The sequence below is a fragment of the Manihot esculenta genome, chromosome 4, assembly GCF_001659605.2.
Source record: "Manihot esculenta cultivar AM560-2 chromosome 4, M.esculenta_v8, whole genome shotgun sequence".
Taxonomy (NCBI): domain Eukaryota; kingdom Viridiplantae; phylum Streptophyta; class Magnoliopsida; order Malpighiales; family Euphorbiaceae; genus Manihot; species Manihot esculenta.
The window spans coordinates 3653865-3722834 of record NC_035164.2 but is presented as its reverse complement, the minus strand read 5'-3'; the positions used below and the strand labels follow the sequence as shown (position 1 = coordinate 3722834).

Sequence of the window (68970 nt, the reverse complement as noted above, 5' to 3'; positions counted from 1 at the left end):
CACCAAAGGCTAGTATCAAGAATTTTTAAGGATAGTGGGATAAACTGTCAAAGTATATGTAGATGACATGATGGTAAAGAGCCGATCATTGGAAGACCATCTAGAACACCATCTAAAAGACATCCGAAAAGTCTTTGATATCTTGGACAAGGAAGGTATAAAGCTGAACCCTGAAAAATGTAACTTTGGGGTAAAAACTAGGAAGTTTCTGGGATATATCATCTCAGAAAAAGGCAAAGAGGGAAACCCTGAAAAATCAGTGCTAACCAAAACATGGAAGCACCCAAAACCATTAATGAAGTGCAAAGGTTGAATGGGCGGGTCACTACCCTGAGTCATTTCATGTCATGCTTGGCCAGAAGATGTCTCTCGTTCTTTAAAACCTTAAAAGGCAAAGGTAAGGTTGAGTGGGAGGAGGAGTGTGTGGAGGCATTTGAAGGTCTAAAAATATTTTTATCATCTCTTCCATTGCTAAGCTCGCCTGTCGAAAGATGAAGTTTTGTTTCTATACTTGTCTGTAACACAATAAACAGTTTGCTTGGTGCTCATTCACAAAAATAATAGGGAGCAAAGTCCAGTGAATTATGCTAGCCAAGTTTTGAAGTGGAGCTGAATTATCCTCCACTTGAGAAGTTAGCTTTTACAATTCTAATGTCAGCCACGAAGCTATAATTGTACTTCGAGTCTCACACCATTGAGGTCATGATAGATTATCCTTTGCGAAAGATTCTGCACAGACCGGAGCTATCAGAGTGATTATCTACCTGGACAGTAATATTGTCAGTCTATGATAGCAGGTATGTCCCCAGAAAGGCAATAAAAGCCTAAGCGCTAGCTAATTTTGTTGCGAAAATGACTCTGCCGTTAGAATCTTCGGAGTTCCTAGAATCAACTATAGAGGAATGGAAATTTTGGGCAGATGGAGCTTGCGGAGCTGGGGTTCTAGAATAGAGATCCTATTACAGTCTCAAACTGGTATAAAGTGTCAATATGCACCGACCGGAGCTATCAGAGCGATTATCCACCTGAGTAGTAATATTGTCGGCCTATGATAGCAGGTATGTTGTAACGACCTGAAAATCGGACCGCTACCGGCGCTAGGATCCAGGTCGGCTTAAGGCCGCCGGGACCCGTAGCAAGCCTGACATACATCCTGAAAACCTGTTTAATCCCATACATGATCAACAACATACATAAAAATTTAAAACTTTTCCTTCAACATCCAACTCAACCTGAACATACACTGTACATAGTCATAATCATAATCGTGATCCCTCTGTGGGATCTCATCAATGCCCCAATGGGCGATACATCATAAGATGAGTTGGCTTTCATGAACATTATAAAACATTTTTTATCATGTAATAAAAGGGATACCTCATACACAATGTCAAGCACAATATCTAATCCTCAATATCAATACATGACTGAAACTGTACTTTTACATAACATTAATACATTTATCATGTCCACACTATCTATTACATACACAGGACTTCAATACTCTTATGGATCTCCTGGTCTACCCTGTACCTGCAATCCTGGGGAAAATGGGAGAGGGATGAGCTACTAGAGCTCAGTGAGCAGAATAATAAAAACATTTAAATCATATGGATCATGGAATGCATCACATCACAGCTAATCACATCAAGGATGAACTTGTCACCAATAGCCCTCTACATAGTCCAACTGTGCCAGAACGTAGAATGGGTCCTGGTCTTTCCCTTACATATCATAACATAACAGTGTCCAACTGTGCCAGAACGTAGAATGGGTCCTGGTCTTTCCCTTACATATCATAACATAACAGTGTCCAACTGTGCCAGAACGTAGAATGGGTCCTGGTCTTTCTCTTACATAGTGCCAGCGAACGTAGAATGGGTCCCACTGGTCTTACTTTCCGTACCGTACATATCACATCGTCATATCATAGATCGAGGGCTATGGATCATCCAACATTCATCCACATCAACATAAAAATATGTAATGCAACATATTCGTGAATTCTAATACAAGCAACCTAATTCATCACATTGCATTCATGATGCGTGAAACATGCTGAAAAGTTCATTCTTTGCTTTAAAACATAATAAGTTATTCCACTCACCTCTGGATAGCTCTGACCAGACACTGGGGCAACAGACTCACTGCTGGGGTCCTCGGTTCCTCGGGTCCGAACCTACACAGGTGGACTCAAATGAGGGACCAAACATACATGAACATAATTCTAAACTACTCCCTAAAAACCCCCTAAAACATCATGAAACAATCATAGAAAAATATGCAAGAAAAGGCTGAACAGGGCACTTTCGGCGGCAGGTTCGGCGGCCGAAAGTCCCTCCAGAGCCGAAAGTCAGGCAAGTTCGGCGGCACCTTCGGCGGCCGAAACTCCCAGACAGAGGCGAAACAAATGCATGTTCGGCGGCACTTTCGGCGGCCGAAACTCCCAGACAGAGACGAAAGTCTCCTTTCGGGGGCAAGCTTCGGCAGCCGAAGGCTGCCTCCACAAGAGGGTTCGGCGGTCGAAAGTCCCTTCGGCTGCAGAACCTGGTTTCTCCCAAAGGGCAGAAACTCGGTTCAAACATGCACAATTGCCTCCAAACTCAAACCAACATGCATTCTATCCCCATGAACTTCATAAAACTTACTTAAAACATAATATAAGCTAGAGATCGACTCTTACCTCTTGAAGATCGAGAGTAGAGGCGACCAAACTTGGAGTTGGGAGAGATTTGAGTTCTTGAACCTCAAAGCTCCAAAACTTTGCTCAAAAGCTCAAATCTTCAAAACGAAGTTAAAACAAATGAAAAACTTGAAAGATCTAGAGGAAAAACATCAAAGATCGGTGAGGGGCGGCGGAAAGCTCACCTTGGCCGAAAATGGGGAAAAGCTCGCCCGTTTTCGGCTAAGGGACCCTTTTATAGTGGCTGGCCAGGCCACGTTCGGGGGCCGAATGTGCCTCCGCATGCATGCCATGTTCGGCGGCCGAACTTGAGGTTCGGCAGCCGAACCTGGACTTCCTCACTTATGCTTTCGGGGGCCTAAAGGCGCTCCCGAAGGCATGCATGTTCGGCGGCCGAACTTGAGGTTCGGCGGCCGAACCTGAGTTTTCCTCCAAGGTTGTTTTTATGCAAAAACTCATTTCCATTTTACTTAAAATCATGAAATACCTTAAAATGTTTTATGAAAACATGATTCTACCCTACTAGAGGCTTCTGACATCCGAGATTCCACCGGACGGTAAGAATTCCGATACCGGAGTCTAGCCGGGTATTACATTCTCCCCCCCTTAAGAACATTCGTCCCCGAATGTACCTCAACTAGCACATAGCATGGCATAAAACATAACATACATACATAGCACATAAACACATAGAGATCTAACCTTAAAAGATATGAGGGTACTGCTGGAGCATAGACTCCCGTGTCTCCCAAGTGCATTCCTCCAAATTGTGGTGGTTCCACAGGACTTTCACCATCGGGATTTTCTTGTTTCTTAGCTTTCTGATCTGGGTGTCTATGATCCGTACTGGCTATTCAATATAGGTGAGATCCTCTTGGACCTCCACATCAGGCTCACTAAGAACCTTACTCGGATCTGACACAAACTTCCTTAACATTGAAACATGGAAAACCGGATGGATTCTTTCCATTGAAGCAGGTAAATCCAGCTTGTACGACACATTCCCAATCTTTTGCAAGATTTCAAAGGGTCCGATGTATCGTGGGGCTAGTTTACCTTTCTTCCCGAAGCGAACCACTCCTTTCATAGGAGACACCTTGAGCAATACCAGATCCCCCTCCTGAAACTCGACTTGCCTTCTGCGGACGTCTGCATAACTCTTCTGTCTGCTGGCAGCAGTCTTGATTCTCTCTCTGATTATGGGTACCACCCTGCTGGTGATCTCTACTAGCTCAGGCCCTGCCAAGGCCTTTTCCCCAACTTCTTCCCAGCAAACAGGTGATCTGCACTTCCTCCCATACAAAGCTTCATATGGAGCCATCCCGATGCTAGCATGATGGCTGTTATTGTAGGCAAACTCCACCAAAGGTAGATGTTGCCTCCAAGAACCGCCAAAGTCTAGCACACACATTCTAAGCATATCCTCTACGGTCTGGATGGTCCTTTCTGACTGTCCGTCCGTCTGGGAGTGGAAGGCAGTACTGAAATCCAACCTGGTACCCATGGCATTCTGCAGACTCCGCCAAAATCTGGAGGTGAACTGGGGCCCTCTATCTGACACTATCGAAACAGGAACCCCATGCAGCCTGACGATCTCATCCACATACACCTGTGCTAACTTGTCCACAGAATAGCCACTCCTGACAGGAATGAAGTGAGCAGATTTGGTGAGTCTATCCACAATCACCCATATGGAGTCCACTCTGTTGGACGCTGCCGATAACCCCACTACGAAGTCCATAGCTATATTTTCCCATTTCCATTCTGGAATAGGTAGCGGGTTAAGCATTCCAGCCGGCTTCTGATGTTCCAGCTTCACCCTCTGACACACTTCGCAGGCTGACACAAACTGTGCCACTTCTTTCTTCATAGCTGGCCACCAATAAACATTCTTTAGATTTTGATACATCTTGGTGGCTCCAGGGTGAATGTTGTATCTTGCATTATGAGCCTCCCTCATAATGTCTCCTTTTAGCCCTATGTCATCTGGTACACATAGTCTGCTCCCATAGCGGAGGATCCCCTTGCTGTCGAATCTGAACTCACTATCATTGCCTGACTGAACAGTCCCGGCAATCTTCACTAACTCCGGGTCCTCATGCTGCTTCTGAGCCACCTGCTCCAGAAACACGGGTGCCACTCTCATCTGGGCCACCAAGGCACCTGTACCAGACAACTCCAATTGTAGACCTTCCTCAATGAGCTTGTAAAACTCCTTTACCACTGGCCTCCTTTCTGCCGATATGTGGGATAAACTGCCTAGTGACTTTCGGCTTAAGGCGTCTGCCACAACATTCGCCTTACCCGGATGGTACTGAATCTTGCAATCATAGTCACTCAGCAGCTCCACCCATCTTCTCTGTCTCAAGTTCAAATCTCTTTGACTCAGGATGTACTGCAGGCTTTTATGATCTGTAAAGATCTCACATTTAACCCCATAGAGGTAGTGCCTCCACATCTTGAGTGCAAAGATTACTGCTGCCATCTCCAGGTCATGTGTGGGGTAATTCAACTCATGCTTCTTCAGCTGCCTAGAAGCATAAGCGATCACCCTTTCATTCTGCATTAGTACACAACCCAGTCCCACACGGGACGCATCACAAAAGACTGTAAAGTCTTCATCACTGGATGGCAGAGCTAACACTGGTGCTGAAGTCAACCTCTTCTTAAGCTCTTCAAAACTCTCCTCGCACTGGTCGGTCCACAGAAACTTCTGATTCTTCCTAGTTAACCTGGTCAGAGGAGCTGCTATCTTTGAGAAGTCCTAAACGAACCTCCTGTAGTAACCTGCCAAACCCTTTCATTCTGCATTAGTACACAACCCAGTCCCACACGGGACGCATCACAAAAGACTGTAAAGTCTTCATCACTGGATGGCAGAGCTAACACTGGTGCTGAAGTCAACCTCTTCTTAAGCTCTTCAAAACTCTCCTCGCACTGGTCGGTCCACAGAAACTTCTGATTCTTCCTGGTTAACCTGGTCAGAGGAGCTGCTATCTTTGAGAAGTCCTAAACGAACCTCCTGTAGTAACCTGCCAAACCCAAGAAACTTCTAATCTCTGTCACTGAAGTGGGTCTAGGCCAGTTAGCCACAGTTTCTGTCTTCTTGGGGTCCACCTCAATCCCATTCTCTGACGCTACATGCCCCAAGAACGAAATGCTCCTCAGCCAGAATTCACATTTAGAGAACTTGGCATACAAGCCATGTTCCCTCAAAGTCTGCAAGACCAACCGCAGATGATGGGCATGCTCCTCTGCATTCCTGGAATACACCAAGATATCATCTATGAAGACAATAACGAAGTGATCCAGGTACTGGCTAAATACTCTGTTCATGAGATCCATGAATGCTGTAGGGGCGTTGGTTAACCCGAACGGCATTACAAGGAACTCAAAATGCCCATATCTGGTCCTGAAAGCTGTCTTTGGCACGTCTTCTTCTCTTATCCTTAGCTGATGGTACCCCGATCTTAGATCTATTTTGGAGAAACAACCCGCTCCTGCTAGCTGGTCGAATAAATCATCGATCCTTGGCAGAGGGTACCTATTCTTGGTAGTGACTTTGTTCAACTGCCTGTAGTCGATACAAAGTCTGAGGGACCCATCCTTCTTTCTCACAAACAAGAACGGAGCACCCCAAGGTGAGGTACTCTGTCGAATGAAGCCCTTCTCTACCAGCTCTTGCAACTGTTCTTTCAACTCCTTCAACTCGGCTGGGGCCATCCTGTAGGGAGGGATAGAGATCGGTCTAGTTCCAGGCACCAACTCTATCTCGAACTCTATCTCCCTAGCAGGTGGTAAACCTGGAAGCTCATCAGGAAAGACATCCTAAAACTCTCTGACAACTGGCATTGAGGCTGGCTCCCTGACCTGACTGACTAGTTCTCTCACATGAGCTAAGTACCCCTGACATCCCTTCCTAAGCAACCTACGAGCCTGAAGAGCTGATATCAGACCTCTAGGTGTGCCCCTCTTGTCTCCTCTGAAGACGACCTCTGACCTGTCCTGATCTCTGAACTTGACTACCTTGTCCCTGCAGTCCAAGGTAGCACCATGGGTAGATAGCCAATCCATCCCTAGAATGACGTCAAAGTCTGTCAAATCTAGAACCACAAGGTTGGCGGAGAGGCATCTTCCCTCAACAAAAACTGGACTATACTGGCAGACTGACACTGCCACTGACGGGTCACACTTGGGTCCACTGACCCATAGGGAACACTCTAACCCAGAGACTATCAGACCTAACCTCTCAACGGCTCTCGGAGCAATAAATGAATGAGATGCACCCGGGTCCATTAATGCATACACATCAGAACACCCAATGACGAGATTACCTGACACCACGGTGTTGGATGTGTTAGCCTCCTGCTGAGTCATGATGAAGATCCTGGCTGGAGCTGATGGACCTTCACCTCGGGAACCAGAAGAAGAGGCTGCCCCTCTCCCTCTACCTCTGCCACTGCCCTGAGTTGTGGCTGGAGCTGCTTGCTGTGCCACACTACCAGAAGCTGTCTGCTGGGGCTGACCCATAAAAGGTGCTCTAGGACACTCCCGAGCTATGTGTCCCTCCTGTCCACATCTGAAACATGTATTAGTCCTAGCTCGACACACTCCCCTGTGCGGTCTTCCACATCTCTGGAAAAGCCCATCCCGCGAACTCATTCGCGAATTCCTCCCATGTCATACCGTCTAGTCTCGGGTCCACATAACACTTGAACCATTCACGTGCCTTCTTGCACTTTAAAGTGAACCCTGCCATCTGAATGGCCCTACTGTCACTTGCCCCTAGCTCATCAGTTATTGTCTTCACTACTCTCAGATACTCAAAGGGGTCATCCCCTGACTTGTATTTGGGAGCATCCAGCTTAAGGTAATCTGTCATCTTTACTTTGCTCCCATCGGCTGAGCTAGGTCTGGAAGGTTGAGTAACTGGGGCTATTGGTTCTGTAGGTGGTGGAGGTGGGGGTGCAGCATTCCCCGAGGTGGGGTTTGCCGGGTTAGGATAGAAGGGTGAGGGTGGATAAGCTGGGTACTGTGTGTAAGGTGGATAGAAAGGTGGATAAGGCATGTAGGTAGGATAGGGGTTAAAGCTGGAGTAATCCGATGTACCTCCCATCGGATACCCTGAACCCTGTGGGAAGGGTGGATAATGGGGTGGAAAACCATACCCCGAGGCCTGAACGCCTCCCTGAGACTCCCCTGTCCCTTCTTCCTCCATGCTCACATCCAGGTTTCCATCCCTCCTCTGCTCCTCTTCCATAACCTCCCTCACATCTGAAGAACTTCCTCCTCTATCTGTCCCCCTTCTGCTAGCATCAAAAGACCTTCTAAGGTCCCTTGACACTCTTTCTCTGTTGGCTCTACAAGACATTGCCCTAGGCAATGTAGGAGGACGGGCACTCGTGCCCTCATCCTCAGGTGGTACTCCAGTCAATCTTGCCGATCGACGGGTTCCTCTCATCCTGTTTTCTGAAAAACAGTACACATCATACAAACATTAGCATCATATGGTTCATGTGGGCACACATGAACCCTCATCACATATACATCATTCATCTCATAACATCAATGCACATGTATATAATCATGGCATTACACATCATCATACAAGACAGGACTCCACATCCTATCCTAGTGGACATGATCTTTCCTATTGTGCTTGACCTTCTAGAACATCTATGAGCCCGACACTCTAGGTCCGATCCTATGAACCAGGCTTTGATACCATTCTGTAACGACCCGAAAATCGGACCGCTACCGGCGCTAGGATCCAGGTCGGCTTAAGGCCGCCGGGACCCGTAGCAAGCTTGACATACATCCTGAAAACCTGTTTAATCCCATACATGATCAACAACATACATAAAAATTTAAAACTTTTCCTTCAACATCCAACTCAACCTGAACATACACTGTACATAGTCATAATCATAATGTGATCCCTCTGTGGGATCTCATCAATGCCCCAATGGGCGATACATCATAAGATGAGTTGGCTTTCACGAACATTATAAAACATTTTTGATCATGTAATAAAAGGGATACCTCATACACAATGTCAAGCACAATATCTAATCCTCAATATCAATACATGACTGAAACTGTACTTTTACATAACATTAATACATTTATCATGTCCACACTATCTATTACATACACAGGACTTCAATACTCTTATGGATCTCCTGGTCTACCCTGTACCTGCAATCCTAGGGAAAATGGGAGAGGGATGAGCTACTAGAGCCCAGTGAGCAGAATAATAAAAACATTTAAATCATATGGATCATGGAATGCATCACATCACAGCTAATCACATCAAGGATGAACTTGTCACCAATAGCCCTCTACATAGTCCAACTGTGCCAGAACGTAGAATGGATCCTGGTCTTTCCCTTACATATCATAACATAACAGTGTCCAACTGTGCCAGAACGTAGAATGGGTCCTAGTCTTTCCCTTACATATCATAACATAACAGTGTCCAACTGTGCCAGAACGTAGAATGGGTCCTGGTCTTTCTCTTACATAGTGCCAGCGAACGTAGAATGGGTCCCACTGGTCTTACTTTCCGTACCGTACATATCACATCGTCATATCATAGATCGAGGGCTATGGATCATCCAACATTCATCCACATCAACATAAAAATATGCAATGCAACATATTCGTGAATTCTAATGCAAGCAACCTAATTCATCACATGGCATTCATGATGCGTGAAACATGCTGAAAAGTTCATTCTTTGCTTTAAAACATAATAAGTTATTCCACTCACCTCTGGATAGCTCTGACCAGACACTGGGGCAACAGACTCACTGCTGGGGTCCTCGGTTCCTCGGGTCCGAACCTACACAGGTGGACTCAAATGAGGGACCAAACATACATGAACATAACTCTAAACTACTCCCCAAAAACCCCCTAAAACATCATGAAACAATCATAGAAAAATATGCAAGAAAAGGCTGAATAGGGCACTTTCGGCGGCAAGTTCGGCGGCCGAAAGTCCCTCCAGAGCCGAAAGTCAGGCAGGTTCGGCGGCACCTTCGGCGGCCGAAACTCCCAGACAGAGGCGAAACTCATGCATGTTCGGCAGCACTTTCGACGGCCGAAACTCCGAGACAGAGACAAAAGTCTCCTTTCGGGGGCAAGCTTCGGCAGCCGAAGGCTGCCTCCACAAGTGTAACGACCCGGAAATCCGACCCGTTACCGGCGCTAGGATCCAGATCGGCTTAAGGCCGCCGGGACCCGTAGCAAGCCTACATACCTCCTGTAAACCTGTGGAATCCCATACATAACAACATATACATGATCTGTAAAAATTTTCTTTCCTCTTATCCAAGCAAAACCTGTGCATGCACAAAATCATACATAAACCCCACACTGGAGTCCACATCAAATACTCCAATGGGGTATCATCATCATACATAACAGCTTGGATAATCATGGTCATTAACATCATTACTCATTAAACACTCTGTACATAATGGGGATTCACACACCTCTAGGTCAAGCACTACTATAATCCTCAATACATCATCAAATCATTCATTACATGGTCATAAATATTCATTACATCATGTTCATGTCCACTACTATCTATTACAACATACATGACTTGACTTCACTCTAGCCGACTTCTTGATCTATCCTGTACCTGCAACTCTGGGGATAAGGGGAGTGGGGTGAGCTACTAGAGCCCAGTGAGCAGAAACTAAAAAAAACATTTGTTTTAATTCCTCCATTTTTAGGTATATTATTATTCATTTTATTATTATTATTATCATATAACTTTTTCTTATTCATGCTTTCATGTATGCGCCATAACACAAACATTTCACAACAAGGATGAACTTGTCACCATTTAGCCCCAATCTTTCTTACTTATACATGCCGGGGGCGTAGAGCCGTAGCAGGCACACCCGGACTTCCATAATCAGTCATAGTGCCAGGGGCATAGAGCCGTAGCAGGCACACCTGGACTCACATAGGCTATCATGACATACAAGGGCTAATGGATCATTCAACATTCATCCACATCAACAACAAAGTATGCAATGCAACATATTCGTGAATTCTAGTGCAACAACCTAATATTGCATGGCATAATGATGCATGGGCAATGCTTTATGATTCATTCATTTATTCATTTACTTTAAAGCTTAAGGGGGTTGTTCCACTCACTTGGTAACTGAAGCTTTAACAACGAACTCTGAACGACTATCTCACAACCGGGGGTCTCGGTTCCTCGAGTCTGAACCTACACAGGTGGACTCAAATGAGGCACCAAACATACATGAACATGACTCTAAAATACTCCCCAAAAAACCCCCTAAAACATCCTGAAAACATCACATGAAACATGCAAGAAATGGCTGAACAGGGCACTTTCGGCGGCACCTTCGGCGGCCGAAAGTCCTGGACAGAGACGAAACTCAGGTAGGTTCGGCGGCACCTTCGGCGGCCGAAAGTGCCAGACAGAGACGAAAGTCTCTTTTCGGGGGCAACTTCGGCAGCCGAAAGGCCTGCCTCCCCAGCCATGTTCGGCGGCCGAAAGTACCTTCGGCTGCCGAACCTGGTTTCTGCCAAAGGGCAGAAACTTGGCTCCCTTAGCACATTTCGCCTCCAAACCTTCCAAACATGCATATTGTTCAACCAAAGCATGCATACAAGTTCCTAGGGGCCTCAAACATGCATATACCCCATCTACAACACTTCAATCACACACAATCAAGCTACATTGTTCAAAGAGTCATCAAAAACCCATAGGTTTAACATATACCCTAACATGCATTCTACCCTTTAAAACTTCATAAAACTTGTTTAAATCATACATTGAGCTTAAGATCGGCTCTTACCTCTTGAAGATCGAGGGTTGAGGAGATCTAAACTTGGAGATGGGAGAAGTTCCAACTTTTGGTCTCCAAGCTCCAAAACTCGTTCTAAGCTCAAAGATCTTCAAAACCAAGGTTATAAACTTGTAAAGATCATGGAAAAAGGAAGGAAAAACTCAAGATTGGGGAAGGATGGCGGAATGCTCACCTTGGCCGAAATGGGGAGAAAAAGCTCGCCCATTTTCGGCTAAGGGACCCTTTTATAGTGGCTGGCCAGACCACGTTCGGGGGCCGAATGTGCCTCCGCATCCATGCAAATGTTCGGCGGCCGAACATGAGGTTCGGCGGCCGAACCTTGACTTTCCTCACTCATGCTTTCGGGGGCCTAACGTGCCTCCAAGACGCATGCATGTTCGGCGGCCGAACTTGACTTTCGGCGGCCGAACCTGGGTTTTCCTCCAAAGATTTTTATGCAAAAACTCATTTAATTTCTTACTTAAAAACATGAAATACATGAAAACATTTCATAAAATCATAGTTTTACCCTTCTAGAGGTTTCCGACATCCGAGGTCCCACCGGACGGTAGGGATTCCGATACCGGAGTCTAGCCGGGTATTACAACAAGAGGGTTCGGCGGCCGAAAGTCCCTTCGGCTGCAGAACCTGGTTTCTCCCAAAGGGCAGAAACTCGGTTCAAACATGCACAATTGCCTCCAAACTCAAACCAACATGCATTCTATCCCCATGAACTTCATAAAACTTACTTAAAATATAATATAAGCTAGAGATCGACTCTTACCTCTTGAAGATCGAGAGTAGAGGCGACCAAACTTGGAGTTGGGAGAGATTTGAGTTCTTGAACCTCAAAGCTCCAAAACTTTGCTCAAAAGCTCAAATCTTCAAAACGAAGTTAAAACAAATGAAAAACTTGAAAGATCTAGAGGAAAACATCAAAGATCGGTGAGGGGCGGCGGAAAGCTCACCTTGGCCGAAAATGGGGAAAAGCTCGCCCGTTTTCGGCTAAGGGACCCTTTTATAGTGGCTGGCCAGGCCACGTTCGAGGGCCGAATGTGCCTCCGCATGCATGCCATGTTCGGCGGCCGAACTTGAGGTTCGGCGGCCGACCCTGGACTTCCTCACTTATGCTTTCGGGGGCCTAAAGGCGCTCCCGAAGGCATGCATGTTCGGCGGCCGAACTTGAGGTTCGGTGGCCGAACCTGAGTTTTCCTCCAAGGTTGTTTTTATGCAAAAACTCATTTCCATTTTACTTAAAACCATGAAATACCTTAAAACGTTTTATGAAAACATGATTCTACCCTACTAGAGGCTTCCGACATCCGAGATTCCACCGGACGGTAAGAATTCCGATACCGGAGTCTAGCCGGGTATTACATATGTCCCTAGGAAGGCAATGAAAACCTAGGCACTAGCCGATTTTGTTATAAGAATGACTCTGCTGTTAGAACCTTCGAAGTCCCCAGAATCAACCATAAAGGAATGGAAAGTTTGGCTAGATGAGTTTGTGGAGCTGAGGTTCTAGAATAGGGATCCTATTACAGTCTCAAGCATCAGGTTTAAAGACTTCTACAAGGCGTCCAGTTTGCAAGCATCAGGTTTAAAGACTTCTACAAGAAATGATAAATTAATTTAAGGTTTAGCTCAGCCTATGACCCCCAGGCGAATGGAATGACTGAGGTAACAAACAGGACCATTCTACAGGGGTTGAAGAAAAGACTCGACCAAGCCAAGGGTAACTGGCCTAAGGACTTAAATCATATACTGTGGGCATACAAGACCACTTCCAGAATAGCTACAGGAGAAATGCTCTTTTTTCTTGTATATGGGGTCAAGGCAGTCATTTCCGTGGAAATCCAAGTAAGCAGCTTCAGGACACAACACCCAAAGAGATGCAATTCAATTTGTATCAAGCCGAATTCTTACGAGAGAAGGCTGAAATCAGAATGGCAGTCTACAGAAACAAAATGTCCAGAATGTTTAACAGCAAGGTCAAATCCACAAGCCTTTAACGTCAAGGACCTAGTCCTCAAAAGAACAGATATAACAAATAGCAATGTCGGGTCTGGTAAGTTGGGTGAGAACTTGAAAGAATTATTTAGGGTCTTGAAGGTATTCGTCCAAGGTCATATAAGCTAGCAAAATTAGATGGTTAAGTCATTCTCCATGTCTGGAATATCTATAATCTGAGAAATTTTTATCAATAACAAGTTAATGAGATATTTCTTTCACATGTTGTGTTCTTCAGTAATAAGGAACGATGGGACTGCTTTCCTCGAAAAAGTTTAAGGAGTCAAGAAAGGGCCACAAGGCGGGTTCTGCCAGGCTCGATTACAAGGCGGGTTCTGCTAGACCACTCGGCATTGGTCTCACTAAAAAAGGCCAAAAGGCGGGTTCTGCCAGGCTAGGTCACAAGGCAGATTCCGCCAGTTTGCTTAGGCATTAGTCCCACTAAAAAAGGCCACAAGACGGTTCTGCCAGGCCAGGTCACAAGGCGAATTTTGCCTAACCACTCGAGCATTGGTCCCACTAAAAAAGGCTACAAGGCAGATTCTGACAAGTCAGATCACAAGGCGAGTTTCGCCAGACAATCTAGATATTGGTCCCACTAAATAAAGCTATAAGACAGGTGCCGCCAGGACAAGTCACAAAGTGGGTTACGCTAGACTATCCGAGCATTGGTCCCATTAAACAAAGCCACAAGGAAGGTTCTAAAGCGGGTTCTGCCAAACCACAATCAAGGCGCTGGTCCTACTAATCAAGTCATGAAGCAGGTATACCAATCTACAAAAGACAAAAGTTTCAGATTAATAAGGCGAGTCTTATGACCAAGTATCAAGATGAATGATCGGGTAAAAATCCCTTATTGCAAAAGTTTCCAAGAATGAAAATCCATCAGGTCATAGGCCCAGGTATTAATCATAGTTTTCAAAATTTTCTAAATTATTTTATATCTGTTAAAGTGAACGATAAGCCCTGCAAAGTAAACGTGCTTTGGACAACAAATGATGGACACCAGATGCAGAGTTTGGTTGAGAGTTAGCCCATGGTCAAATGATTACAATCATTGATAGCGATAAAGGAAACAAACAAACGCCTAAGAGTAGACATACAAAATATATATTATGTAAAAAAGATCACAAGGAGATATGGTGGACTTCAGTAAGTCTCTAATACATCAGAATGTTCTAAAAATCCATTAACAGAGATCCGGTTGGTAGGGTTGTCCTTAGCCTCTCTACCTTATCCTCTCGGAAGATGTCGTATGTCCAGGAAAGGCCGAATGAAGGGTCATTTCTCTAACTGCTTTGCTGGCCTGGCCTTGAAAATAATCTTGCACAATCCAACCTCCTCCCTAGGGTCATGGCACTGAAAAGTCATTATAGTCAGATTGGTTACAGTTCTCAGGGCTAAGCAGTATGCTCGCACCTTTATGAAGACTCGCCTTCAGCTACTCTTCGAAGGCTATGTGATACCCTCTGCGCAGACCTGGCTATTCTCAAGAAAAGAAGAGAAAATGCCCTCATTTATGTCCCCACAGGAGACAATTAGAAAGAGGAATGAGGTTTCTTATACAGTGCCATAACTGGCAAAAACTTTAAATATGGCTCAAAAAATAAGGCAACCATTGTGTCCAAGGGAAGGTAATACGATGCAAGTAGTAAAGACCAGTCAAAACATGCTGCAAAATCAAAAAGACAAACTATCACCTTCAAATCTAAAGAATCGAAAACCAATGGGAGACCTCTTGTAACACCCCTACCCGGTTATTTAATTAACCGAGCCGGAGACATTACATTATGTAACAATTCTCTTATTTTTCCTTTAATTTATATCATGTAATTTATGACTTCTTTTTTTTTTTTACTGAAAATCCAGCAGAGTTTCCCCTGAGATATGGACTTAATTCCACCTATGAATAGTAATATCACACTTCTATATACTTCAACCTTAATCCCCATACTTCTTTTATCGTCAATACAATTTCAACTTAGATCAAACACTTCATTAACCATCTCATTAATCTCAATATAAAACTTATACTAATAACCCATATTTACATCAAAATTAAAATCTTCCAATATATCTAAAATCGACCAGATACAACTTCATCTCTAAAACGTTATGTACATGCCATATTTCCAAAATCAAATCCATATGAAAATTTACAAAATATACCCCAAGATAGATAATGATGTAACTTTGGCCGGGTTGATGTAGATCTTGATCTACAGCTATTCAGATCCATAACCTGCGTGAAGAAAAATAAATTTCTATGCGAAGAAAAATAAATTCCTACGTGAGAAAAAATAAATTCCTACGCGCTAAGCAAATTGCTTAGTGGTGCTCAACTCTTTTTTTATAAATAAAACATTTAAATCAAAATTCATTTAACAACAGTAAATCAAACAAATGACAATAAACTATATAACAAATAATTTGAAATAATTCGAAATCATATTACTTTTTCACATATACACAAATTTTACTTTCATACTCTTTTTCTTTTTCTTTTTTTTTTTTCATCATGTAAAAAGTTCTATTTTCTTTTAATACTTTTTTTTTTGCCCCTATAAATTTAAATGGGACTCTTAAGTCAGATAAGGGAGCTATATCTGTAGGGTACAAAGTGTCAAATAACTATATGGCTCAAAAGCTGATTCTATAACTGTAGGGTACCTCATTGTAACCTAAAAATTAGTATAACTGTAATGCAGTACTGCAAGATCTGTATATGGCATGCCACACCCTTAAACTAACTAACAATTTCCACCAAACTTACTAGGGTCAGACCTTAAATAATTTATACATTTAAACATGGGGACAAAAACTTTCAATACAGTGTAACTTTCAATTATTCAAACTATAATACTTTATCATATTACAACTCTGCCTTTAAATATTGTCATATCGTGTAAATCTATTAATTTAATTCAACTATATAAATTATAAATTCATAATTTAATCTTTAATTAATTAACTACTATTATTTTTATTCTTCTTATTATTATTATTAGTATTATTATTATTTTTAATATCTTTTTCTATTTACCACGTTACACTATATATCATTTGTCTTTTTCTTTTAATTTCTATTTTTATCCAACAACTTTTTTTTCAACCATAATTTAACTTATTTACAATCTTTATCATATAAAAATTAGTATTCCTTATTTAGTCTAATAAATTTTCTTGTTACTATATTTTAGCCAAATTACATTCTTTATCAAAGAAAGTAGAGATATTCTACTTGATTCATAACTTGGGTTTTGGTCAAATTATATATTAATTCCAAAATTTTCTATCTATCAAGTCTATCATTTCTTCAAACTTTGATCATACAATATAACTAAAATATTATTCACTTGATCTAGTTCTACTAATAGTAGTAAAATTTTCAAATAAAACATAATTAATAAATTCTTGAATTTATTCAAATAAAGTTGAGCACAAACCTTAAAATTTCTATTCTTCATTTCCTTTCCCTTTGGAGTTTCCACTCCTCCCTTCCACTTCTTCTTCATGAAAAATAAACAAATAAATCATATTATTACAATATTCTTTATAAATATTCACATAAAAATGATAAGAAACATCCCTACATCAAAACTCCTAATATACTTTTAAATTCCAAACCCTTTGTTACTATTTACTCTCCCCCAACCTTGAATTTTCTCTTTAATTTCCCTTCTTTCTTCAAATTCTACTTTGAAAATGTGTGGGAAGAAGATGGGTAATTGATTGGAGGTGGAAATTTGAAAAAATTTGGTGTAGAAGAGAAAAGATGGAGAAGTGGGGTTTTATTGTTGGTCACGGGAAGGAGAAGAAAAATGGGAAAAAATGAATTCTCTCTTCTCTTCTAGTCTTTTCTTCTTCTTTTTTTCTTTATTTATTAGTAAAGTGGCTACCAAATTGCCACTTGTCCTTAACTTAAAATTTATTTTTTTTTTCTCTCTCTCTTTTTTCTTTTTTTTTCTTCTTTTTTTATTCCTATTATTTATTTTATTTTATTTTATTTTATTTTTGGGATGTTACAACTCTATCCCTCTTATAAAAATTTTGTCCTCGAAATTTTACCTGTATTAAAGAGATAAGGATACTGTGCTTTCATGACATCTTCGCTCTCCCAAGTTGCTTCCTCTACTTTGTGATTCCTCCACAGGACTTTAACAAGAGGAATTCTTTTGTTTCCCAACTCTTTTATTTTTCTTGCTAGAATTTTCACAGGTTTTTCTTCATATGACAAGTTTGGTTGTACATCCACAGATTTCGTTGGGAGGATATGAGAGGGATCTGACCTGTATCTTCTAAGCATAGAAACATGAAAGACATTGTGTATCTTGTCAAGTTCTTGTGGTAAGGCTAGCTTGTAAGCTACCGGTCCTACCCGTTCCATAATTTCATAAGGACCGATAAACCTAGGACTCAGTTTATCCTTTTTGCCAAATCTCAGCACTTTCTTCCAAGGTGAAACTTTAAGGAATACTTTATCGCCCACTGAAAACTCTATATTCTTCCTTTTCTTATCTGTATATGACTTTTTTCTGTCTGATGTTGCCTTTAACCTCTCCTTGATGATCTTAACCTTTTCTTCTGTTTGTCTTATCAAGTCAGAACCCACAAGCTTATCTTCACTTAGCTCTGTCCAGCATAGAGGAGTCCTGCATTTTCTCCCATATAATACTTCATAAGGTGCCATTTTAATACTGGACTGGTAGCTGTTGTTGTAAGCGAATTCCATTAATGAAAGATACTTTTCCCAGCTTTCTTCAAATTCAATAACACAGCTCCTTAACATGTCTTCTAAGATCTGAATTACCCTTTATGACTGTCCATCTATTTGGAGATGAAAAGTTGTACTGAAGTTCAATCTAGTACCTAAGGCTTCATGCAATTTCTCCCAAAATCTTGATGTAAACCTCGGGTCTCTGTCAGATATGATAGAGATAGGTACGCCATGCAGTCGTACTATCTCATTTATGTACAATTCTGCTAAGTTTTCAAGGGAATAATCTATTCTGACAGGTAGAAAATGTGCAGACTTTGTCAATCTATCAATAATCACCCATACAGCATCTTTCTTTCTTGGTGTGAGTGGCAGACCAGTGACAAAATCCATAGTAACTCGATCCCATTTCCATTCTGGTATAGAGATTGGTTGTAGCAACCCAGAAGGAAATTGGTGCTCTGTTTTTACCTGCTGATAGATTAAGCATTTTGAAACAAACTCTGCTATGTCTCTTTTTATTCCTGGCCACAAATGGTTTTTCTTCAAATCTTGATACATTTTGGTACTACTAGGATGCATTGCGTATGGACTACTATGAGCCTCTTCAAGTATACTTTTCCTTAACTCAGTTATGTCTGGCACACATATTCTGTTTTGGAAATATAAGCAACCATCGGCTTTGATTTCAAACCCATTATCCTTCCCTTCCTATATTTGTCTTACCTTCACTGCAATATCTTTATCTTCCTTCTGAGTTTCTTGGACTTGTTGAATCCAACTGGGCCTAATTTTCAATTCTGCAATAACAGCTCCATCTCTAGCCAATGTCAAGTGAGCATTCATAGCTTTGAGTGCAAGCAAATATTTTCTACTAAGAGCATCTGCCACCACATTTGCTTTGCCAAGGTGGTAGTCAATAATACAATCGTAGCCTTTTAACAACTCCATCCATCTCCTTTGTCTCAAATTTAACTCTTTTTGAGTTGGCAAATACTTTAAGCTTTTATGATCCATATAAATATAACACTTTTCACCATATAAGTAATGCCTCCAGATCTTTAATGCAAAGACTATGGCTGCTAATTCTAAATCATGAGTGGGATAGTTTCTTTCATGTGACTTTAATTGCCTGGAAGCATAAGCAACAACTTTTCCATCTTGCATCAACACGCAACCAAGTCCATTGTGAGAAGCATCACTATAAATCACAAAGTCCTTACCTGACACTGGTTGTGTAAGAACAGGTGTCTCTGTGAGCATAGCCTTTAATCGATTAAAACTGGCCTGACACTTGTCACTCCATTCAAACTTGACATTTTTCTGCAACAACCTTGTTAGTGGAGCAGCTATTTGAGAGAATCCTTTTACAAACCTTCTGTAATAATCGGCTAACCCCAAAAAGCTTCTGACTTTTGTAATGTTCTTGGGTGGCTTCCATGCAAGGATAGTCTCTATCTTTTTGAGATCGACCCTTATACCTTTTGTAGATACTACATGTCCCAGAAAAGATATTTCGTTCAGCCAAAATTTACATTTGCTGAATTTAGCATAAAGTTGTTTCTCCCTCAGCGTTTGTAACGCAATCCTTAAGTGCCTATCATGCTTTTCTTTTGTTTTTGAATAGACTAGAATGTCATCTATGAACACAACAACAAACTAGTCTAAGAAAGGGTGAAAGATACGATTCATTAAGTCCATAAATACAGCTGGAGCATTAGTCAATCTGAATGGCATGACAAGTAATTCATAATGCCCATATCGGGTCCTGAACGCAGTCTTTGGAATATCTGCATCCTTTACTCTGAGCTGATAATAACCTGATCTTAGGTCAATTTTAGAAAAGACACCCGCTCCCTTTAGCTGATCAAACAAATCATCTATACGAGGCGGTGGATATTTATTTTTGATGGTTACCTTGTTAAGTTGTCTGTAATCCACGCACAATCGCAGCGAACCATCCTTCTTCTTAACAAATAGCACTGGTGCACCCCAGGGAGAGATACTAGGGTGTATGAAACCCTTATTGAGTAATTCTTGTAGCTGCACTTTTAATTCTTTTAATTCTGTGGGAGCCATCCTATAAGGAGCAATTGATATGGGTGTAGTGCATGGTACAACTTCTATGGCAAATTCTACTTCTCTTTCTGGAGGTAATCCTGGTAATTCGTCTGGAAAGACGTCAGAGAAGTCGCAAACAGTAGGTATATCTTGCACAATATGTTTCTCCTTCTTAGCCTCCAGAACACAGGCTAAGTATGCCTCACAACCTTTCCTTATCATTCTTCTGGCTGCAGTAGCAGAAATAATATTGGAGAGAAAATCTGATCTCTCGCCCACAACTACTACTTCTTCACCTTCTAGTGTCTTTAGCGTGATTCTCTTCTTTCTACAATCAACTATAACTTGGTGTGTAAACAACCAATCCATTCCTAGAATCACATCAAACTCCCGAAAAGGTAATTCAATCAAATCTCCATGAAAAATGTGATTGTGAATCAAGATAGGATAATCTTTAAATACTTTACTGACAACTACACTGTGGCCAAGAGGATTAATTACTACTATATCCTGGTCTAGTATGTCTGCTTGTAGTTCTTTTTTATTTGTGATGGGTATGCAAATATAAGAATGTGTAGAATCAGGATCTATTAAAGCATAAACAGACCGGCCAAAGATAGAAAATATACCCATGATAACATCTGGGGAATCTTAATCCTCTCTGGCTTTAATGGCATAGGCTCTGGCAGGTGCTCTAGATTCTGGTCTAACCACAGTCTCTGACACTCTTTAACTAGAGGTACCTGTCGGCTCACTTCTACCTTTGCTTCTGGGCTTTTGAGTTACTGGTGCAGTTCTTTCTATTGCTGGTGCTGAGGCTGTCTGCTTCTTAGAACAATTCCTCATAATGTGATCCATAGAGCCACATATGAAACAAGCTCCCGTCAGCAGTCTGCAAGTACTAGTATGTCTCCTTCTGCAGTGACCGCACTTTGGTGGAAGACTTCTTCTTGAGTCTCCTGAACTGGCCACAGAAGCAGTCTATTGAACAGACCCACTTGCTAAACTCTGAGCTGATTTTTGGCCTTGCCTTTGAGACTGGCTTGATCTAGCAGGTTGAAAACTTTTCTGTCTCTTACTAGAGCCATGTGAAGCTATCATCTTTCCTTGACTCTGAGTCTGACTATAAGTCCTTTTTTGCTGACTCCTCTGTCTTCTACTCTGGTCTTCTTCCCTCACTTTCTCTACATTTAAAGCTGCATTTACTAGTGCTGAAAAATCTCTGATCTGAAGAGCAACTAGAAGCATCTTGATCTCAGTGTTTAACCCTTGCTCAAATCTTTTACATTTTGCCTCCTCTGTAGGAATAATCTCCCTGGCATATCTGCTCAATCTAATAAACTTCCTTTCATACTCAACTATTGTCATATGTCCCTGCCTCAAATAGATAAACCCCCTTTTTCTCTCCTCCATATAAATGTCTCCTATATGTAACGACCCGGAAATCGGACCGCTACCGGCGCTAGGATCCAGATCGGCTTAAGGCCGCCGGGACCCGTAGCAAGCCTGACATATAACCTGTAAACCTGTATAATGCCATACATGATCAACAACATACATAAAAAATAAAACTTTTCTTTCCAAATACATCAACCAAACTCAACCTGAGCATATACATTAACATAACATTGATCCCTCTGTGGGATCTCATCAGTGCCCCCAATGGGTGACATAACATATGTTGAGTTGGTTTACATAAACATCATAAAAGTCTCTAAGATCATGTAATAAAAGGGATAACAACAATCTATGGTCAAGCACCCCTCTAACATCCATAAACATCATCTCATTACATATCTAACTGTACTTCTACATTACATCATAATCATTCATCATGTCCACGCTAACTATTACATAACCAAGACTTCATTACTCTATCCGGACTCCTGCTATATCATGTACCTGCAAGCCTTGGGGTTAAAGGGAGAGGGGTGAGCTAAAAGCCCAGTGAGTAGAACTATAAAACATATTAACACTATGCTCCAATGAAATGCATCATAACACAGACAATTCACATAAGGGTTGGGTGAACTTGTCACCAATTAGTCCCAGCTAACTCTGTGCCAGGCCGTAGCATGGGGTCCTGGTCTTCCTGTCATAACATACATTACTTACCATTGCCCCAGGGCCTCCTCTGGGCTCCTGGTCTACGAGTCCCATAACCGTGCCAGGCCGTAGAATGGGGTCCTGGTCTTTCCTTACTCTGTGCCAGGCCGTAGAATGGGGTCCTGGTCTTCCTATCAGGGACTAATTGGGTCATCCAATATTCACCCACATCAACAAAAAATGATGCAATGCGGCATATTCGTGAAACTAATGCCATCATCCTATTGCATAATCATGATGCATGAAATATGATAAAAACATTTAATTTCTCAATTTAAAAGATTAAGTTTAGTTCCACTCACCTCTGGCAGACTCTGACAACACCGAAGCAGCTGAACTCACTGCTGGGGTCCTCGGTTCCTCGGGTCCGAACCTACACAGGTGGACTCAAATGAGGGACCAAACATACCTGAACATAACTATAAACTACTCCCCAAAAACCCCCTAAAACATCATGAAATAACCATAAAAAACATGCAAAGGAGGCCTGGACAGGGCACTTTCGGCGGCAGGTTCGGCGGCCGAAAGTCCCTCCAGAGCCGAAAGTCAGGCAGGTTCGGCGGCACCTTCGGCGGCCGAAACTCCCAGACAGAGGCGAAACTCATGCATGTTCGGCGGCACTTTCGGCGGCCGAAACTCCCAGACAGAGGCGAAAGTCCTCCTTCGGGGGCAAGCTTCGGCAGCCGAATGCTGCCTCCACAAGAGGGTTCGGCGGCCGAAAGTCCTTTCAGCTGCCGAACCTGGTTTCTCCCAAAGGGCAGAAACTTGGTTCAAACATGCATAAATGCCTCCAAACCTTCCAAACATGCATCAAACCTATTCTACAACACACATACACAAGCATACATGTTCCTAGGGGCCTCAAACCATCATAAACCCCATCTACAACACATCAAGCATCCATATTGTTCATGAACATACATATATACCCATAAACATAACCATAACCTAAACATGCATTCTAACCCATAGATCTACTTAAAACTTACTTAAAACATGCAATGAGCTTAAGATCGGCTCTTACCTCTTGAAGATCGAGAGAGAGACGACCTAAACTCGGAGTTGGGAGAGATTGGGTTCTTGAACCTCCAAGCTCCAAAACTTTGCTCAAAAGCTCAAATCTTCAAAACAGAGTTAAAACAAATGAAAATCTTGAAAGATCTAGAGGAAAAACATCAAAGATTGGTGAGGGATGGCAGAGAGCTCACCTTGGCCGAAAATGGGAAAAAAGCTCGCCCGTTTTTGGCTAAGGGACCCTTTTATAGTGGCTGGCCAGGCCACGTTCGGGGGCCGAACGTGCCTCCGCATGCATGCCATGTTCGGCGGCCGAACTTGAGGTTCGGCGGCCGAACCTGGACTTCCTCACTTATGCCTTCGGGGGCCTAAGGCACACCCGAAATGCCTGTATGTTCGGCGGCCGAACTTGAGTTTCGGCGGCCGAACCTGAGTTTTCCTCCAAGGTTCTTTTCATGCAAAAACTCATTTCCTTTTTACTTAAAACCATAAAACACATTAAAACATTTTATGAGAACATGGTTTTACCCTTCTAGAGGTCTCCGACATCCGATATTCTACCGGACGGTAGGAATTCTGATACCGGAGTCTAGCCGGGTATTACATTCTCCCCCCCTTAAGAACATTCGTCCCCGAATGTTCCTCAACTAGCACATGCATAGAATCATCACATCATACACATAAAACACATAGAGACTAACCTTAAAAGAGATGAGGATATTGCCGGAGTATAGACTCCCGTGTCTCCCAAGTGCACTCTTCCAGATTGTGGTGGTTCCAAAGGACCTTCACCATCGGGATTTCCTTGTTCCTTAGCTTTCTGATCTGGGTGTCTAGGATCCGTACCGGCTGTTCAACATAGGTGAGATCCTCTTGGATCTCCACATCAGGCTCACTAAGAACCTTGCCCGGATCTGACACGAACTTTCTCAACATAGAAACATGGAAAACCGGATGGATTCTCTCCATTGAAGCAGGTAAATCCAGCTTGTACGATACATTCCCAATCTTTTGCAAGACTTCAAAGGGTCCGATGTACCGCGGAGCCAGCTTACCTTTCTTCCCAAACCGAACCACTCCTTTCATTGGAGACACCTTGAGCAATACCAGATCCCCCTCCTGAAACTCTACTTGCCTTCTGCGGATGTCTGCATAACTCTTCTGTCTGCTTGCAGCCGTCTTGATTCTTTCTCTAATTAAGGGTACCACCCTGCTGGTGATTTCTACTAGCTCAGGCCCTGCCAAGGCCTTTTCTCCAACTTCTTCCCAGCAAACAGGTGACCTGCACTTTCTTCCACATAAAGCTTCATATGGAGCCATCCCGATGCTAGCATGATGGCTGTTATTGTAGGCAAACTCCACCAAAGGTAGATGCTGCCTCCAAGAACCGCCAAAGTCCAGCACACACATTCTTAGCATATCTTCTATGGTCTGGATGGTCCTCTCTGACTGTCCCTCTGTCTGTGGATGGAAGGCAGTACTGAAATCCAACTTGGTACCCATGGCATCCTGCAGACTCCGCCAAAACCTGGAGGTGAACTGGGGTCCTCTATCTGACACTATAGAAACAGGAACCCCATGCAGTCTGACTATCTCATCAACATACACCTGCGCCAACTTGTCCACAGAATAGCCACTCCTGACAGGGATGAAGTGAGCAGATTTGGTGAGTCTGTCCACAATCACCCATATGGAGTCCACTCTGTTGGACGCTGCCGGTAACCCCACTACGAAGTCCATAGCTATATTTTCCCATTTCCACTCTGGAATAGGTAGCGGGTTAAGCATTCCAGCCGGCTTCTGATGTTCCAGCTTCACCCTCTGACACACTTCGCAGGCTGACACAAACTGTGCCCCTTCTCTCTTCATAGCTGGCCACCAATAAACCTTTTTCAGATCTTGATACATCTTGGTGGCTCCGGGGTGAATGCTGTATCTTGCATTATGAGCCTCTCTCATAATGTCTCCTTTTAGCCCTATGTCATCTGGTACACATAAACGACTCCCATAGCGGAGGATCCCCTTGTTGTCGAATCTGAACTCGCTTTCTTTGCCTGACTGAACAGTCCTGGCAATCTTCACTAACTCTGGGTCCTCATGCTGTTTCTGAGCCACTTGCTCCAGAAACACAGGTGTCACTCTCATCTGGGCCACTAAAGCACCTGTACCAGACAACTCTAACTGTAGACCTTCATCAATGAGCTTGTATAACTCCTTCACCACTGGTCTCCTCTCTGCCATGATGTGGGATAGACTGCCTAGTGACTTCCGGCTTAGGGCGTCTGCCACGACATTCGCCTTACCCGGATGATACTGAATCTTGCAATCATAGTCACTCAGCAGCTCTACCCATCTCCTCTGTCTCAAGTTCAAATCTCTTTGACTCAGGATGTACTGCAGGCTTTTATGATCTGTGAAGATCTCACATTTTACCCCATAGAGGTAGTGCCTCCACATCTTGAGTGCAAAGATTACTGCTGCCATCTCAAGGTCATGTGTGGGGTAATTCAACTCATGCTTCTTTAGCTGCCTAGAAGCATAAGCAATCACCCTCTCATTCTGCATTAGTACACAACCCAGTCCCACACGGGACGCATCACAAAAGACTGTAAAGTCTGCATCACTAGATGGCAGAGCTAACACTGGTGCTGAAGTCAACCTCTTCTTAAGCTCTTCAAAACTCTCTTCGCACTGGTCAGTCCACATGAACTTCTGATTCTTCCTGGTCAGTCTGGTCAGAGGAGCTGCTATTTTTGAGAAGTCCTGGACGAACCTCCTGTAGTAACATGCCAAACCCAAGAAACTTCTAATCTCTGTCACTGAAGTGGGTCTAGGCCAGTTAGCCACAGCTTCTACCTTCTTGGGGTCTACCTCTATCCCATTTTCCGACACAACATGCCCCAAGAATGAAATGCTCCTCAGCCAGAACTCACACTTGGAGAACTTGGCATACAAGCCATGTTCCCTCAAGGTCTGTAGAACCAACCTCAGATGATGCGCATGCTCCTCTGCATTCCTGGTATACACTAAGATATCATCTATGAAGACAATAACAAAGTTATCCAGGTACTGGCTAAACACTCTGTTCATGAGATCCATGAATGCTGCAGGGGCGTTGGTTAACCCGAACGGCATCACAAGGAACTCAAAATGCCCATATCTGGTCCTGAAAGCTGTCTTTGGCACATCTTCTTCTCTGATCCTCAGCTGATGATACCCAGATCTCAGATCTATTTTGAAGAAACAACCCGCTCCTGCTAGCTGGTCGAATAGATTGTCGATCCTTGGCAATGGGTACTTGTTCTTGGTAGTGACTTTGTTCAACTGCCTGTAGTCGATACAAAGTCTAAGGGATCCATCCTTCTTTCTCACAAACAAAACTGGAGCACCCCAGGGTGAGGTACTCGGTCGAATGAAGCCCTTGTCTACCAGTTCCTGTAACTGCTCCTTCAACTCTTTCAATTCTGCTGGCGCCATCCTGTAGGGAGGGATAGAGATCGGTCGGGTTCCAGGCATCAGTTCTATCTCGAACTCTATCTCCCTAGCAGGTGGTAAACCTGGCAGCTCGTCTGGGAACACATCTAAGAATTCTCTAACCACTGGCACCGAGGCGGGCTCTCTAACCTGACTGCTAAGCTCTCTCACATGAGCCAAATACCCCTGACATCCCCTCCTGAGCAACCTTTGAGCCTGAAGAGCTGATATTAGACCTCTAGGTGTACCCCTCCTGTCTCCTCTGAAGACAACCTCAGACCCATCCTGACCTCTGAACCTGACTACCTTGTCCCTGCAGTCCAAGGTAGCACCATGGGTAGATAACCAGTCCATCCCTAGAATGACGTCAAAATCTGTCAAATCTAGAACCACTAGGTCGGCGGACAAGCATCTTCCCTCAACAAACACAGGACTACACTGGCAGACTGACTCTGCCACTGATGGATCACACTTGAGTCCACTGACCCAGAGAGGACACTCTAACCCAGAAGTCATCAGACCCAACCTCTCCACAGCTCTCGGAGCAATAAAAGAATGAGATGCACCAGGGTCCATCAAGGCATACACATCTGAACAACCAATGATTAAGTTACCTGCCACCACGGTGTTAGATGCATCTGCCTCCTGCTATGTCATTGTGAAGATCCGTGCTGGAGCTGATGGACCTTCACCTCTGAAACCCGCTGAAGAAGAGGCTGCCCCTCTCCCTCTGCCTCTGCCACTGGCCTGAGTCATGGCTGGAGCTGCTGGCTGCGCTACACTGCCTGAGGCTGTCTGCTGGGACTGAGCCATCGGGACTGCTCGTGGACATTCTCGAGCCATATGCCCCTCCTGACCACATCTGAAACAGGCGTTCGTCCCAAACCGACATACTCCCTTGTGTGGCCTACCACACCTCGCACAAACTGCATTATCCACACCAGAGCTTGAGCCACTTCCAAATCCCAGACTAGACTTGACTTTGCTCTAGAACTTGTTCTTCTTACCCTTGGGTTTACCCCATCTCTTACTGCCTGAGGCTGCTGCACTCAGGGTAGAGGGATCTAACCTTCCCCCACCCGGAGTTTTAGAACCAGAAGGCTGTGCCACTGTCTGCTTAACTGTCCCCTGAATGATGGCACTGGCTTCCATTTTCCTGGCCATATCTACTATGGCATGGAAGCTCTCCCTGTCCACGGACTGAATCAAGGAGGAATACCTGGAATGAAGTTTCATGACATACCTCCTTGACTTCTTCGAATCTGTATCCAGACTCTGCCCAGCAAAAGGCAACAGCTCCAGGAATCTGTCGGTGTACTCCTCTACACTCATTTCATCCGTCTGCCTCAACTGTTCAAACTCTATCATCTTCAACTCCCTTGAACTATCTGGAAAAGCCCATCCTGCAAACTCGTTTGCAAACTCCTCCCATGATAAGCTTTCCACCCTTGGGCTCACATAACTCTTAAACCACTCTCGGGCTTTCTTGCATTTTAATGTGAACCCAGCCATCTGAATGGCTCTACTGTCATCCACCCCTAACTCCTCTGTAATAGTCTTGACCCTCTCAAGATACACAAACGGGTCATCACCTGACTCAAACTGGGGAGCACCCAGCTTCATGTATTCAGTCATCTTGACCTTGCTCCCACTGGCTGAGCTAGGTCTCGAAGGTTGAGTAACTGGGGCTGCTGGTTCTGTAGGTGGTGGAGGTGGTGCAACATTTTCTGAGGTAGGGTTTTCTGGATTTGGATAGTAAGGTGGGGGTGGATACATTGGGTATTGTGAATATGGTTGTAACGACCCCAAAATGGACCGTCACCGGCGCTAGGATTCAGGTCGGCTTAAGGCCGTCAGAACCCGTAGCAAGCCTACTATACTCTCTGTGTACCTGTAAACCTCATACATGATCATACATTTTCTGTGAAAATCAAAACTCTTTTCTGAACCAAGGCTTAACCTGTGCATGCACTATCTCTGTACTCTGTACTCATGTACTCTGTACTCTGTATCCCTGACTAGAGCTTGCTCTAGATGGGTTAACTCATACCTGTTAAGCCTGGTTTTCACATACAGGAAAACATATATACATATACAGATCATGTACAAAACATACATCACTAGGTCAAGCACATTTCTAACTGTATACACAACTAGTACATCTCTTTAATATTACATGTCCACTCTAAGTTATTACAAATCTCTTTACTCTTCCTGTACTCTGCTGAATTGTCCCTGTACACTGTACACTGAACCTGCAAAACTGGGGTTAAAGGAGTGGGATGAGCTCTATAGCCCAGTGAGTAGAACAGTAAAACATCTCAGTAAAATATGGTCTCATGGAATGCACCATAGCACAGACAAGCCACATCAAGAGTAAACCTGTCACCACATAGTCCCAGTAACTCTGTGCCAGGGCGTAGAATCGAGCACCTGGTCTTCCTGTCATATATGTATATGTGTATATAACACCTCTGTACTTACCATTGCCAGGGCGTAGTCAAAGGCTCCTGGACTTTACTATATACCTGCCAGGGCGTAGTCAAAGGCTCCTGGACTTCTCTATACCTGCCAGGGCGTAGTCAAAGGCTCCTGGACTTCCTGTCTGAGACTAATGGATCATTCAGCATTTACCCACATCAACAAATAACGATGCAATGCAACATATTCGTGGATACTAATGCATTCAACCTATGGCATAATCATGATGCATGAGATATGCTAAAACATTCCATTTCTTAATTAAAAGTATTAAGTTTAGTTCCACTCACCTCTGGCTATCTGGACTGACTGACTCTGCAGGCTCTGAAACTCTGGAGCAGTACTCACTGCTGCTCTCTCTGGTTCCTCTGGTCTGTACCTATACAGATGGACTCAAATGAGGGACCAAACAAGCTTATGAATAACTCTCTTAAACTCCCCAAGAATCCCCTTAAACTCACTCAACTATTCATGCAAAGCATGCAAAAGAAAGCTGGACAGGACACTTTCGGCGGCAGGTTTGGCGGCCGAAAGTCCTCTCCAGAGACGAAACTCAAGCACCTTCGGCGGCCGAATCTCAAGCTTCGGCGGCCAAATCTCAAGCTTCGGCGGCCGAACCCTTTCGGGGGCAAGTTTCGGGGGCCAAAAGGCACTCCAGAGACGAAAGTCTCTAACCTTCGGCGGCACCTTCGGTGGCCGAATCCCCCAAACAGAGCCGAACATGCAAAACTCGCAGGGGCAAGCTGTGGCAGGCTAAGCCACCATGCAAGAGGTTCGGCGGCCGAATGAACCTTCGGCTGCCGAACCTGAGTTCATCCAGAACTCAGCCCCGACGGCAAACAAGCTCCTCCATCCCTTCAATCTCGCAAAACATGCAAACTTCAACTCCTCAACACACATATACTCATGTATATGTACAAAGGGGTCCAAAACTACCTAAAAACCCCAACAAACACATCAAACAGAACACATAATCATGCTTACAAGTTAAACCATCAAAAACACCCTTTGTCACCTAAGCATGCATTCTCTACCCAAACCTTCAGAAAACCTCTGTCAAACAGTAAAACATGTTCACGATCTTCACTTACCTCCTGTAAACAAGAAGATGACCGATCTGAACAAAGAAAATGGATCACCTTCTCTTCAAACTCATAAACACTCAAAACTAAGCTTTTTCACTTCAAAACCTTCAAAAACTTTTGAAAACCAACAAACACTCTGCATGAGCTGGACTTGCAAATAAATCATGGGAGACGTGGCCAATCTTCTGGACAGGGTTTGGAGCCAACACTTGTCCAAAATGCTGACTAAGGAATGCTCAATAGTTGGCTAGCCATCTCAGCTTCGGCTGCCGAATCGCATGCAAAACCATGCAACATTCGGGGGCCGAACCTGAACTGCGGAAGCCGAACATTGGGCACTTTCGGCAGCCGAACTTACCTTCGGCGGCCGAACTTGGCAAAAAGTCTCCATAGACTTTTCTCTTCACAACTCAAACCAACTCAAACCAATGCAACGAAAAACCTTAAAATACATCATAACACTGTAGGAAAACATATATCCTACCCTTCTATAGCATTTCGACACCCCGGATTCCACCGGACGACAGGAATTTCGGTGCCGGATTCTAGCCGGGTATTACATTGGGTAGTATGGTGGGTATGGCATCTGTGTGGGATAAGGGGTGAAGCTAGGGTAATCCGATGTACCTCCCATCGAATACCCGGGATATTATGAGAAGTGTGGGTAGTGGGGTGGCTGAACAAATCCCGAGGCTTGAGTGCCTCTTTGGGATTCTCCCATACCTTCTTCTGACATGCTCACTCCCAGACTGCCATCCCTCCTCTCCTCTACATCCATATCATCCCCCATGTCCTCTGACATTCCTCCCTGAACTGTGCCCCTCACTGATCTGCTTCTACCCAGATCCAGAGACCTTCTAGGGTCTCTTGCCGCTCTTTCTCGGTTAGACCTACTAGACATTGCCCTAGGCAATGTAGGAGGACGGGTGCTCATGCCCTCATCCTCAAGTGGCACTCCAGTCAATCGTGCAGATCGACGAGTTCCTCTCATCCTGTTTTCTGAAAAAACAGTACACATCACAAGCAAACGTTAGCATCATATGGTTCATGTGGGCACACATGAACCCACATCACATACATCACATATCATAGCATATCATTAATGCACATGTATAAAATCATGGCATCTCACATCTTAATACAAGACAGGACTCCACATCCTATCCTAGTGGACATGATCTTTCCTATTGTGCTTGACCTTCTATACCTATGAGCCCGACACTCTAGGTCCGACCATATGAACCTAGGGCTCTGATACCATTCTGTAACGACCCGAAAATCGGACCGCTACCGGCGCTAGGATCCAGATCGGCTTAAGGCCGCCGGGACCCGTAGCAAGCCTGACATATAACCTGTAAACCTGTATAATCCCATACATGATCAACAACATACATAAAAAATAAAACTTTTCTTTCCAAATACATCAACCAAACTCAACCTGAGCATATACATTAACATAACATTGATCCCTCTGTGGGATCTCATCAGTGCCCCCAATGGGTGACATAACATATGTTGAGTTGGTTTACATAAACATCATAAAAGTCTCTAAGATCATGTAATAAAAGGGATAACAACAATCTATGGTCAAGCACCCCTCTAACATCCATAAACATCATCTCATTACATATCTAACTGTACTTCTACATTACATCATAATCATTCATCATGTCCACGCTAACTATTACATAACCAAGACTTCATTACTCTATCCGGACTCCTGCTATATCCTGTACCTGCAAGCCTGGGGGGGTAAAGAGAGAGGGGTGAGCTAAAAGCCCAGTGAGTAGAACTATAAAACATATTAACACTATGCTCCAATGAAATGCATCATAACACAGACAATTCACATAAGGGTTGGGTGAACTTGTCACCAATTAGTCCCAGCTAACTCTGTGCCAGGCCGTAGCATGGGGTCCTGGTCTTCCTGTCATAACATACATTACTTACCATTGCCCCAGGGCCTCCTCTGGGCTCCTGGTCTTCGAGTCCCATAACTGTGCCAGGCCGTAGAATGGGGTCCTAGTCTTTCCTTACTCTGTGCCAGGCCGTAGAATGGGGTCCTGGTCTTTCCTTACTCTGTGCCAGGCCGTAGAATGGGGTCCTGGTCTTCCTGTCAGGGACTAATTGGGTCATCCAATATTCACCCACATCAACAACAAATGATGCAATGCGGCATATTCGTGAAACTAATGCCATCATCCTATTGCATAATCATGATGCATGAAACATGATAAAAACATTTAATTTCTCAATTTAAAAGATTAAGTTTAGTTCCACTCACCTCTGGCAGACTCTGACAACACCGAAGCAGCTGAACTCACTGCTGGGGTCCTCGGTTCCTCGGGTCCGAACCTACACAGGTGGACTCAAATGAGGGACCAAACATACCTGAACATAACTATAAACTACTCCCCAAAAACCCCCTAAAACATCATGAAACAACCATAGAAAAACATGCAAAGGAGGCCTGGACAGGGCACTTTTGGCGGCAGGTTCGGCGGCCGAAAGTCCCTCCAGAGTCGAAAGTCAGGCAGGTTCGGCGGCACCTTCGGCGGCCGAAACTCCCAAACAGAGGCGAAACTCATGCATGTTCGGCGGCAATTTCGGCAGCCGAAACTCCCAGACAGAGGCGAAAGTCCTCCTTCAGGGGCAAGCTTCGGCAGCTGAATGCTGCCTCCATAAGAGGGTTCGGCGGCCGAAAGTCCTTTCGGCTGCCGAACCTAGTTTCTCCCAAAGGGCAGAAACTTGGTTCAAACATGCACAAATGCCTCCAAACCTTCCAAACATGCATCAAACCTATTCTACAACACACATACACAAGCATACATGTTCCTAGGGGCCTCAAACCATCATAAACCCCATCTACAACACATCAAGCATCCACATTGTTCATGAACATACATATATACCTATAAACATAATCATAACCTAAACATGCATTCTAACCCATAGATCTACTTAAAACTTACTTAAAACATGCAATGAGCTTAAGATCGGCTCTTACCTCTTGAAGATCGAGAGAGAGACGACCTAAACTCGGAGTTGGGAGAGATTGGGTTCTTGAACCTCCAAGCTCCAAAACTTTGCTCAAAAGCTCAAATCTTCAAAACAGAGTTAAAACAAATGAAAGTATTGAAAGATCTAGAGGAAAAACATCAAAGATTGGTGAGGGACGGCGGAGAGCTCACCTTGACCGAAAATGGGGAAAAAGCTCGCCCATTTTCGGCTAAGGGACCCTTTTATAGTGGCTGGCTAGGCCACGTTCGGAGGCCGAACGTGCCTCCGCATGCATGCCATGTTCGGCGGCCGAACTTGAGGTTCGGCGGCCGAACCTGGACTTCCTCACTTATGCCTTCGGGGGCCTAAGGCACACCCGAAATGCCTGTATGTTCGGCGGCCGAACTTGAGTTTCGACGGCCGAACCTGAGTTTTCCTCCAAGGTTCTTTTCATGCAAAAACTCATTTCCTTTTTACTTAAAACCATAAAACACATTAAAACATTTTATGAGAACATGGTTTTACCCTTCTAGAGGTCTCCGACATCCGATATTCCACCGGACGGTAGGAATTCCGATACCGGAGTCTAGTCGGGTATTACACTATATATCTTTTTCTGAACTCATTTAAGAAAAACTCCCATGTCCTCTTTATTGGTTGCACTGTCTGTACCATAGTGTCCCACCATTGGTAGGCTTCTTCTTTCAGTAGTGACACTGCACATACTAGACTATCTTCTGGGGAACACTGTAGCTGTTGAAGCACCCTGTCTGTACTTTGCAACCAATATTCTGCTGCGGATGCATCATCTTCCTTTCGTCCCTTAAATTCTGTAGCACAATACTTTCTCAGTTTATCAATAGGTGGTCTAGCTGGTGCTGGTGCAGGAGCCGGTGGTGGAACTATAATTGGCTGAGCTACTCCAGCCACCTGCCTGAAAATCTCTGCTATTTGCTGTAACAAGACCTCCTGCTCTGGCCTTCTAGCACCAGGAGGAGCCTGTGGTGGTACATGGCCAATGGCCTCAGTCGGTACATGACTTTCTACCTCTTCTCCGACTTAAAATTCTCTCTGTTCTTCAGTCATCCTATAATATTAAAATTCATAAAATAGATATGCATCAGAGTTACTTTATATTTTTAATATATATGGCATGTACATATTCTTATATCTAACTATTTACCCACATACTGTCTAGAATCGACTAAACCTGCTCTGATACCACTAAATACAACACCTCTACCCGGTTATTTAATTAACCGAGCCAGAGACATTACATTATGTAACAATTCTCTTATTTTTCCTTTAATTTATATCATGTAATGTATGAATTCTTTTTTTTATTGAAAATCCGGCAGAGTTTCCCCTGAGATATGGACTTAATTCCACCTGTGAATAGTAATATCACACTTCTATATACTTCAACCTTAACCCCCATACTTCTTTTATTGTCAACACAATTTCAACTTAGATCAAACACTTCATTAACCATCTCATTAATCTCAACATAAAACTTATACTAATAACCCATATTTACATCAAAATTAAAATCTTCCAATATATCTAAAACCAACCAGATACAACTTCATCTCTAAAACGTTATGTACATGCCATATTTCCAAAATTAAATCCATATGAAAATTTACAAAATATACCCTAAGATAGATAATGATGTAACTCTGGATGGGTTGATGCAGATCTTGATCTACAGCTACTCGGATCCACAACCTGCGCGAGGAAAAATAAATTCCTACGCGCTAAGCAAATTGCTTAGTGATGCTCAACTCTTTTTTTATAAATAAAATATTTAAATCAAAATTCATTTAATAACAGTAAATCAAACAAATGATAATAAACTATACAACAAATAATTTGAAATAATTCAAAATCATATTACTCTTTCACATATACACAAATTTTACTTTGATACTCTTTTTCTTTTTCTTTTTTTTTTTCATTATGTAAAAAGTTTTGTTTTCTTTTAATACTTTTTTTTTTTGCCTCTATAAATTTAAATGGGACTGTAAAGGAGCTATATCTATAGGGCACAAAGTGTCAAATAGCTATATGGCTCAAAAGCCGATTCTATAACTGTAGGGTACCTCATTGTAACCCAAAAATCAGTATAACTGTAGTGCAGTACTGCAAAATCTGTATATGGCATGCCACACCCTTAAACTAACTCACAATTCCCACCAAACTTACTAGGGTCAGACCTTAAATAAATTATATATTTAAACATGGGGATAAAAACTTTCAATACAGTGTAACTTTCAATTATTCAAACTATAATACTTTATCATATTACAACTCTGCCTTTAAACATTGTCATATCGTGTAAATCTATTAATTTAATTTAACTACATAAATTATAAATTCATATTTTAATATTTAATTAATTAACTATTATTATTTTTATTCTTATTATTATTATTATTATTTTTTAATATCTTTTTCTATTTATCACGTTACACTATATATTATTTCTCTTTTTCTTTTAATTTCTATTTTTATCCAACAACTTTTTTTTCAATCATAATTTAACTTATTTACAATCTTTATCATATAAAAATTAGTATTTCTTATTTAGTCTAATAAATTTTCTTGTTACTATATTTTAGCCAAATTACATTCTTCATCAAAGAAAGTAGAGATATTCTACCTGATTCATAACTTAGGTTTTGGTTAAATTATATATTAATTTCAAAATTTTCTATCTATCAAGTCTATCATTTCTTCAAACTTTGATCATGCAATATAACTAAAATATTATTCACTTGATCTAGTTCTACTAATGGTAGTAAAATTTTCAAATAAAACATAATTAATAAATTCTTGAATTTATTCAAATAAAGTTGAGCACAAACCTTAAAATTTCTATTCTTCATTTCCTTTCCCTTTAGAGTTTTCACTCCTCCCTTCCACTTCTTCTTCATGAAAAATAAACAAATAAATCATATTATTACAATATTCTTTATAAATATTCACATAAAAATGATAAGAAACATCCCTACATCAAAATCCTTAACATACCTCTAAATTCTGAACCCTTGGTTACTATTCACTCTCCACCAACCTTGAATTTTCTCTTTGATTTCTTTCTTTCTTCAAATTCTACTTTGAAAATGTATGGGGAGAAGATGGGTAATTGATTGAATGTGGAAATTTGAAGAAATTTGGTGTAAAAGAGAAAAGATGGAGAAGTGGGGTTTCATTGTTGGTCATGGGAAGGAGAAGAAAAATGGAAAAAAATGAATTCTCTCTTCTCTTCTAGTCTTTTCTTTTTTCTTCTTCTTTTTGTTTTTTTTTTTAGTGAAGTGGCTAGCAAATTGCCACTTGTCCTTAACTTAAAATTTTTTTTTCTTTCTCTCTTTTTTCTTTTTTTTTTCTTCTTTTTTTATTCCTATTATTTTATTTATTTTATTTTATTTTATTTATTTTATTTTATTTTTGTGATGTTACACCTCTGATACTACATAATAATTGCCCAAAGTAAGCCATGAGCTATCACCACGAAACTGGAACACATGATAAGAATATGATAAGTGGAAGACACGGTCTAGCCAGAGAAAATGAAGACTCGGGCACCCTAAACACCCGGTTTATCATCAAAGACTTGTCTTTCTCTCGACAGGGCGAGTCTCCGTACCAAGTTACCATTAAGCAAGGTCAGTCTAGCGTATTTCCCTCCCATTAGCAGACAATACCCATTATCAAGCAACCGATCACATCACCGCTGATTTATCAAAAAATAAAATATTTATCTCTACTTTCTTATGGTATAAAAGGGAAGGAATCATAAAGGTAAAAGTACGCTATTCTTATACACAAAAGTTCTAAATAGTTCATTGTGCTCTCTCCCTCTCTCATATTCAGTATATTGACTTGAGCGTCGGAGTGGTTGCCGTGAGTACTCACTACCACCTCACATTATCTTCATTATAGATCTAACCAATCACAGATTAGTCCCATTCTGATCACATCATTAATCTAATCTCTACAATATAAGTATGAGTTAATATTATTTTTATATATGAAATTAGTTAGTTTACATTTAAAAATAATAAAATATTACATTTAACATTCTATCTTTAACTATTATATCTTAATTTTTAAAAATTGAATAAAATTATATTCAAATATAAATATTAATCAATTAATTTAAAATTTAAACGTTGGAGTTAAAATATAAAATAATATAAATATCATACATTTTTTATTATTTGATTATTAGTTTATATAATAATAATAATAATAACAATAATATTAATACATATATTATATTGACTAGACTATTAAATTATTATATAAATCATTAAATTTAAAAATTTACATATTAATTAAAATTATATTAAAATATAAAATTAAATTAATTAAATTAAAATTAAAAGATTTAAATAAAAATAAAAATAAAAATATGTATAAATATTACGTGTTTTTGGTTCAATGATAATAATAATAATAATAATAATAATAATAATAATAATAATAATAATAATAATAAAAGAAGATGTAGTGTGTAGAATGGCTTGCTCTCCAAAGACTTGACAAAGTCGCTTTCCTTCACTTGGCAAGTTAGTGGTCTTCCACTGGAAGCATCCAAATAAGTGGTGGATTTAGCCCAAGTCAAGTTTTGTAGTTAGAATTTTAGAATCGCCGAGGCACGTGCAACCGTCCGATGGCTCAACATAATCGCATGTGCCACCGCCGCTAAGTCTACAAGCCAAGTGTCGTGTAAGACGCGCCATGCACGTCACGTGTGCGACTCTTCAGCCTCTTCTCGTATTACACGTGTTTTATCACTAACGGTCCCCCGCTTGACTTTCTACCTAATCACCATGTGCACCCTCATAACACGACAATTCCACTGGCCCACACTACCCTTTTCAAAGCCCCCACTCTATCACACCAATTTAAAGCAAAATTTAAATTAGGGAAATTATGAGAAACCGTTTCTCCACCAATTTGAGAAAAAAAACAAAGGTTCCAGAGCAACGCAGATTCTCTACGAAGAAAGCCAACACGTGGCACCACAATTATGAGGAAAATTTCTATTTATTTTTAACGTATAGTATTATATAAATAGAGAAGCTTGGAGGGATGAACATAACAGAGTCGACAGTTAAAGTCGTTACCCGTAAACTTTTGCCGAAGCATCCTTCAAAGTCAAAATTTATTTAAATTACTATAATGCCCCTACAATGCGGCTACTTAGCTTTATTTTATGGCCTTTTAGGGATATATACGTACGCTTACTTCCTTTTTTTAAATAAAATTAAATTTTAATGATAAATACATTATTTATTAATAAAATTTATTTTTAAATCTAAAATATTTAAATAAAATTATTTTTTTTCTATAGCATCAGCAAGATACATTGTATTAAGCAGATATATATATATATATATTTAATAAACTTTGTCATAAACTGGCTATCATATGATTACCAGCTTTTGTCCATATCCTACTTAATTAAATGTGACTAAAAAATGAATTAAATATTAAGTTATATTAAAATTACTCATACACCTTAATATCATATAAAAAGAAAATCACAACTTATGCTAATAAATTAATTTTATTTTTTTATTTTTTTCATATTTAAATAATGAATTTTTTCATTGAAAATCCAAAAATATGGAAAATGGTGTGCATAAAACTTGACCTATATACTAAAAAGAAAACAAAGCAGTGAGAGAAGAAGTCCAGTGCAGATTTTAATTAGTAGACAGCAGATGTATGTGAAAAGCATACAACTTCAAGCAGCACAGCTGGATTAGGGAATAATGACATAATTTAAAGAGAATATTAGCATCATTACACTTAATCTAATCACTAAAGCTTCAAGTTGTACAATACTTGCATGTTACTGGTCGTTACATTAATTATCATTTGCTTTTTTAAAAAAAAAATAGATAATATTTTTAATTGTGAAGGGTGCCGAAACTGCTTGTCTGAGGATAATTAAGAATTAAGAAAATTAATATAGTTTTGTCAAGATTAGCATCTCATCCATGTTCAGTTTGTGTCACAGGACGAGGTTTTTCAACAGGTTTTTTTTTTTAAAAAAAATAGATATTCTTATTTATTTTTTAATAATGAAAATTAATAAATTATTAAAATTAAAAAGGATTTCCATGCACTTTTGTTGGTACTTGTGATGCAAGGGTCGTATGTGCCATGTGCAAGTGGCATCAAATTTTATTCCTCAATTCCTGCTTAGAAATGTAAAATACTGCAGATATTCTCGGATTTTTAGTATTAGTATTGAATCGATTTGATTTAAAATTGAATCGAATCGAAAATTAAAAATAAAAATTTTATTATTTATACAAATTGAATCGAATTAATTTTAATCAAAAATTAAATCAAATTAAATGGTTTTGATTATGTTTAATTCGATTCAATTTAATCGATTTAAATTTTTAATAATTTTTTTATTTTTTATTCTTTATTTTTAGTATTTTAAAATTTAATTAAAATATTTTAATTTTAGGGAAAATTACTTTTTAGTCCCTGAGGTTTAACGTAATTAACACTTCTGTCCCTCTATTTTGGCGATCCAACACTTAAGTCCCTCGCTTTTTCTTCCGTCCAAATTCGTAGTTCTTCCGTCCATTTAAACCGTTTGGTCAAAGAGTCAAAAGTGAGAGGTAATAATTTTTTCCAGAAATATCATTCTCTTAATGTGAAATTCCTTTTTTTTTTCTCTTTCATGTTTTCTCCATCTCCAGTTGAAGAAGAAGAAGAAGAAGAAGAAGAAGAAGAAGAAGAAGAAGAAGAAGAAGAAGAAGAAGTTGCAGAAAGGATAGGAAGAAAGAAGAAGAAGGAAGAAGAAGAAAAAGAAGTTGCAAAAAGGGTAAGAAGAAGAAGAAGAAGAAGAATAAGTTGCAGAAAGGAGGGTCGGAAGAAGAAGAAGAAGAAAGAAAGAAGAAGAATAAGAAGAAGAAGAAGGAGAAAGAAGAAGAAGAAGAAGAAGAAGGAGAAGAAGAAGAGGTATTTGGGTTTGGGTTTAGTGATGGTTAATTTTGTCAATTCACGTGTCCCAAACGGCTATTTTGGACGGAAGGACTACGAATTTGGACAAAAAATAAAGTGAGGGACTTAAGTGTTGGGTTGCCAAAATAGAGGGACAGAAGTGTTAATTACGTTAAACCTCAGGGATTAAAAAGTAATTTTCTTTTAATTTTAATATGATTTAATCTTTCTGTATTATTAAAAATAATATATTATTATCATTAATGATTCGATTTGATTTTTTTAATTTTTTCTGATCAAAATTGAACCATTTTCAATGAGAATTGAGAATTGGGGGAGTAGAACCTAAAACCTCTCAAATTTACTCAAATGCACTTATCACCAGACTAATTCTGTGATTGCACCAAAATTTTTAAAATTGAAAACAAAATCGAATTGAATATTATAAAAAATTAAATTAAAATTTTAAATTAATTCAATTCGATTAATTTTTTAATTTAAATCAAATACTCTTGAATTAACAAAATATCAATATATAAATGAAAAGACAAATAAAATTTAAATTGTAGATTTATTTACAATTATATTATGATAAAATAATTTAATTAAATGATGTAATGGGCCATTATTATAAAAAGGCATAATGGATAATAATAATAAGTCAACCCATGAATACACGCAAGTGGTTGTTTTCAGTTTTCTCGAGCAGTTCAATAGGAAATCTAGCACAAGCCCTAGAAAGATAACATAAGAAATTAAGAAAATGCTTAATTCCATCTTTCATTTTTAAATTAAATCCAAAATTATTTAAAATTTTTATTATATATAATTTTATGCGCTGGATTATTCCCCCACATATACGTTTTGTATTTTTTCTTCCCCTAAGTCAGTTTTAGTTGATTGATTTAACTCAAAATCACACCCTTCTCTTTACCATTAAATTGAACAAAAAACTAATCTGCTAACTCTTATTGGTTACTCTTTTTTATTTTTTTTCTATTTTTTTTAATTGGCTTTTCCTACTCGTTTAAATAAGAAAATTTTTTTGCTCAACATTGAATCTCGCTCTTTCAACTATCAGGTGAGAAGTAATATATTTTCTTTTTATTTTAATTTTTTTATTAATAGATTTGAACCTTCTATTGAAAATTAATCTTTCATCGATTATTAAATTTATTATTTTAAGTTGTCTTTGATTTTTATATGTTAGTCTTAGCGTATTCTAGATATTTTTTTTTTAATAAGATTGAGAGTTGTTGTTTTAGTTGTTTAGTTTTGCATCAGGATGTTATGATAGTTAGTACTTCTCCGAAACTGATAAATGACTATTTAGACTCTGTCGAAATTTTAACCAATATCATTTGGTTAGACGAAATAAGAGAAAAGATATGATAAAAGACTAAAAGTCAAAATCAAAAAGTAAGTTTCTAATAGTTAAGTGAGGTTATTTATAATAGAAATAAGGTCTTAATATGCAAAATTACAAAAATATTCAAAATATCTAAAAAAATAATTAAACTGCAAAATTGACCTCCTAAACGATGAAATTTCCATGTCGAACTTTGTGACAGGCCTACGGCCCTCGTTACACTTTTAAAAGTCGTGCGTCTTAAAATTTCCTTTCTAAAAAGTTATCATGGGTCTCTATCGAATGTCGGCAGTAAAAATTAGGCTCGGTCCAAATCTACCGTAAAGTCCAAAGCTAACTGTTCCATATCAGAAATGCTCATAACACTCTCTTTTAAATTGATTTAGTCCCTCTCCCTCTGCCTTCTCTCTGCTTTTTTTATTTGGCCTAATTTATTTTTTATTTTAATATTTAAATTTTAATTTCAAAAAATAGACCTATGGTTTTTTAAAATCCTTCATCTCTTCATAATTTTTTTTCTTTTTTATCTTTCATCGAGTGTGGTGTATGTTGCTAAAGAGCCTATAGTCTTTAGGCTCTTTTCAATTATCGATGCTTTTTCGACAAACTTAGTCCTCGTCAGATAGTTGCACTTACAATGCTAAGGATTTCTGACCTCTTAGGATTTTGAAATTTCCTCTATTGTTTGAAGCCTCCTCTACTATGTCATGCGCTTTGGATGGATTCTTTTTTTGACCTTGTTACCGGAGCTTTTAATATTATGATTGCTGTAAAATCGTATTATTTATTTTGTCATATAATTTTTATTTTTTTTTATTTTTAATTGTTTTAAATTATTATTTATTTTTTTAAATTATAATAATATATAAATTAACTATTATAATTTTATTTAATTTTTAAAATATTTTTTAATATTTAATAAAATTTAATGCATTTAAAATGGATATAATTGAATAATTAATAAAAAAATTATATATAATACATGTAAAAAAATAAAATAGATAAAAATTATAAAATAAAGATAATTTTTTAATGAAGTTTTTACTTTTTAAAAAAATCTTATTGGTTGGTTAGATTTTTTTTCTTGGCTTTAATGATTTTTTTTTTTTAATGTTGGAGTGCATAATAATCTTGGTGGTCTACTTATTAAAATCCTTTTGAAAATTGAATTGAAGTATTTCATTTAATTTCAATTTGATTCTATTTTGTTAAATGTAATGATTATAACTTTAAATTTATTTATTTTTAAATAATTTAAGAACTACAATGTTTAATATGAAGATAAAATCAGTCGGAAGTCTACTTGAAAATTTTTTTAAAAAATATAATTTAAAAAATATATTATAATAATTAATATAAAAATATTTTTATATTATAATAATTAATTTTTTAATTTTTTAAAATTTTTTTAAAATTTTAAAATATTTATTAATTGATTATTTTATTAATTTTAACTATTAAATATTATATATAGTTTTAAAATATCAAAACTAATCAATAAATATTTTTATAAAATTGAGCATAAATTTTCTCATATTAAATAGATTAAATAATAAAAATATTTAAAAATTAAAATTAATGAAATAATATTAATATTTTTTTTAAATTATAGAAACATTTTAATAAATTTATTTTAAAAAAAAAGAAAAACTCAAATTTCAAATCCATCCACTAAATCACCATATTAATGGAGTTTAATGGCAAATAAGACAAATCTAGAAAAGATGACATCAGCAACATTAAAAAAAAAAACTGAAAGAAGGAAATTTGGTTAGAAAGGGAGGATAATTATGGAAACTCGCCTCGCTTAAAACACAAAACCGCGTGAAAGGAAACTGCGTTTTGCTGTTTTGCATTTCCATTTTCAATTTTAATTTATACTTTAAAAAAATAAATAAATATATTTTAGAATAAATAATTTGATATTTTTTTAAAATAAAATTGAGATAAATTGATCCTATATAAATAAAATTATATTTGTAATTATATAAAAAATAAGGAAAAATCATAGTTCAAAAGATAAATTAGTTTTATGTGAATATTTCTAAATTTATATATAAAAGGGATGTGAAAGAGTTATTATTTTAAGTAATAAGGAATTATGGTATAAAAGAATTTAATATTTACAGGTTAATTAAAATAGGGAAGTTAATATTTTTGGTAATTCCTTGATTTTTTCCTTGATTTGGATTGGTTTCTCTAGAATTTTATTACAAAGCCATGTCTTCCCTTTGTCTTTTTGTGTGCCTTGTCCTCTATATATCACTCACTCCCCATTTTTCTTCAACTCCCCTATTTTTCTTTTTTCTTGGCGAAGTGGGAAAATGGAGGAATTGGGTTCTTTTTGGAGTTTTCAAGAGGTGGGTTTTTTTTTTTTTTCCTTGACTCTCTTCTTCTTGTCTCTAATCTCTTTCTAAGTCCTTCTCTTCATTGTGCTTTTGTAAGCCATGCAATTCATATGGGGTTTGTTCATAATTATGCTATGAGTAACAACTCTTTGATGAGTCTTTTTATCAAATACGTGGTGTCTGTCTGTTGTCTGGTGAATTGTCTCAGCCATAAATGGCTTAAAAGCTCACTTATAATAATAAGTATGGTTACTGGCTATCTGGGTTTTTTTTCAGTTTTCTTCTTAGGGAATTGTGAATCATGCAGTTGGATCGAATTGTTAGCATTTGATGGCATTTTCATTGTGTTTATCCAGAGAAGGATTTTTTTTTTGTGCATGCTTTGCAGATATTTGATGGGTTTCTTTTTATCCTTCTTTTCTCTTCTGTTTTCCTAGCAATTCTCTTACATAAATGAATTAACCTTGTTTGGTTAAAAAGTGGGCCTCCAGTTTTATTGTTTATTTGCCTCTGGAGAAAGTGAACTTGTTTTGTCCTGCTAGGAATAGAACATGCTTCTGTTGAAACTTAAGGAGTTCAAAATTGTCTGTATTGAAACTTGATATTTCTTAGCATTGAATTATGGGGACCATACCCATGTCAATTTCTATTTTTAAAGGTAGGTATGTTATTCTTCTCTCTCTCTCTCTCACTTCTTTTTCTCTTGAAAATAAAATATAAAAAGAATCATCATTTGACTTGATGGACTTGTGATTTGCATGGGTCTAAAATGAGATTTGAGATCATACAATTTCTCCTCACCATTGAAACTCTTTGTTCATCTATTGTATTTGGCTGGAATTTCTGTTTGCAATAAGAGATTAGATCCTTTGATTTTAATAACATCAAGTTTGGTGTTGATGTTAAGGCACTGTTGCTGATTTTATTTCTCTAATAATGTTTACATTGCTTTGTAACTCTCAAAGTAATAAGTTTGTCTTGAATTTACAGAGCATTGATGAGTTGAGGCAGAGACTCTTATGCACAACCATTGAACTAGAGTCACTGAAAGTTGAAGCAAGTGAAGTGATGAGAAAGCAAAAGGAAGATATAAAGCATTTAATTGATCTACTAAACATGGCCTACAAAGAAAGAGATGAAGCAAAAGATCAGTTGCAGAAGCTTCTTAATAAGCTGTTGCCTTCTAATTCTGCTCTATTACATCCTATACTTCTTCAAACAAAACTTGAAAGTCCCCTTGTCATACCCATGAAGGCAAACTCAAGTATAACTGAATCTAACAGTCTATCAGACACATATAATCACCAATCACATGGTGGGTCTTCTCCTGTGGATTCCTTCCTTGATGCTGTTACTTCACCGGATTTCTCAAGCATAAACATGGCTGATTCGAGCCACATAAATTATATGAACAAGACCTATGTTCAAGATTACACTGGTGCTATGTCAACAGGTTTGGTCTCTGCTTCAGTTCCCAAGATTGATCCGGCTGATGCTGCAATTGACAGTCTTATTAATGGAAAAGTTCTGCCTCAGAAAGGAAAGCTTTTGCAAGCTGTTACAGAAGCAGGCCCTCTTCTTCAAACACTTCTTGTTGCAGGGCCTCTTCCCCGGTGGAGAAATCCTCCTCCATTGCAAAACTTCAAGATTCCACCTTTTTCAATCGAAGGTGGTGAGATTTCAATTACTATTGATCAGAAACCTGCGGTGAATGCAAGTTCTGGTGCTCGGAGGCCACTGAGTTTATCGTCTTATCCTGATTTGTCTCGTGGGTCGTCTCAAATGTGTTCAGCTTCAGTGTTAAATTATAATAATGGTGCTTCTGGTTCAGGTTTAGGCAGTTGTTGGCCATTAAATTCTGCCAAGCGGCAAAGGTTTCACTGAGGTTATGAAACTTTGCTTTCTTTCATAACTTTATTTCTTTTTGTAAAAATCAAAGTTCAGTGGCTGATGGTGTAAATGAGAGATTTTGTTTTGGGGGTTTTGAATGGCATAGCTAGTCAGTTTATTGCATCTCTTGCCAATAGATTAATCAGATTTTGTTTTGCTTAGAAAATGCAAATTTTGCACATGAAATTTATATGCAATACCTTGCATTCTGCCCCATTTTTTGATGTAATAAATAGGGTAAGAGAAATTTTATATCGAAAAATAAGAAAACCTTACCCACGACAGATTTGATAATCGAAGGTCTAAGATTAAAGCATGTACGATTCCATGTGCTCATTCTGTGTTAGTCTATAGTGAACCGAGGCTGGGCAAGGATTTCTCCCAAAAGAAGTAATCCTTGAATTCAGCCCTTAATGAAGTCATTGGCTACTTCCACCAGCATAATATACTCACAGAACAGAAGCTGTTGCTCACAGTTCAATAACTTGTACAACTGTCTCCCATGAAAATTGCAGCAGCTTTCCCTTGCACATGGTTCTTTAGATCTCTTCAGACAACGAATGATATTAAGCATCAACTGTAGCATCTTATGGATAACAGAAAATTCTTATCTTCACTGAGGTATATAAATACCAAATAATAATAAACCACTGTATCTTTTAATTTTAATATACTCTCTCAATTTCATAAATTTTTTACTTTTTTCATGTATACTAAGGAAGATAATTTTTTTTATTAACTTTTAAATTATATTCGCTTTTAAAATATTAAATTTTATTAAATATTAAAAGATATACTAAAAAGTTTATTAGAAATAAAATAAAATAAAATAGAATTATAATAGTTAATTTATATATTGATATAGTATAACAAAAGAATGCGAATGAAAATTTTGAGATAATTAAAAAAATTTTAAAAAAAATTATGGAACAAATAGATTACATAATATATTTTAATTGGTTGCGTATGAATATCCGATTTCCATAATTGAAAGTTGATGCTTGGAGGGAATTTCAATACATAAAATCTAAGGGGTAGCTAAGACCAAGTTCATTTTTCTGCTTTAGGTATCAGGTAATCTTGCAAATTGAAAGCAATGAAGCCATAATGTTGGTCCAAGACTAAAAGGTTGTTTTCTTGGTCCTCTCATGTGTCTTGTGACTCCTTTTATTGCAGATTCTTGATTCAATCATGCTGATCCAAGGTAAAAGACTTTGGGATCTGTGCAAGGAGAGGAAATTTTTCCATGAAAATGCTAGAAATCTGGTGTGCACATACTGAAACTTCGGGATTTCAGACCTCACCTGGCCAGAAATTTTTCCACCTTATCTATAATCTCTCTAGGGTATCAAAATAAAATTGTACTTGATAATAACAGGAATCAGATGGGACAAAATGGGATACTTATTGATTCCAGATGCTTCAATGGTGACAAATGACATGACCACTTTATGTTTTTATTCTATATTGTCTAGTTGCTTAGAAAATTGGCAGGATTTTGGCATCATTAAAGCTCAGTGACAAGTGTTAGTACAAAGTTGGATACATGCTCCGGCAACTGATCCAATAGTCTCTCCTCAAACTTATCAACCAGCTTGTAAGACTATTATCTGTTAGTACATTGATTTATCCGGCGTTCATGATTTCCTAGAGAGGCTAATCTGCAAACCTGAGTTGCCCTGGAATAAGCATTTCTATGTAAATTTAATGGATTCAGCTACATTCAAAGCCTTTTAGAAAAATTTTACCTGCCATTCTTATAGTAGTGATCTACAAACTCCAACATAGAATGCCTCCAAGTCCAACACCAGAGGCACCACTTCGACTTGAAAACTATTCGCAATGGAATGCATATGTGATCGGTCCGGTTATTGCTGTCTGCAGTTCTGTTGTCTTGTTCAGCTACTACAGAATGCTACGCCGACTTTGCTGCACACTGAATACTCAAACTTTACCCAGAAACAGAGCTCAAATGAGTCGAATAAATCAGAATAACTTGGAAGATTCATCATTGCAGAATTACAGTCATGGACTGGAATCGAACATCATGCGCTCTCTACCGATCTCTCAGTTCAAGAAGGAAGAAGAATCCGAAGCAAGCAACAGGGAATGCGCTGTTTGCTTGGGGGAATTCGAGGAAGGGGAATGGCTGAAACATCTGCCTAACTGTGCTCATGTATTTCATGTTGCCTGCATAGACACTTGGTTTCAGACTCACTCAAATTGTCCTCTTTGCAGGTCTCATGTCTATGATCTATGTCATGAATATTCTATTTCTATGGACACATTGCTTCACACTCTAAGAAGGGAAGACTTTTTCAATGAAAGAGCAGAACATTACCAAAACCTACGTTCTGAGATACTTAGAAACTCCATACCTGCGACTGAGGAAATTGGTACTGGACTGGTTTCATCCCGTCAAGTCCTTGAGTAAGCTTTCATGCGGGAAGCTAAGAAGCTGATGATGATTTACACAATTCTGTTGATTAGAATGAAGATGGGTTCCATTGGCAACTCAATATCTAAACAGTAAACACAAAGCATCCCAGCTTTTGGCACATAAAAGAAGCTTTGTTTTGGGGTAGAAGAAACAGATAAATACTAGAAAATTTATATTGTATATTCAGATTCAATGGAGCAACCCGCAAGGCAACCACTGTTCTCAACATTTGCACTAGCAGCTAAATGGTAATTTTTTTTTCCAACTACTGGATAACGTTTTGCTTATGTACTGATTTTTCTTACAACAAAATTCAGAGAAAATAAGTAATGATAGAATTAACATTCTGCACTGAGTTCAGTGCAACACACCATCATACAAGTAATCCAATGGCTCAAATTAGAACAGGTAAATGGTACTTCAATCCTACAATGTATCCAATGACAATGAAACCATAAGACAGTACTACAATTTTTGAAGTAATTTTGAAAATCTCACTGCTTGACAGCACAACAAAATTACCCTAATCTGGAACAAAAAAAAATTATGAGAAATGGAGAGAAAAATACAGCAAGTAATTTAGATGATTCCAATTTTGTTTGCCACGTCCAGAGCATCAAAATCTGGTGTCAGCCTGACATATGCCTTCTTTGTCCCATCAGGCCTAGAACAAAAAGAGTTTAATTCAGAATGAACATTCGCTGGATAGAGAAATAACAAGAAAGAACCATACAGAAGTTAATACAACATTATATTTCATATGCTATCCTGAGTAATTGAAAGGTCCTGCATTTCCACGTTGATAGTCTTAAACATACAAATAATATTGAACTGCAACTTATACACGAAAAGGATGCATCATTTTGAGAATAAAATAAACTTATGAGAGGGTCACAAACTCTCAATGAGCAGTAAAAATCAGATCAATGGTTACCCAGCATGCATAAATATCTAACTATCACAGTTTATTTTTTTCATCTGTCCTTGTTAGGCGGCATAGATGGCCATCCCTACTTTTCAGATGGAGGACACACGAGTGCCTCAATTTGTATCAAATATATCAACATTTCAGGTCTAGTTTGTATGTTATCAGAAGATGTGGGAAAAGGTAAAAACAAATAACCATGGGCTAATGCCGTCAACATGAGATTCTCCTATTGTCAAACCCATGTGAGATTCCCCAAAATTACTTGGGAATAGCAGTAGTAAAAGAAAAAATTAAGCCAAACTTCAGATATCCAAGTTGAAAATTTTGGCCATTCATGTACTGAAAGATAAGGATTATAGACCAACCTGACCAATGTATTAACTTTCTTGGCCTGAATATCATACATCTTCTTGACTGCATCCTTGATCTTTTTCTTGTCAGCACGAATATCAACTATAAATACAAGTGTATTGTTGTCCTCAATCTTTTTCATAGCTGACTCAGTAGTGAGAGGAAATTTCAAAATCTGGTAATGATCAAGCTTGTTCCTTGGTGGAGCACTTATGCGAGGGTATTTGGGATTTCTCTCCTTCTTTAATGTTTTTGGGCGATGAAATGTAACCTTTGTCCTGATCTTGTTGGCCTTTTTCTTAAAGGTTGGGCCAGACTTCACTGCTTTTGCAGCCTTGATAGCCTGTGCTTTTGGATCGGGCTTCTTTGAACTGTCAGCTGCACAAGTAGCACAAAAGCTAAATGATCAAGGAGAGAAAAATACATAAGCATACATCCCATTACGTCATAGTTTAGTGTGTAAAAATCCTTGAATTAAGAAAACGAGGTATAAGAGCTCAGAGGCAATTACACACAAAAAAATGCAAATGAAAAAAGACAAATCCTTATAAACGCTACTAAATCAATAATCTTTATTAATTCCTATTGTTGAATTATATAGTCACTAGACTAATTAGCAGCCAACCACAAACTAAAGAATATATTTGCCACAAAGAAAAGATTAACAAGAAATTACATGAATTCACCATAGAATTTATTTGTTTCAGTTAGTATCAATTAAACAAAGTCTTTATGAAAAATACAAAGATGGAGAACCCATTAGAAATATGTGAGTTACCATTAGTAAAAGGGGACAACTTTCTTATTTTTCATGGCATTTAATAAACTGTAAAATTACATGCCACAAGCATACAACAAACTTGTGATCAGGCAGTAAAAATTAAGTTTAAAGAAATAAACACAACAAATACTACAAATCCCTTAAACATGGAAAAACCTAAAACCAGCATAACAACCTAATCACAATTCACATGGGTCACACAAACTCATGTAAATTTCGAGCAAACCATAAGAATCAAATATTTCTTCCAATGTATGTACATGAGATTACAGCCACTAAAAGTCTAAAAGGTGAAATGAACATGTCTAACTAAATTAATCATTCCTTCTCCTGGCATTTTTGGAGTCTGAAATAGAATACAAAACAATGAATGATTCAGTAAAACAACCCAAACTATTCAAGAAGGGCGTAATGCTAGTGGTGTTGGAGCTCAAAATCCATACCTTTAGCTGGCGCCATTGCTACTAACCCACAAGAAACTTCGCTAAAACCTTCCAATCGATGGAAGCCCTAATTGAAAAGAACAAAAACGTCAGTCGAGACTAATGAAACTGAAACGAATGAAAGCAGCCGGAAGAAAAATTGATGCAGAGACACAAAAAGCAATAGACACCTGTTAGCACGCAGCAGATGAGGCTAATCTAGGGCTTGCAAGAAAGATGGAGGGAGGGAGGGAAGAAGGGTTTATAAAGAGAGAGAGCTGTGGAATTACCATAATATCCAGGTCTCATGTAATATTCACTGGATTGGGATGAGCTAGCTCAGGCCTACTATTGGGCTGGATCCTATAAATAAAGATTTATTTATTTATTTTCTATTTATAATATACATAAAAATGAAAATTGAGAGGAATAATAAGGTTATTAAAAATACCTGTTATAATATTTTTACAATATAAAATTAAGTTAATTTAATTAGTTATTAAATTTTAATTTTTATTTAAAATTTTAATTATTTAAATTAATTTCAAAAGTTATATAAATTAAATCATATTTATTTAAATTCTATTTTATTATAATTTTGAGTAAATTTTTGTAAAAAATTGAATAATTTCTTTTAAAACAGAGAATATTAACTAGCACAAATGCAATCAAAAATTTGATAAAACTGGAAAAATAAAATTAGAATAAATTTTTTATTTTCTAATTTTTTAAAATATGAATATGTAGTTTTTGGTTAAAATTATAATAATATAAAAAATTTCAGCTAAATTTAGAATAAAAGTTTTTAACCGAAATGGAAATATGACTAATATTTTATTATTTTTATTAAAGTCAGAATAAATATTTTTTATTATTCTAATTCTTTTTTCAAACAGAAGCAATTTCTTAAAATAAATTAGAATACCACAATAAAATTTTAATAATATGTACGGTTACTTATTACTTTTTTTGAAAGCAGTACGCTTACTTATTACTTAAATATTAAAATTAATCATTTTTTACATTTTAATATTTTTATTAATATCTTCGTATATCAGTTTATTAATAAATATTATTTTTTAAATTAAAATTAAATAATAAAAAGTAAGTTATTTTATTATAAAAATATTTTTTATAATAAAAAATATTTTTAAATATAAATTATTTTTCATAAATAAATATGTGTATTTGACAAAAATATGTGTGTACATATGTATACGTATACATGTTAGTCCTTTTATTTTTTTAATATATGAAAATCCACGCATATATTTATCTATATATTTATTAAGACGTTTTTTTTGTTATATATCCCATAATTTAATTAATTTATATATTTATTATTAATTTTTATATATAATATAATACTATAAATTATTTTTATTATTAAAAAATTAAAAGATATTTTTAATTATCAGTATAAATTTACCTAATATTATATTTAATTTTATATAATTCGTAAAATTTTTTAACTTGCCGCAATATTTACATTCGACACTATTTTAAATTATTAATATTGTATTCCTAATTATATAATATAATTATATAATCACAAATTTAATAAAATTTTAAATAATAAAGTATTTAATTAAAAATAAACTAATAAATTTTTAATTATTGAATTACTAAATACTTTATATTAAATTTTATTAGGTGTCAATATTATATAATAATAGCTCAAAGTAAGTTATTGGCTATCGAGATAGGTCCATTGGTAAGAATTAAGTGAGTAGAAAATATAGTCCATTTCGAGAAAAGGAAAATCCAAATACTATAAATATTCGGTGTATCATCAAGACTCGTTTTTCTCTCAAACGAGTGAATTTCAACACGAAATTACTATTAACAGGTACAGTCTAACATATATCCATTATACCTGTAATTGTGGGATTGCTAACTTATTAGCTGGCTATATATCTTATCAAAAAGCCGGCTATATCATCACCGGATTAACAGGAAATTCTATATTTATAGAGGGAAATGTACGCTATTCTCTAACACTAAAACTCTGAGAAATTGCTTACATTATACTCATCGATGCTAATTTGAACGTCCGAGTGGCTGCTGTAGGCACCCACCATCACCTCACATTTTTTTCCTTGTAGGTTCTAACCAATCACAATACAGTTTCGCTCCGACCATATCATCAATATGATCTTTTCAACATCATTTGGTTCCATTGTCGGAAAATCCTTGGAATTCTCACTATTCTTTTGGATTACAATCGGTCTCTTGCTTTTATTTCTCGAAAAAAAACCTCTCTCTGTCCTCTCACTTCCAAGATAGCTAGTAGTTCACGAGCTGTTGCCAATATTACTACCAAGGAAGGAGTCATCATTTCCTTTGCCCCTGACAATAAAGAAAACATGCCCTCAGTAGTCAACGAAGTAGACCTCAATAATTTAAACAACGAACAGATACTCCAGTACATCCAAAGGCTGCAGGCTACCCTTGGGCAGTATAAGGCTAGTAAAGAGGCATAAAAAATGGATTCCGAAAGAAGAGAGGAAGCCTCTATGGACACCGCAAGGGCATGAATAAAGGCAGTCAAAATACGGCCTGAGTCTGAAGATGAATCAAACGAGATTCTGAAAGGCGTTGGTTAGAAGCTAGTACAGGCTGTGCAAATGTACCAAAAGGAATAAGAAGAGGATTTCAGCTAGATGATGTTTCACCTCTTTTGGAAGAGATCTTAGTAGAAACCTTTCCCACCAAGTTCAAGTTGCCTAGTTTGGACAAATATGACGGAATAACAGACCCCAAAAGCCACCTGGCAATCTTTAGGACGACCATGTGGCTTCATGACGTAAATGATTTTGTGTTATGTCGGGTGTTTCCATTGATACTCACAGGTTTGGCTAAGAAATTGTATCAACATCAAAGTCCATGTCCAATTTAAAAATTTATACAGTTTGTCGCGTTATTTAAATGCAGATTTATTACTTGCATACCTCCTAAAATACTTTTCTCTGACTTGCGGAAGATCCGCAAGGAAAAGGGTGATTTTTTAAGAACTTTTATCTCACGTTTCAATACTGAAGCCATATAGGTGGAAGAGTTAAATCATAAAATAGTGTGTAAAGCATTAAGAAAATAAACCAGAAACGTTGAATTCATGGATTTCTTAATTAAAAATCCAGCCGCGGCGTATCATCAGTTGATAAACAAAACCCAGAAATATATCAGGCTGGATGATAAAGTCCAGGCAGTTGAAGAAGCATGAGTTGAATTATCCTACACATGGTCTAGAGATGGCAGGTGTAGCCTTTGCACTTGAGATGTGGAGGCAGTACCTGTATAGGGTAGAACTGCTTAGCGACTCTGAGTTCAAGATTCAGTATCTTCTGGGTGAGGCAGATGAGATGTTAGCTGCCCTCAGTCGGAAGTCGCTTGACAGTTTATCTTTAGACAAGGTCGGTGGTTAGGAAAACAATCAAAACTGCTGAGAGTCAGCAGAAGTGCTAGGTAGAGGTTTGTAGAAGGTGTGTAGAATTCCAGAAGGGAGAAAAGCACAGAAGTTAGTTAAGGTTCAAGAGAAGGTTGTGGTATTGCTGGAAGTGTCTCCTTAAGAGAGGGTGATTTGTTATGGGAAGAAGGGTAAATTAGCTCTCTGATACATAGGACCCTTTGAAATCCTGCAAAGGATTGAGAATGTATTCTACAAGCTAGATTTACCTACGTCAATGGAAGCGCTCCATTCAGTTTTTTTTCCATGTTCCTAAGGTGTGTGAGTTCGTGTCAGATCCGAATGAGGTTCTTAAGGAACCAGAGGTTGAGATCGCAAGGGGATCTCATCTATGTTGAGCAGTTAGTACGGATCATAGACACGCAGATTAGAGAATAGAGGAACAAGGATATCCCGATGGTGAAAGTCCCTTGGAATCACCTCTGTATGAAAAGTGCGTCTGGGAGACCGGAAGTTCGTACTCCAGTGGTACTGTGCTTGTTTTAGGCTAGAGTTTATGTGTTTTTATGTGTCTGCATGTGTTAGTTGAGGAACATTCGGGGACGAATGTTCTTAAGGGGGGAAGAATGTAATACCCGGCTAGATTCCGGCATCGGAATCCCTACCTTCCGGCGGACTTTCCGTTGGAATCTGGAATTCTGAAGATGTCAGAGGTTTCTCGAGGGATAAAATGTGTTTTCTGAAATGTTTTTATAAGATTTTATGGTTGAAATGCAAAAGGAATTGAGTTTTGAAAAGAAAAGACCAAGGAAGCTTTTGCAAGGTTCGGCCGCCGAAGGTGAAGTTCGGCCGCCGAACATTGCATGGTTTTGCTGCCTCCGAAGCTCAAGTTTGGCTTCCGAAAGAGGCTTACTTTCGGCTGCCGAACCCCAAGTTCGGCCGCCGAAAGTGGTGAGGTTTGCATGCAGGTTTGGCTGCCGAAGGTGAGGCGGTTGGCCACCTATAAAAGCCCCGTTGACCGGAAATGGAGTGAGCATTCACTCTCTTTTCGTGCAAAGGGTAGGCTCATGCTCTCCTTTGGTTATTTTCTTGATGTTTTAAATGAGTTTTATGAAGGGTTAAGAGGGTTTTTATGCATGAGTTGCATGGTATGCATGTTTAGGGTTTTGATACCCTTTATGAGAAAAGTGTGTTCTTGCATGTTATGTGATGTTTTGTTGGGGTTGTAAGTTAGTTTTGGACCCCTTTGTGCCTATACTTGAGTATATGCAGGTTGTGGAAGTGTGGATTGCATGTTTTGGGTGTTTGGGAGGTTTGGGTGGCTTGTTTGTGCATGAAGCTGAGTTCTGGATGAACTCAGATTCGGCCGCCGAAGCAAGGTTCGGCCGCCGAACCCCTTAGGAAGACTGTTTGGCCGCCTAACCTTGCCCCCGAAAGTTGGGACTTTCGTCTCTGGAGGGAAGGTTCGGCCGCCGAACATGCCGCCGAAGGTGGATGACTTTCAGCTCTGGAAGATCTTTCAGCCCCCGAACCTTGCCCCCGAAAGTTTAGACTTTCGGATCTGGAAGGGACTTTCGGCCGCCGAAGGTGCTGCCAAAAGTGCCCGAGTTTCGTCTCTGGAGAGGGATTCGGCCGCCGAATGTGCCGCCGAAGGTGCCCTGTCCAGCCTTCCTTTGCCTGTTTTGCATGCATGTTTTGAGGAGTTTTAAAGGGGTTTTTGGGGAGATGTTTAGTTTTATGTTAGAGTTGTTTGGTCCCTCATTTGAGTCCACCTGTGTAGGATCGGACCTGGGGAACCGAGGAGGTCAGTAGAGTTAGCTGCTTCAGAGTTAGTTGGTCCTGAGTTAGCCCAGCAGTTGCTAAAGGTGAGTGGAACTGAACTATGTTTTTAAGTTAATGAATGTTTTAGCATGTTCCATGAATCATAAATGCCATGTTTATGATAGGTTGTTGCATTGCATTAGTATTCACGAAGATGTTACATTGCATTATTACGTGAATGTGGGACGGACACTGAGTAGGACCCATTAGCCCTTGAGTATTATATGACGAAGTCCTGTGGTGCTCCCTAGGGGGCCGGGCATATGACGAAGTCCTGTGGTGCCCTTTTTAGGGCCGAGCAATGAGCTGAGGGATTTTGTGGGTCAGTCCGTCCGTGATGTGATTTATTGTGATATGAGGCATTCCATGATAGCATATGTTTTAAATGGTTTTGTATTATTGTTCTGCTCACTGGACTTTAGTAGTTCATCCCTCTCCCAAATTTCCAGTTTTGCAGGGCCAGAGTTAGCTATGGGAAGTCAGAGTCAGCAGAGTTATGAGTATGAGTTGGCTTTGGTTTTATTATGTAATAAGTAGTGGATATGATGTAAAGTAAAGTATTAGTGTGAACTGAAATGTATATGTAATGTCATGTAATGGATAGAGTTGTGCTTTGCCCTAGTGTATGATTGATCCCTTGTTATGCATGAATCATGTTTTACATTTCTTGATGAGAAATGTGCTGAACTAAGGCTGACTTATGATATGCTGACCCTATGAGAGTGGGTTCTATGTTTTCAGACATAGTGCATGCAGGTTAAGCTTGGTAAGGGGAAGGAAAGTTTTTCAGTTTTTATGTTTATGTTTGATCATGTATGGGATTTATCAGGTACACAGAGTTCAGGTTAGGCTTGCTACGGATCCCGGCGGCCTTAAGCCGATCTAGATCCTAGCGCCGGTAGCGGTCCGGTTTCCGGGTCGTTACACTAGTCAACTTAGGGAGTCGAGTGGTCCTTTACTCTCGATACATTTGTAACACAAGGATATTTTTTTAATAACAAAGTTAATGAGGTGGGTTCCACTAGGCGAGTTTCGCAAAGCCATCCGAGCATTGGTCCCACTATACGAGGTCACAAGGCGGGTTCTACCAGGCTAGGTCGCAACGCGGGTTCTGCTAGACCATTCGGGCATTGGTCCTACCATACAAGACCACAAGGCAGGTTTTTCCAGGCTAAGTCCAAAGGCGAGTTTCGCTAGACCATCCGAACATTGGTCCCACTACACAAGGCCAGAAGGCGGGTTTTGCCAGGCCAGGTCACAAGGCGAGTTTCCGCCAGACCATTCGTCTGTTGGTCCCACCATACGAGGCCAAAAGGAGAGTTCTGCCAGGTCAAGTCGCAAGGCGGGTTTCGCCAGACCATCTGGCTATTGGTCCCACTATGTAAAGCTACAAGGCAGGTTCCGCTAGACTATCTGGGTATTGGTCCCATGATACAAGACCCCAAGGCGGGTTCCACGAGGCCAGGTCTCAAAGCGGATTTCCGCCAAACCATCCGGGCATTGGTCCCACCATACGAGGCCACAAGGCGAGTTTCGCCAAGCCACGCCAGGCCAGGCCACAAGGAAGGTGTACGCTAGAACATCCAGGCATTGGCCTCACCATACGAGGCTATAAGGCAAGTTTCAGTAGGTTAGGTTGCAAGACGGGTTTCGCCAGGCCATTTGAGCATTAGTCCCATTATACAAGGTTACAAGAGGAATTCGCCAGACCATCCGGGGATGACCCACCACCCCAAAATGGTCATAAAGGGCCACAAGGTAAATCTCATCCTATTTTAAAGGCAAGTATTAGCCTTAAGATCAGACTCCAAGGCAAGTATACGCCAGGCCATGTGTCTGGATGTTATCCCCATGTTCAAGGATTTTCAAGTTATTATGATGGATGGGTGTTAACACTTGGTAATTCTTTAAAAAGAAGAAATTGTTTAAGTCTTGAAAGAAGACTGTAAAAGAGCACAAGCTATACAGACACTCAGAAAAATAATGACAAAATATATTTTCATTAATCAAGAAAAGATTACATAGAAGGAGGAATATCCACAAATTCCCCTGCCTCGAATCTTCATTACATCAGTATTTTCCACATCCGTTATATTATCTGTAGAGACCCAGTCATGAGGAGTGTCCTCAACATGCCACTCCTCCTCTTTAATCGCATCCTCCTTAAGGAAGATGTCGTCTATCCAAGAAAATTCCTCGGAAGGAAATCACTTTACCAACTCCTTTCTTACTGAATCATGGCCTTGAACATCTCCCCACCCTAGCCTACTGTCTCCTGCAACTCCGCCTCCAGCTTAGCCACCCTGGTTGAAGTAGCCCGAGCCCCTTCAGCTTGAGCTTATAGCTCTAGAACTTGGCGATGCAATAAGACCACCTGATCCTCGGCAGATTTTGACTGATTCTCAAGTCCCCGCTTGGAAGTGTTAGCCTCATTTAGATCAGCCCAGAGCTTATCCACTAACTCCAGGGTCTACTTCATAGTGCCTTCCATTTCATTAACCCAAGCCTTTAGCCTCAAACATTCCTCGACTAGGAGCCTCCTGTCTGTCTCATTTGGACCAAACTCCTACCTCAAGGCTTTGTACCACTCTTTGGCCATATAGGTACAAAGGGTACTTTCTGGCTCAGAATGTATGGCATTATCAAAAAGCTTGTCTGTCTCAATCTCATCCAAGTGACAACAATCTGCTGGTCTCAGGGCATTTTTTATTAGTAGGAGGCCTATAGTAGGATCGTCAAGGAGCGAAGGTGCCCCGTTTAGCACCAAGGCTAGGCATTGAATGCTCGGTGGGCAGGAAGATTTGACCCCCACACTCACAGGAGCAGGAACAAATGGGGAGGGATATCAGCAGAAAGCTCAGAAGCTGATGCAAAAGCAAAAGTGCCCAGGGCAGAAGACTTAGGTTGAGGGTGGGCCGACTATTTTGCCACAGGTGGGTGTAGGGAAGGAGGAAGCGTGATCACCTCTTTTGTGTTGCGAGCACACTTGGTAGGGGGACTAGTAGCCCCAGCAATAGCTTTGCCTTTGCCTTTGCAAGTGTCACTTCAGCAAATTTACTTCGAAACCTAGCCATATCTGCAAAAAAAGGAAAAAGTAAGCAAGAACATTCAAAATCTAAAAAAGGTAGAAAGAGAAGTACCATAATCTCGAGCCAAGGAAGGACCTTCCCCAAGTCTGGGTAGGTTGGGTAGGTGAGGACCCCGAGTCTGACTTATTTGTAGATGACTCTAACAAGACAAAATGGCGTTCTTCAACGTCAGGGTGATGTCAATTTTCTTTGGGGCTTTAGCCATCATTAAGAGAAAGGCTAAAGTCTCGTCCTCCTCCCTCATTGGGCGGACTCCATTCTTCTTCAATATCACCCAATAATGCCAACTTGTTTAGAGGCGCCCAAAACCCCCCATTGTCCTATGATGGAGGACAAAAAATTTATTTTTCCACCGCTTCAAGGAGAAAGGTGTAACGACCCGAAAATCGAACCTCTACCGGCGCTAGGATCCAAGTCGACTTAAGGTCGTCGGGACCCGTAGCAAGCCTACGATACTGTCTGTGTACCTGTAAATTCCCATACATGATCATACATTTTCTGTAAAAGTATAAAACTTTGCTCTGAACCACGGCTCTACCTGTGCATGCACTATCTCTGTACTTACAGAACCCCTTACTAGAGCTTGCTCTAGACGGGTTTAAACTCATACTATGGTAAGCCTGGTTTCCATACTGATAAAAACATTTACATACAATAAACAGATCATGTATACCAAAAGGATTTACAACCCATCTAGGTCTAGCACAATACTCAACTCTATACTATATCAGTACATAGTACATGTCCACACTATGCTATTACAAAACTCTTTACTCTTTCTGTATTCGTCTGACTTCCCCTGCACTCTGATCCTGCAAGACTGGGGTTAAGGGAGAGGGGTGAGCTATACTAGCCCAGTGAGTAGAACAGATAAAATATCTTAATAAAACATGCTCTCATGGAATGCATCACATCACAGACAATTCACATCATCTCAGGGTGAACATGTCACCAATAGTCCCGACATCCTAAACTCATGCCAGGCCGTAGAATGGGGTCCTGGTCTTCCTGTTATCTCATATCACAACATTACTTACCATATACCGTGCCAGGCCATAGAATGGGGTCCTGGACTTCCTTATCTACCGTGCCAGGCCGTAGAATGGGGTCCTGGTCTTACTCAGGGACTAATGGATCATCCACTATCACCCATACCAACAACAATATAGATGCAATGCAACATATTCGTGATGTCTAATGCAATCAACCTATGGCATACTCATGATGCATGAAACATGCTCAAAGCTTTGAAATTCTCATATTAAAGATTAAATGTCGTTTAGTTCCACTCACCTCTGGCTGACTCTGAAAGCTCTAAAGCAGTGCTCACTGCTGCTCTCTTTGGTGCCTCTGGTCCGTTCCTACACAGGTGGACTCAAATGAGGGACTAAACTAGCTCAAGAACAACTCTATAAAACTCTCCAAAACCCCCTTAATACAGCCTCAAAGCATCAAGAAAAACAAGCAAAAGAAGGCTGGACAGGGCACTTTCGGCGGCAGGTTCGGCGGCCGAAAGTCCCTTCCAGAGCCGAAACTCAAGCACTTTCGGCGGCACTTCGGCTGCTGAAAGTCCTCTCCAGAGACGAAACTCATGCATGTTCGGCGGCACTTTCGGCGGCTGAACCTCCCCTCCAGAGCCGAAAGTCCATACTTTCGGGGGCAAGCTTAGGCAGCCGAAACCACCTCCTTAGCATGTTCGGCGGCCGAACCATCTTTCGGCGGCCGAAACTGGGTTCCCCGTAAGGCAGAACCCTGCTCCACTTCATGCAATCTTCCTCCAAACTTCTCAAACATGCAAACCTTAACTCTACAACACACCTATACTCAAACAGATGCACAAAGGGGTCCAAAACTACCTCAAAACCCCAACAAACATCTTAACTAAACACATAAGCAAGCTTTGATCACAAATCAACCAAAAACTCAACCTACCCTACACATGCATCTCTACCCATAAACCTCCATAAAACCTTCATCAAACATCAAAGAAGCTAAGGATCTACACTTACCTCTTGAAGATCTAGAGGAGATGTGATCCTAACGTGGAGATATGGAGAATCAAGCTCTCAAGTCTCCAAACTTCAAAACTTTTGGTCTTTTGCTCAAAACCTTCACAACAACATACAAACTCATCAAAACTTTGAAAGATTTGTAAAAAGCATGAAGATCACCTAAGGAAGAGCATGATCTCACCTAGGTCTGTGAAAATGGAAGAAACTTATCAATTTCACCGACCTAGGGCCTTTTATAGGTGGCTGGCCAGACCACCTTCGGCGGCCTAACGTGAATCCAAACTCATGCATGTTCGGCGACCGAACTTTTAACTTCGGCGGCCGAACTTTCAACTTCGGCGGCCGAACCTTGCATTTCTTCCTTGGCTCTTTTCTTTCAAAAACAACTTATTTCCTTTATACTTAAAACATGAAAACATACAAAAAGACTTTAGAAATACATAAATCTTACCCTTCTAGAGGATTCCGACATCCTGGATTCCACCGAAAAGTAGAATTCCGATGCCGGACTCTAGTCGGGTATTACATTCTCCCCCGCTTAAGAACATTAGTCCCCGAATGTTCCTCAAACAAATAAATAAACACATAAAAAGGAGAAAAACTAACCTTAAAACAGATATGGATATTGCTGGAGCATAGACTCCCATGTCTCCCAGGTGCACTCTTCTAGATTATGGTGGTTCCACAGGACTTTCACCATTGGAATTTCCTTATTCCTTAGCTTTCTGATCTGTGTGTTAAGGATCCATACTGGCTGCTCTACATAGGTGAGATCTCCAAGGATCTCCACATTAGGCTCACTAAGAACCTTACTCGGATCTGACACGAACTTTCGGAGCATAGAAACATGGAAAACCGGGTGAATTCTCTCCATAGAAGCAGGTAAATCCAGCTTATACGACACATTCCCGATCTTTTGCAAGATCTCAAAGGGTCCAATGTATCGTGGAGCTAGCTTACCCTGCTTCCCAAAACGAACCACTCCCTTCATTGGAGACACCTTCAGCAACACCATATCACCTTCCTGAAACTCCATCTGCTTTTTACAGATATCTGCATAGCTTTTCTGTTTGCTCTGAGCAGTTTCTGATTCTTTCTCTGATCATGGGCACCACTCTACTGGTGATCTCTACTAGTTTCGACCCTACAAGAGCCGCTTCTCCTACTTCTTCCCAGCAAACAGGTGATCTGCACTTCCTTCCATACAATGCTTCATAAGGAGCCATCACAATGCTTCATAAGGAGCCATCCCAATGCTAGCATGATGGCTGTTATTGTAGGCAAACTCCACCAAAGGTAGATGCTGCCTCCAAGAACCGCCAAAATCTAACACACACATTCTGAGCATATCCTCTATGGTCTGAATGGTCCTCTCTGACTGACCGTCAGTCTGTGGATGGAAAGCAGTGCTAAAATCCAACCTTGTACCCATAGCACTCTGCAGACTCTGCCAAAATCTGGAGGTGAACTGAGGTTCTCTGTCTGACACTATAGACACTGGAACCCCATGCAACCTTACTATCTCCTCCACATAAACCTGTGCTAACTTTTCCACAGAGTAGTTGCTCCTAACATGGATGAAATGAGCAGATTTCGTGAGTCTGTCCACAATCACCCATATGGCGTCTATCCTGTTGGACGCTGCTGGTAAGCCCACTACAAAATCCATAGCTATATTCTCCCATTTCTACTCTGGAATCGGCAGTGGGTTAAGCATTCCAGCCGGCTTCTGATGTTCCAGTTTCACCCTCTGGCAAACCTCACAGGCGGACACAAACTGTGCCACTTCTTTCTTCATGGCTGGCCACCAATACACTCTTTTCAGGTCCTGATACATCTTGGTGGCTCCTGGGTGAACACTGTACCTTGCATTATGAGCTTCCCTCATAATGTCTCCCTTCAGACCGATGTCATCTGGTACACATAGTCGATTTCCATAGCGAAGGATCCCTTTGCTGTCAAATCGGAACTCTGCACTGTGGCCTGACTGAACAGTCCTGGCAATTTGAACTAACTCAGGGTCCTCATGCTGTTTTTGAGCCACCTGCTCCAGAAACACTGGTGTCACTCGCATCTGTGCTATCAACGCATCCGTACCAGACAACGCTAACTGTAGCCCTTCGTCGATGAGCTTGTAAAACTCCATCACCACTGGTCTTCTCTCTGCTGCTATATGGGACAAACTGCCTAGTGATTTCCGGCTTAGGGTGTCTGCCACAACATTCGCCTTACCCGGATGATACTGAATCCTACAATCATAGTCACTAAGCAGTTCTACCCATCTTCTCTGCCTCACATTTAGCTCTTTCTGACTCAAGATGTACTGTAAACTCTTGTGATCGGTGAAGATCTCGCATTTAACCCCATAAAGGTAATGCCTCCACATCTTGAGTGCAAAGATGACTGCCGCTATCTCTAGGTCATGGGTGGGGTAATTCAACTTGTGCTTCTTCAGCTGTCTCGAAGCATAAGCAATCACTCTGTCGTTCTGCATTAAAACACAACCCAATCCCACTCGGGACGCATCACAGAACACTGTGAAGTCCTCATTACTTACGGGCAGAGCTGTAACGACCCGAAAATCGATACCCCTCTGTAACGGCCCGAACCGCTACCGGCGATAGGATCCAGATCGACTTAAGGCCGCCGGGACCCGTAGCAAGCCTAACATACATCCTATCACCTGGTCAAATCCCATACATGATCAAAACTTTAACATAAAAACTGCAACATAAGATGTATAGACCGAGCTTGACCTGTATGCGATATAACTGGAAACATAAAGAACCCCCTACTAGAGCCCTCATCAAAACTCTAGCTGGGTCAACATAACATACATCAAGCTGGGATCACATCCAAAGAATTAGAACCTAACTTGTGCATGCATCAAACCACAAACATAAGACCTCTACTAGAGTCCTCATCAAACACTCTAGCGTGGTAAACAACACATGCCATAAGTTTAGTTCAAACAAAACTCAACGTTAAAACATTTCATACATCATGTACTAAACAGGGACTAACCAAGTCTTAGGGTCAAGCACAGAACTAATACATAATACAACTCTACTATACTTGCATTACATTACATTTCATTATCTTACAATACATTATATCAATTTACAATACATGTCCACAGTAAAGCACTAATCTATTACATAAGCAAAACCTTAACTCTTGAGACTTTCTAATCTTCCTCAAACCTGTAACACTGGGGTTAAGGGAGAGGGGTGAGCTAAAAGCCCAGTGAGTAGAAATAGAAAAACAGTTCATTAATTATATGCTTTCATGAAATGCATCACAGCACAAACATTTCACATAACGGATGGACATGACCACCAAAACTCCCTCTATCTGTAACATATCATGGTGCCCGGCCCTTCGGGCTCCTCAGGACTTCATTAACATAACATATCTAGGGCTATTGGGGTCGCCTTGGTCCATCCATATCAACAATAAATAATGCAATGCGTCATATTCGTGTGACTAGTGCAATCAACCTATTACATATAAACATGATGCATGAACATGCTTTAGGCATTTGCTTTCTTAAAGTAAAAGATTAAGTTTAGTTCTACTCACCTTTGACAGACGCTGGACTGACTCTACAACAGCTAACATTGATGGCCTCCTCGGTCCCTCGGGTCCAATCCTACACAGGTGGACTCGAATGAGGTGCCAAACATACTCTAAACAACTCATAAACAACTACCCAAAAACCCCTCTAAACATCACTTAAACATGCATAGAAAATAACCATGAAAGGGCTGGACAGGGCACTTTCGGCGGCACCTTCGGCGGCCGAAGCCTCACTCCAGATCCGAAAGTCAAGCACCTTCGGCTGCCGATCATCACCTTCGGCGGCCGAAAGTCTGCTCCAGATCCGAAATACAACTTTCGGGGGCAAGGTTAGGCGGCCAAACCATGCATCCACAGGCAGGTTCGGCGGCCGAAACTACCTTCGGCGGTCGAATCTGAGTTCATCCAGAACTCAGCCTCTTATGCATACAAGCCTCCCAAGCCTTCCAAACACCCCAAACAAGCACCCAACCTTTTAAAAACATGCATAAACCCTTAACCATGCACAAAGGAGCTTAAACAAGCTTAAACTCCAACAAAGAACATCATAAAGCATACATAAATAGCTTATGACCCACATAAGCCAAAACCATCAAAATTACTCAAAACCTCACTTGCTCTCTCCCAATCATGCATACACTCTCCCACATGCATAAAGGAGCATAAACTAACATAAATTCCTCAACACAAACATCACATAACATACATTGGGCATAAAACCCACATAAACCTAAACATGCATATCTACCCATACTCAACCATTAAAACTCCATTAAACTTACTTAAAACTTCATTAAAACACAAGGAAAGCAAGGATCTACACTTACCTCTTGAAGATCGAGGGGTGGTGCGATCCCTAACTCGGAGGTGTGGAGGATCCAAGCTCCAAAAGCCTCTAAGCTCCCAAAACTCCTATTTAAGCTTCAAAACTTCAAAACAAGGGTAGAACTCATGAAAACTTGAGGGATGGGTAGAGAAAGCGTGAAAACGACCAAAGGAGTGTATAAACTCACCTGAGCTCGAGAATGGGGAGAAAACTTGCCCATTTCCGATCTGAGGGCTCTTTATAGGTGGCCTGGTCAACGACCTTCGGCAGCCTAACGTGCCCTCTAAACTCATGCATATTCGGCGGCCGAACCTTGGTTCATTCAAACAAAGCTTTCGGAGGCCAAAAGCACTCCCGAAACCTTCCCGTGTTCAGCGGCCGAACTTCACTTTCGGCGGCCGAACCTAGCAAATGTCTCCTTGGTCTTTTCTTTTCAAAACTCAATTCTTTTTCCATTTAAAACCATGAAATCAGTAAAAACATTTTTGAAAACTCAATTTACCCCTCTAGAAGCCTCTAGCATCTACAGAATTCCCGATTCCAACGGAGATTCCGCCGGAAGGTAGGGATTCCGATGCCGGAATCTAGCCGGGTATTACAAGAGCTAACACCGGTGCTGATGTTAATCTTTTCTTTAGCTCCTTAAAGCTCTCTTCATATTGGTCCGTCCACACGAACCTCTGATTCTTCTTAGTCAGTTTGGTCATAGGAGCAGCTATCTTGGAGAAGTCCTGTACGAACCTCCTGTAGTAACCTGCCAAACCTAGAAAGCTTTTGATCTCTGTCACTGATGTGGGTCTGGGCCAGTTAGCTACAGTCTCTGTCTTCTTGGGGTCTACCTCAATACCTTCCTCTGATACTACATGCCCCAAGAAGGAAATGCTCCTCAACCAAAATTCACACTTAGAGAACTTGGCATACAAGCCATGCTTTCTCAGTGTCTGCAGAACTGTCCTCAGATGCTGGGCATGCTCCTCTGCATCTCTGGAGTACACTAAGATATCATCGATGAAGACAATAACAAAGTGATCTAGATACTCGCTGAAAACTCTGTTCATGAGATCCATGAATGCTGCAGGGGCGTTAGTTAACCCGAACGGCATTACCAAGAACTCATAATGCCCATATCTGGTCCTGAAAGTTGACTTTGGCACATCTGCCTCTCTGACTCTCAACTGATGATACCCGGATCTCAGATCTATTTTAGAGAAACAACCTGCTCTAGCTAGCTGGTCAAATAGATCATCGATCCTAGGCAGGGGATACTTATTCTTGGTAGTGACCTTGTTCAACTGCCTGTAGTCGAGACACAGTCTGAGGGATCCATCCTTCTTTCTGACAAATAACACTGGAGCACCCCAAGGTGAGGTACTAGGGCGGATGAAACCCTTATCTACCAAGTCCTGCAACTGCTCTTTCAGCTCTTTTAACTCTGCTGGCGCCATCCTGTAGGGAGGAATAGAGATAGGTCTAGTACCAGGCAGCAATTCTATTTCAAACTCCATCTCCCTATCAGGTGGTAGTCCTGGAAGCTCGTCTGGGAAGACATCTAGAAATTCTCGGACTACTGGTACTGAGGCTGGTTCCCTCACCTGACTATCTAGCTTTCTCACATGAGCTAGAAACCCCTGACATCCCCTCCTAAGCAACCTACGAGCCTGAAGGGCTGAGATCAAACCACTAGGAGTACCTCTCTTGTCGCCTCTGAAGACACACTCTGACCCATCCTGGTCTCTGAGACTAACTACCTTATCTCTACAGTCCAAGGTAGCTCCATATGTAGATAGCCAATCCATCCCTAGAATGACATCAAAATCCGTCAAATCTAGAACCACAAGGTCAGCTGGAAGGCATCTACCCTCTATGAACACTGGACTGAAGCGACAGACTGACTCTGCCGCTGATGGGTCACATTTGGGTCCACTGACCCAGAGAGGACACTCTAACTCAAAGATCATCAGACCCAATCTCTCCACGGCTCCAGAAGCAATAAAAGAGTGAGAAGCACTGGGGTCCATCAAAGCATACACATCAGAACACCCAATGATGAGATTACCTGACACTACTGTGTTCGACGTGTTTGCCTCCTCCTGAGTCATAGTGAAGATCCGTGCTGGGGCTACAGGACCTCCACCTCGGGAACCTGCTGCTGAAGAAGAGGCTGACCCTCTCCCTCTCCCTCTGCCACTACTCTGAGGCATGGCTGGAGCTGCTGGCTGTGCTACACTGTCTGAGCTCATCTGCTGGGATGGTGCCATAAAGGTCGCCTGAGGACATTCCCGTGAAAAATGTCCCTCCTGGCCACACTTATAACAGGCTGCAGATCCCAACTGATAAACTCCTTGATGCGGTCTCCCACATCTCCCACATACTGGACTGCTTGTGCCAGAGCTTGAGCCACTACCCATTCCCAGACCAAACTTGATCTTGCTCCAGAACTTATTCTTTGTACCTTTTGCCTTTCCCCACTTCTTGCTGCCTGAAGCTGCTGCACTGGGGGTCTTAGAACCCGAAGGCTGTGCCACTTGCTGTTTTACTGTTCCCTGAATAATGGCACTCGCCTCCATCTTCCTGGCGGCATCCACTATAGAGTGGAAACTCTCCTTCTCTGCTGGTAGAATCAAGGAGGAATACCTAGGATGCAGTCTCATGGTATATCTCCTTGCCTTCTTCTGGTCAGTGTCATAAGCCTGACCCACATACTGAAGCAGATCCAGAAACTTATATGTGTATTTATCTACACTCATCTCTTCAGTCTGCCTCAGTTGCTCAAATTCTATCACTTTCAGCTCCCTGGAACTATCAGGAAAAGCCCACCCTGCAAACTCATTGGCAAACTCTCCCCAAGACATGCTGTCCAACCTAGGGTCCACATAAGTCTTGAACCACTCTCGAGCTTTCTTACATTTGAGTGTGAACCCTGCCATCTCAATGGCTCTACTATCATCAGCTCCTAACTCATCGGTTATCATCTTAACCGTTCTGAGGTACTCAAATGGATCATCTCCCGTATTAAATTTGGGAGCATCCAACTTCAAATACTCTGTCATTTTCACTTTGCTTCCCTCAGCTGAGCTAGGTTGAGGTACTTGGACAACAGGGGCTACTGGTTCTGGTTCTGGGGGTGGAGGAGGTGCTGCACTTTGACTCTGGGTATGCTGAACTGGGATGGAAAGGTGTGGGTGGATACATGGGATATGGTGGGTAAAAAGGAGGATAAGGCATGTAAGCATGTAGGTAGGATATGGGGTCAAAC

The 68970-nt window shown here is 40.2% G+C and overlaps 3 protein-coding genes and 1 long non-coding RNA gene across 5 annotated transcripts; 2 read left to right on the top strand and 2 right to left on the bottom strand.

The window, feature by feature from the left end:
• Positions 1 to 34124: 34124 nt before the first annotated feature.
• LOC122723429 lies at positions 34125 to 36729 on the bottom strand. Its single transcript, XR_006350372.1, has 4 exons — positions 36508 to 36729; positions 36342 to 36404; positions 35130 to 35202; positions 34125 to 34561 (listed from the first exon to the last, which is right to left on the bottom strand). It is a non-coding gene; the product is annotated as an uncharacterized LOC122723429 (long non-coding RNA).
• Positions 36730 to 44051: 7322 nt separating this feature from the next.
• On the top strand, positions 44052 to 46220 carry LOC110613187. Its single transcript, XM_021754198.2, has 2 exons — positions 44052 to 44181; positions 45160 to 46220. Exons 1-2 carry the CDS (start codon positions 44146 to 44148, stop codon positions 46051 to 46053), a joined length of 930 nt encoding a protein of 309 aa, XP_021609890.1. The 5' UTR covers positions 44052 to 44145; the 3' UTR covers positions 46054 to 46220.
• Positions 46221 to 47342: 1122 nt separating this feature from the next.
• On the top strand, positions 47343 to 48684 carry LOC110612810 (RING-H2 finger protein ATL1). The gene has a single exon (XM_021753618.2). The coding sequence runs from the start codon at positions 47849 to 47851 to the stop codon at positions 48491 to 48493; it is 645 nt and encodes a 214-aa protein (XP_021609310.1). The 5' UTR covers positions 47343 to 47848; the 3' UTR covers positions 48494 to 48684.
• A 191-nt stretch (positions 48685 to 48875) lies between these two features.
• Positions 48876 to 51273, bottom strand: LOC110612811 (60S ribosomal protein L23a). 2 transcript variants are annotated; one of them, XM_021753619.2, is made up of 4 exons: positions 51173 to 51273; positions 51003 to 51069; positions 49793 to 50156; positions 48876 to 49163 (listed from the first exon to the last, which is right to left on the bottom strand). In XM_021753619.2, exons 2-4 carry the CDS (start codon positions 51016 to 51018, stop codon positions 49079 to 49081), a joined length of 465 nt encoding a protein of 154 aa, XP_021609311.1. In that variant the 5' UTR covers positions 51019 to 51069; positions 51173 to 51273; the 3' UTR covers positions 48876 to 49078. The 2 variants fall into 2 exon arrangements, with proteins under 2 accessions (XP_021609311.1, XP_021609312.1); XM_021753620.2 differs by having other exon boundaries at positions 51003 to 51050; positions 51173 to 51219.
• Between the last annotated feature and the right edge of the window lie 17697 nt (positions 51274 to 68970).

Excerpts from the sequence above, each read along its gene's own strand:
- LOC110613187 (XM_021754198.2), top strand. The coding sequence starts at position 44,146 with ATGGAGGAATTGGGTTCTTTTTGGAGTTTTCAAGAG. Across the intron at positions 44,182-45,159 it reads CTTTTTGGAGTTTTCAAGAG|AGCATTGATGAGTTGAGGCA; the intron begins GTGGGTTTTTTT and ends TTGAATTTACAG.
- LOC110612811 (XM_021753619.2), bottom strand. Across the intron at positions 49,164-49,792 it reads AAAGTTAATACATTGGTCAG|GCCTGATGGGACAAAGAAGG; the intron begins GTTGGTCTATAA and ends TTTTTGTTCTAG.
- LOC110612810 (XM_021753618.2), top strand. The coding sequence starts at position 47,849 with ATGCCTCCAAGTCCAACACCAGAGGCACCACTTCGACTTGAAAACTAT.